This window comes from Corylus avellana, chromosome 11 (assembly GCF_965113065.1).
Source record: "Corylus avellana chromosome 11, dhCorAvel1.hap1.2, whole genome shotgun sequence".
In the NCBI taxonomy this organism is placed as follows: Eukaryota; Viridiplantae; Streptophyta; class Magnoliopsida; order Fagales; family Betulaceae; genus Corylus; species Corylus avellana.
In genome coordinates, this window is record NC_142500.1 from 9,031,051 (window position 1) to 9,103,139 (window position 72,089).

The window sequence follows — 72,089 nt, forward strand, 5'->3', positions numbered from 1 at the left end:
TGAAAAGACTACTTAGATAAAGTTTTGATATACCGAATATGACCAATTTTTAAAACCTAACACAACAAAATCCCTAGAGATTCCTACTTTGATTGTTTTTGTTTGGACACCGAGAATCTACATTGACCATTCGTCACAGAGCTCACTGGAGTAGGATTGCGAGTTTGCCACCCATGGCACCGGAAATAGCCACCTCCGCACAATGTTGGTGGCCCAACCATCGCACATCCCTTTCTTTTTGCTTTGGTATCTTTTCGTCTCACTTTCTCGATTGTTTGTCTGTCGGTCTCAGACTCTTTGTCACCCAATCTCTCTCTCTCTCTCACTTTAAAAAAGAAAGAGAGAAATGGAATGGGAAAGACATGGGGGACGGGAGATATGTGTTTTAACATAGGGGGATGCATTTCTTTTATAGAGGAAAGGTAAAGTAGGGTATTTTGTAGAAAAATTATCCATTAAGTTTTATAAAATGCACACATAACCAAAAAAAACGCACAACCATCCTTTAACCTTTCTTTTATTTTCACTTTTAACCCCCAATATTTCTATTATTTACAACCTTGCCTCATAGGCATTTCTTCTAAAATTTGACCTCTGACCCACCATTTCTCTTGATCACAATTTAGCCACAATCTCATTTACTTATTTCTTTCTTATTTTGCTACTCAACTCCTTCAATTTAACTACAACTCAACCTTACAAATAACTAATTACCACATTAATACTTTTTATTACTATTTTAATTTAAATGAATTACTTAGACCTTTATTAGTTTTACTACATTAATTTTGCATTTAATCTGATCACACTAATAATATTATTACTAGTTAATCTCATCTATTATTATTTTTGAAATAATCAAAGAAGTGGTTCTAACCTTGAAATAACAAAATAGGCACAAATAATTACTAATTAGTAACGATAACTCATAAAATTATAATCAACAATAACTCAGTCAAACACACAATCACAATACATTGATTTGTTAATGAAATGATTTTTTTTTTTTTTTTTTTTTTAGCATCTATAAAAGAAAAACCACTCCAAGAGCTAAATCTAGAAAATCACTAACAAAGAAGATCCGTAATACGAACACAAGAAAACTTACAACTTTTTGTAAATTCTAAACTCTATATGACAACAAGCAACTAGCTTACCTAATATTGAATATAAATTATTTTAAAAAAATAAAATCAAGATTTGTTCAATGGTAACCAAATATAAACAATTGAAAGACATAAAATAATTATTTTTTAATATATTTAAATTTTCAACTCAATTGCTTACCAAAATGGAATCTGATAGTTTTTTCATATCTCAAAAATCATCTTTGATTGAATATGAAGACTTTAAGATTTTAGTAACTAAAGGTTACAAAAATTAAACTAAACTTTGAAAGCTTTATAGACGTTACATAATTTACAACCTTTGCAAACATAACTCCATTCTTTAATGACTAAGAATTAAAGTCTTTACAATGTAACCTAAGACCCTTAGTTATTACGCATGTTACAAACTTTACGAATTCTGCTATCAACCTTTACGAATTCTACTGTCTTTGATCATTATCTTCAACACACCCCCTCAAATTCAATGACAAGGAACGAATGTTGAGTTTGGAGCGTAACAGAGCAAGCTGTGCAACAACAAGTGGCTTCGTAAAAATGTCAGCAATCTGATCCTTACTAGAAAGAAATTGAACAGTCAATTCATGGGATGCTACTTTGTCACAAACAAAGTGACAATCAATGGCTATGTGCTTTGTTCGCGAATGAAATACAAGATTTGCAGATACATAAGTAGCACCGATATTATCACACCATAGTGTAGGAGATTGAGATTGTAAAATACTAAGTTCACTCAGCAATGCAGATAAGCACGTGAGCTCGGTAGAGGTATCAGCAATAGCACGATACTCAGCTTCCACGGTAGAACGAGAAACTGTATTTTGTTTCTTTGCAGCCTAAGAAATTAAATTGCAACCCATATAAATACAGTAACCAACCTATAGACTTTCAGTCATCTGGGCAACCTACCATGCATCAGAATAGGCCATCAGAGAAGAAGAAGAGGAGCATTGAATGAGCAATCTATGACCAATAGTCTCCTTTAGGTATCGAAGTATACATTTAACGGTTGTCCAATGAGTAACTGTTGGCCGTTGGCCCGTTGCATAAATTGACATACTTTATTGACTGTAAACTGAATATCAAGCCTAGTGAATGACAGATAATGGAGAGAGCTTACAATGCTGCGATAAAGACTCCATCAAATAAATGTAGGCAATGGGCTAAGGACATAGGAGAAGTGATTGGTTTTGCTGTCACCATGTTAGCACGCTGCAACAAAGAGATAATGTAACACTGTTGGAAAAGTATAACACCACCGCTAATTGGGATGACTTGAACACCCAGAAAATAATGCAAAGATCCAAGATCCTGTACAACAAACTCTAGTTGAAGTTGGACAAGTAAAGATTCAATTGCAGTCGTCGAAGAGCCAGTCAATATTATGTCATCAGCATAAATTAAAATGAACATACACTAATCATGGCGCCAAATAATAAACAATGATGAATCTGCTTTAGAAGCCACAAAATCAAGTTGAAGGAGTTTATTGCTCAAACGAGAAACCAAGCTCTCGAAGCTTGCTTCAATCCATAGATGGCCTTTTGGAGGTGACATACATGATCAGAAAATTGTAGATGAGTAAATCCAGGGGGTTGTTGCATAAATACTTGCTCTTTAAAAAAACCATGTAAGAAAGCATTTTGAATATCAATTTGTTTAAGACACCAACCAGACGAAATAGCCAATGAAAGAAGCACCTGAATCGTGGTTTGTTTAACCACAAAGTTAAAAGTATCCTCAAAGTCTACACTAGGTTGTTGGTGATAGCCCTTGGCTACCAAATTGCCTTATAGCACTCAATACTGCCATCAACTTTTCTTTTGAGTTTCAAGACCCATTTACAACCTACCACATTCATGTGAGAAATATGAGGCACAAGTTGCCAAGTGCCATTGTGAAGAAGAGCATCAAATTTAGAATCCATAGCCTCACGCTAAGTGCCAATTTTAGAGGCCGATGAATAGCATGCGGGTTCAACATCATCATGAGAAGTAATTGTTGTCAACAGTGCTCGAGAAATAGGATACCTGATGGTGCCATCCAAAAATTGTTTGGGCTTAAAAATTTGATTCTGAGCACGAGTACGTGATGAGTGTCAAATATTGCATATTTGAGCCCCTAAATTTGCATTTATTAATCCTTTAGTTGTATTATAATCTAATGTTTTGTGTTAGTTCTGTGATTTTAGTTTTTGCAAGTTGCTAAGGGGAAAATGTGGATTTAAGGTGAGAAATGCAAAGTTTGGAAGAAAAGCCACCAAAGAGAGGGATCGAGCGCATCGGGCTAACGCTCGAGCGCATCTGTGCTTGAGCCCAGTAGGGCTGCTCTCGAACACACCTGCGCTCATGGAAAAGCCATTAGAGCTCAAGCGCTAGCATCGTAGGAGGAAATCGCATGCACGAGTGCGCTCGAGTGCACTCAGCATGTGCTTGAGCCACCCTTCAGACAAAACAGCTCAGTGCCATTTTTAGGGTAAAAACCCTAGAAAGCCCTATAAAAAGAAAAAGAAAGCCTGAGAGGCTAGAGGGGCTGGAGATAGAGAACGAAAGGAGGCACACCAGTAGTCTCTTTAGCTTAGTTTTTAAGGTTTATTTTCATAGTTATGTGTAGCTAATTTCTCAACTAAGGTTAAGGATGAAGCCTCACCAATGAATAGCAACTATATTTTCTTATAAGTTGATATTTTCTGAATTTATGAGTTTTGATGTTTTAATTGTTCTACTTCAATTCAATTAGTGAGATGATTCTTGGATATGAGTTCAATCATGTTTTTCTCATGATTTGAGATGGTTTTAATTAATTGATTGCTTGGGTTTTTATTTGTCAAAATATCGGTTTGTTTTACAGATACATTTGATGATTTGGTTTAAATTGGGTATCATTTATTATTTGTTTCACGGATACATTGGATGATTTAATTTAAATTGGATATCTTTTGTGATTTGTGCAATAAACGGATACATTTGATGTTTTGATTTAATCTTCAAAGCAAAGTAGAGCATACATAAGATTTTTCGTGAGAATTTCGAATATATTGATGACCATGAGAATATGTTGCTATGAGTTGGTGGGTGTGAATTCCAAAACCTTAGTACTTTGTTATTTGATAGATTTTATTTTGTTTAGTTTATGTTTTTATTTTCCATTCAAAATCACTCACCTTTTGGAACTAGGTTAAGATTTAATTGGTTTAGATATAATTGTTTTTCATAAACACAATTCTTTGTAGGTTCGACCTCGCACTTGCAACACTATATTGCAAAACGCTCGTGCACCCGAGTACATTAAAATTTCACAACAAGAAGAGCTTCAAATTCAGAATTCATAGCGTCACGCTAAGCGGCAATTTTAGAGGCTGATGAATAGCATGTGGGTTCAACATCATCATGAAAAGTAATTGTTTTCAATAGTGCCTGAGAAATAGGATACCTAATGGTGCCATCCAAAAAATTGTTTAGGCTTAAAAATTTGATTCTAAGCAGGAGTACGCATCACATGGGTGCGTATCAGTGAAGAAGCCTCAGCCAAGGTATTTCTGGAGAGTGAGATGGTGGGTTCTAAAGACTTGGAGGATGACAAATCTGGAGAATTTGAAGATGGACTGGAAGGAGTTGGCGAGAAAGATGGAGCTTTGGCGCAGGTCGATATAGTGGAAGCAAGTGTGAAAGAAGCAGAAGAAAGACACGAAGAGGAATTAAGTGTTTCAGAGGTAGCACGTGGAGATAAATGAGCAAAAGGACAATTAGTTTCTTCAAACACGACATGATGAGAGATGTAGATTCGAGAAGAATGAATAGCATGACAAATATAGCCCTTACGAGAAACACCATAGTCAAGAAAAAGACAAGGTACAAAACGATAGTCTAGCTTGTGTTTATTATAGGGTCTAATGCATGGCCAACATAGACACCCAAAAATCTTAAAAAAAAAATGATAGTCAGGTGGAGTATGGAAGAGAACTTCAAATGGTTATTTTTGGTGAAGCACCGGTGTGGGTAAGTGATTTATTAGAAAAGTTGCAGTTCGAAATGCTTTAGCCCAAAATGATTGAGGCATAGAAGCATTTGCCAAAAGAGACAATCCAACTTCAACAATATGACGATGCTTTCTTTCAATTGTACCATTTTATTGATGTGTATGTAGACAAGAAAGACGATTGGTGTACCACACTTTTGTAGATGCGAAGTGAGAGCACGAAATTCACCACCGCCATCAGTATGGAGAATTTTAATTTTACGGTCAAATTGCCGTTCATCATTATTTTGAAAACAAAGAAAAGCATAATGAGCATCAGATTTTGAAGCAATGGGATAATGTAACGCCCTGGATATTAATTAACTAGTAATTAATTTCACGATTTGTCTCCCAGCATTATTTCACTCCGAACAAGACTCACAGACCTTGTCGGGTATATTTCCTTTTGCATGGAGGTGTTGATTTGAAATAGGAGGTCCTAGATATCCATTTGGTAGCTTTAGAACCAGTTTGGGAGAATAGGAGGACGGTTGAACCAAATGAGGTTCTACCTGAAACTCTCTGAGCAGACGTACAGCCACAAGACCGGACGTACGAGCCTTCTGGGTGGACGTACGGCCACGAGCCCGGACTTATAGTCAGGAGTGTTCCAGGGAACGCCACTTTGGCCAGTCGTCCGATAACCTCTGTTTTCATGTTCTAGATTTAGAACTAATGCTAGGTCTTTTTTTAGTACTTGAGGTTATGGAGCCACAAAGGAATTTTATGGAGGAGCCTTACGACCTAGGTGAGTACAAACTCACATGCATGCTTGTTGTTACTTTTCCTGCATTGCACGTCTATTTTATATATATCAAACATGCATATTTTGCAACTCTCATGAATTATATTTTAGAACTACTGTGAACTCTCTTTTGTGAAAACGTATGTTGATTAATAAGATAATGATGAAGCTTGTAAAACTATGCATGTAAAAGACTGATAATACTAATTGCATCGTATGACATGGTACACCAGTACGTACGGGATAACAGCTATGGGCTTACTATACAGGTTAACTTTATGGTCAAATGTGTGTGTGTGAGCTTTGGATCCAATACCTGTATAGTAAGCATGACTGCCTATATGTACATCTTGGGTTCTCTAAATAATACTTATCTAAAATGTAGGAAAATTAGGTGTAGTATCTTTAATACTAAATCATGAAACTCACAATTAATCTATTTGCAAAAAAACATTGCTTTATTAATTGTCTTAGAATGCTTGAATTATATAAGTAAAGTTAGTTTAAGTCACGATTTGTGATACAACAACTATTTTAAAACAAAATTTTTCAGGTATTGGATAATGGTCATGGGCTTACTATACAGGTATTGAATCCAAAGCCCACACACAAACACATTTGAATCCATGGCCGTTATCCCGCACGCACCGGTGTACCATGTCATACAATGCAATTAGTCTTATCAGTCTTTTACATGCATAGTTTTACAAGCCTCATCACTATCTTATTAATCAACATACATTTTTGCAAAAGAGAATTCACAGTAGTTCTAAAATGTATTTCATGAGAGTTGCAAAATATGTGTGTTTGATATATATAAAATAGACGTCCAATGCGGGAAAAGTAACAACAAGCATAAGTTTGTACTCACCTGAGTCATAAGGGTCCTCCATAATTGTGGCTCCATAACCTTGAGTGTTGAGAAAAGACCTATCATTAGTTCCAAATCCAATTAAAACAAACCTAAAACATGAAAACAGAGGTTACCGGACGACTGGCCAAAGTGGCATTCCCTGGAACACTCTTAACCTTACGTCTGGGCTTGTGGCCATACGTTTGCCTAGAAGGCTCATACGTCTAGTCTCATGGCCGTACGATCTAATCACCTTTCCTTCTCCAAGAACTCACAAAACTCACAAGAACACACTCACAAGAGGATTTTCACAGAGCCTGGGGTGTAAATGGGCGAGTGAAACATTGAGGGTAAGGGGTATTTATAGTAGAGGGCGCTACCAACTTCTCTGAAATGTAGCGGACATCCAGTACTATTGGGGCGTACGTCTGGCACTGTTTACACAGCGGTCCAAAGACTGTAGTGTACGTCTAGGTATTATCCAAGGGGTATTCCAAAAGTAGCGTACGTCTGTGTAGTCCCCAGCGTACGTTCGTGTACTATTGGCAAAGTATGGCGTATTATTATCAGCATACGTCCGGTGGTCCCCAACGTACGTCCTCTACTACAGAAGTTGTGCCAAATACTACTTAAATTAATAGATAATATTTAGTACGTTTTACTCGTAAGTGCACAAGATCAAACAATAGTATAGTGTACATGTACGAGATTGATCCCACGAGGATTATTGATTTTGTTTTAGAATTTATAAAAATATCAAATTGTCATTAAATTGATATTGTGAAAAAGGAATAAAAAGTGTAAAGATAAATGAAAAGGAAAAGGCAGGGCTTTGATATCCACCACTAATCATACTTAGATAATATAACAATATGCCAATGATCTAATCATATTATGAATACTTAATGTTTGCCAACCTAAGGGTATGGGTGTCTACTCCTTAAGATATTGATTTCTCTGAGTAACGAATTAGACATGGGTGTTTACTCTAATTATTTTCTTTCTCAAATGATTTAGCATGGGTATCTACTAAGTTGTTCTTTAAGAAAGCATAAATCTGTGGAAATTGACAAACATATGAGGCCCAAGGCATGGGTCTCTACTTCCGGTTCCCCATGTTGATTAACCCAAGAACCCAGTTTGAATTTCTTTGGTTACTCTTATTAAACCCAGGACTCGATCATCCAAATTGATTTAATTAATTAATCCATACCATATACATATAATGGCCAATCACATACATATGAGGAATTCAAGAAAACATGAATTAATCAAGTTAAGCAACACAATATGATTATCACAAAGGCGCCAATATTGAAATATTAAATAAACATAATTAGGACTTCAATCAGACCTTCCTTAAGAGTTAGTTACATATAATTAAAATAAAACGGAAAGAAAGAACCGAAAACCGCTTCTAGAAGTAACCTCCAACTTCTCCTCTCCAAGCTTGTCTCCTTCAAATTGTATATTGAATTATGAGGCTTAGAGGTCTATTTATAGGGCTTAAAAGAGTCTTAGAAGCCCTAGTAATCCTAGAAAATTCGGAGATTTAAGTCCTAGTCTAATTAGGATAAAGAAAACCTAAGTCCAAATTGGAACAGGATTTGTCCAGAATTGTGTTCCTATCTTGCGGGGTGATTTTGGCATAGCGGTGCTCCGAATTAGGAAAATTATATTTCACAATTATTTGTATAATTTTCAGTTAGCTTTTTAATGCGGCTTAAATCAACTCAATCGACTGTTTGAGCTGAAAGTTATGGTCAAAATACCGAGATGTGTGCAGAATCCAATTTTGAATCAAATCCGATTTTGACTCTAATTTGAGAAATTTCGATTTAATCCTTTCCTTTATTTGATTAAACTTAACCATGATTGGTTAAGCTTAACCATATCTTCTAGGTCTTCCCAATTTGCCCTTTAAGCTTGAAACTTTTCCGAAAACGCTTTCTTTTCTTCCAAAAACCTATAAAACAAAGAAAATATAAAAAGAAAATAAAATAGCATAAACTAAAAAATCTAATGAATTAACAAATATAAGTTAAGGGCTAAAATATGAATATTTTGACACTTATCACACCCCCAAACTTATATATTGCTAGTCCCTTAGCAATACAAAACTAAAAACAAAAATGAAAAATAGAAAACAAAAAGATAAATCCATCTTTCGTGGGATGTACGATTGCATTTAGCATATGCAACAGGCCTTTTAAACCCTTAGGAATTCCCTAGAGGACGAGTGAAGTCTCATGAGGGTTCTTCAGAAATGTTACCCACAAAACCAAGTGTCACTCAAAACCATGATTCTCATTCATCAGCAAGCTTAAGAAGATAAACTTCATTTTCACAATGAATTGAAATTTTAAAATTTAATCACTTATAAAAGACATGCTAAGGCATCACAAGTTCAAAAACAGTGTGAAGTAAAATAGCACATAAATATGAAGCTTCCAATTATTTCTAATGTGCAATGTCTCAATATCTCAAAGTTCATTGAAATCCCTATTAGAATGAACAACAATGACATTTTTTTTTTCTTTGTTTGGTTGTGCAATGTTTGGTTCCCTTCAGCTTTCTAATTGACCCATGTAACGATTGTTAAGTCAGTGACTCCCAAACCAGATGGTTTTAGGGCATTAGGTGTAGAGAAACCCCTAGGACTTACTAACTCGAGTCAAAAAGGCTATAAAACCAAACTAACAATGACATTAACCAAATCAAAATTCTTCACTTTTGATGTGAACACTCAATGTTTTGAGGCAAGAGGTCTAGTTACTTAGTGAATAGCTTATCAATGATTTTTTTTTTCTTTTTATCACGTATATATATATATGCCAAAGTATCCATCTAATAAATCCTCCAGTTTCACCCAAGACATAAAAACACACACATCAAACTTTATGTCATACCCCACAAATTATGTGCTAATGTGCTTGTGTAAGATTAGATCAAACATGTGAATTCTCAACTGTCCTAAGCAAGTAACCAAACTAAAAAACTCAATTATCAAATCATGTGTTCAAAATTTTAAGCTCACCAATGAAATCAAATCACAATTTTTAAGATCAACCAAAATTTTAAGACAACATGAACATATATATATATATATATACTTATCACAAACAACAAAAATAATAAAAAAATAAAACTGAGACAAAGTGTGCGTAAAGTGTCTCCCACACTCCCAAATTTAAATTACACATTATCTCCAATGTGTCTATAACATGAAAAGAATTTACTCGGGATATGGACAAAATTGTCTGGGATAGCATGGCTCATAGCACACCCCCAAACTTAAACTAAAGCACACTTGTCCCTACAAAACAAAATACTAAAATAACAATGGAAAACAAAAAGAACTAAAAATAAAAATAAAATAAAAACAAATAAACAAGGAAATAAAAAAAGGTTATGTTGTGGGGTGCCTCCCATGAGCGCTAAGTTTAATGTCTTCAGCCAGACTTTGGTACTTTAAACTTAAAGCACCAAGCATCCCTTCTCTTGCACGAAAGGGAATGAATCTTTTCTGTTGCAAGATGCTTTCGAGTGTTTATAGATCGGGGATGACCACTCTGAGTTTTCTTAAACAGTTTCTCATCCGTTGGGGAATCATGAACTAGAATAAAGTAAGAAGAAAACTCAGGGAGCTTTTCTATCTTGATGTGCTCAATTTGCTCATGTGGTAGCTCTAACAGACTTCCCTCCTGGCCTCTTGGTGTTTTAGGAATAAGAGCTAAGGTTGAATAAATCTTAGTGCTCTCTTCTTTTTCCTGATGTGTCTCATGTGAAACTTTGGTTTGCTCCTCCTTCCCCTCTTCCACTTGCTTTTCAACCACCTCTTCACTCATTAGTGTGACAACTTGCTCATAATAGTAGGCGCACTCTTCCTCCATATATAGTCCATTAGGATTTGCCATCAATTGACCTTGTCACTCTTCTTCTTTGAGGAAATATGATATTTGCTTGAGATGAGCCTCCATCCTTTCAACTGATTGAATGCAAGAGTTCTCCATACTTTCAAATGATTTCATGCTTTCCTCCATTTGGCTAAGAGAAGCTGATATTACTTCTTCTAAGCTGGCATGCGCTTCTTCTAAGGCATGACTTACTTCTTCTAAGCCAGACCTTTTTGGAGGAGGTGGTTCTTCTTGGTATTGTTGAGGCCAATCGATGGGAGATAGCTCCTCTTCATGAGCTTCTATCTTGAAAATAGATTGCTGGAGACTTGGGCTAAGACAAGAATAGGAATGATCATAGAACTGTGGAGATGACTCCTCTTCATGATAGCAAATACTCTCTTCCTCCATATAATGTCCATGAAGAGTGGTAACTGACTGACGTTGGGGCTTTTCCTTTTTTAGAAAATTTGTTATTTGTGTACAGTGGGCCTCCGTCCTTTTAACTGATTTCAAATGAGAGTTCTTCATCTCCTCAACTGCTGAAATGATCAGAGCTAATGTATTTTCAGAAAACTCAAGAGGAGGTGGTTCAGCCTGATATTGCTGTTTTGGAGCTGATTGAGAGGAATATGCATGATCATAGAATTGTTGATATGAGTAATGTCGCAGTCCATGAGATTGTGGAGCATGAATTCCGGGAGCTTGAGCTTGCCATGAGAGATTGGACTGTTGGCTCCATGATGGGTTGCAGGAATCAAAATAGCGACCGTTCCCTGGTCTAGAGAATGATGTGTTCTTATGCCCATTAAATTTGTTAGAAATTTGTCTCATTATAAGACATTCTTTAACATGGTGATAAGGGTCATGGCATAAAGAACATGATCCATGGGGTGTCGGAATGTCTCCTCACATGTGTGAAATTAAAAATAAAATTCTAGAAATTTAAAATTAAAAAGGGAAAATAAAAACAAATATTGAAAATAAAACTTACGAAGATGCAGACTCAACTGACCTTGCATGAAATAAAAGAAAAAAAAATAGATCTATAATTAGTGCAGTAACTGTGTTGCTCTCTAGATGTGTGATCGATTGCACCGTGAGGTGCACCCGATCAAACTAGTTCGCTCAATCACCCTGGTTGGGCGCTTGAGCGCACCTCTAGAGGTAGAACAGGAACTGCAAAAAAAAAACTAGAAAAACAGAAAAATTTAAAACAAAAATAAATTAAAAGAAAAAAAATTTCAAACAAAATAAAACAATCCCCGACAACGGCACCAAAAACTTGTTGTGTTAAATACTACCTAAATTAATAGATAATATTTAGTACACTTTACTCGCAAGTGCACAAGATCAAATGATAGTATAGTGCACAAGTACGAGATCGATCCCACGAGGATTGTTGATTTTGTTTTAGAATTTATAAAAATATCAAATTGTCACTAAATTGATATTGTGAAAAAATAAATAAAAAAATATAAAGATAAATGAAAAGGAAAAGGCAAGGCTTTGATATCCACCACTAATCATACTTAGATAATATAACAATATGCCAATGATCAAATTATATTATGAATACTTAATGTTTGCCAACCCAAGGGTATGGGTGTCTACTCTTTAAGCTATTGATTTCCCTAAACAACGAATTAGGCATGGGTGTCTACTCTAATTATTTTCTTTCTTAAAGGATTTAGGATGAGTGTCTATTAAGTTGTTCTTTAAGAAAGCATAAATCTGCGGAAATCGACAAACACATGAGGCCTAGGGCATGGGTGTCTACTCTCGGTTCCCCATGTTGATAAACCCAAGAACCCGGTGTGGATTTCTTTTGATAATCTTATTAAACCCAGGACTCGATCATCCAAATTGATTTAATTAACTAATTTATACCAAATGCATATAATGGCCAATCACATACATATAAGGAATTGAAGAAAACATGAATTAATCAAGTTAAGCAACACAATATGATTATCACAAAAGCGCCAATATTGAAATATTAAATAAACATAATTAGGGCTTCAATCTAGCCCTCCTTAGGAGTTAGTTACATATAATTAAAATAAAACTAAAAAGAAAAGGGAAAGAAAGAACCGAAAACTGCTCCTAGAAGTAGCCTCCAACTTCTCCTCTCCAAGCTTGTCTCCTTCAAATTATGTATTGAATTGTGAGGCTTAGAGGTCTATTTATAGGGCTTAGAAGAGTCCTAGAAGCCCTAGTAATCCTCAGAAATTCGGAGATTTAAGTCCTAGTCTAATTAGGATAAAGAAAACCTAAGTTCAAATCGGAATAGGATTTGTCCAGAATTGCGTTCCTATCTTGCGGGGTGATTTTGACATAGCGGCACTCCGAATTAGGAAAATTATATTTCAAAATTATTTGTATAATTTTGAGTTATCTTTCCAATGCCGCTTGAATCACCTCAATCAGATTTTTGAGCTAAAAGTTATGGTCAAAATACCAAGACGTGTGCAGAATCCAATTTTGAATCCAATCCGATTGACTCTAATTTGAGAAATTTCGATTGAATCGTTTCCTTTATTTGGTTAAACTTATCCATGATTGATTAAGCTTAACCATATCTTCTAGGTCTTCCCAACTTGCCCTTTAAGCTTGGAACTTTTCTGGAAACCCTTTCTTTTCTTCCAAAAACCTATAAAATAAAAAAAATATAAAAAGAAAATAAAATGACATAAACTAACAAAAACAAGGAATTAACAAATATAAGTTAAGGGCTAAAACATGAATATTTTGGCACTTATCAACAGACAAGAGCATACGTTTGGCAACCCTAGCGTACGTTCGGTCCGAAAGTCCAAAATGCCCTTCCAATAGTTCCTAGTGACCCAAAGTCCAAATTAACCATCTAACTAATAACTATAAGATTAGTTAATTAATCGGGTCACTACAATAAAGCCAACAAAATTTACTAAAATTATCCAAAAAAGAAACATAATAACTACTTCCATTAGAGGAAAGCACAAGGACTGTCCCCCATACATTACTAAAAACCAGATGTAATGGATTATTTGACACAGAATGAGAAGAAGAAAAATGTAAATTATGACTACAAGCTTGTTGGCATGCAGAACACACAGCTGGAGCTTTATTGGATGTAAAAGGAAGACCAAATTGAGAAAGGACCTGACGAACCACTTGAAAAGCAGGACGTCCAAACTGACGATGCCACTGATTGAGGCTAGTTCGTTCACCAAAGAAGATTTGAGGAGAGGAGGAAGATGTGACAACTCCAGGCATGGGATAGAGACCACTCTTACTTGGTCCTATGAGGAGGACACGACGTGTTGCCAGATCCTTAACATAAAAATAGGAGGGATGAAAATCAACAGAGACTTGATTATCATTGGTGAATTTATGAACATAAATTAAATATTTTTGAATCAAAGGAACATGAAGAATATTAGAAAGAGAAAAATTGTGTTTAGGAGAGGGACTTAAGGCCCTTAATTATTACACATGTTACAACCTTTACAAATTTTACTGTCTTTCATCATTATCTTTAGCAGAATATGTACTAAATTTTGTAGCAAATTTTCTTTTGATGTATAACATAAAAAAAATGAATGAGATAGTCATTAGTAATTTGGTTGAGAAGCCTAATTTGAGAATATTTATGGGTGAAAACTAAGTTGGACTTGCGTTGAAAAATTAAGAGAAGCTTGCTGAGTTGGAGTGTTGCGATTCTTTGGAGTCTTCCCTTATTTTCACTACTCTTCTTGTTGCTTTTTAACTATTTTATTGTTGTTTATAACAAGAAACCTAGAAGCAATCAAATGAATAGGGTTGCAAATTTAAGAATTCTAAGGCCAGCAGCCCAAGGCTAGCTACTCTAGCCATGGGCCAAGCCTACAATTCTGGCCCATTTTTAATTTAACTAGACTATATTAATTTAGCAACAAAAAAAAAAAAATCAATTGTAATTTATAGTAGTAGTTACAATGGTTTCACAGACGGCGTGTTCTCTTGAGGGCCTTACAACAATGTCAATGTCTCTCTCTCTCTTTGGGAGAACAAGTCTCTGGAGAAAAAGTGGGCGCACATTACATTAAATTTCATCCCCACATTTGTCTCTGCTAGTAGCTGTCAACTTGTTCCAAACCTTCACATCATTTCAACTCCTACTTTTTGGTATTTTGTAATTATTTACCAATGTTGTGATTTCCAATGAGTAGTTCAATCGATTGTAAACCACGCTTCATGAAGCGGAGGTCACTAGTTTGAATTTCTCATCTCTTTCTCTTGTGTGAACATATCAAAAAAAAAAAAAAAAAAAAAAAACAATGTTGTGGGCATAATATTTTAAATTAATTAATATTTAATAAAGATTAATTTAAAATGAGTAAAAAGTGCCAAATCAATAGTATTGAACAAAATTATGCAATATATTGAAGTCAGTGTTAGGTTAAGCGAATCCAACCTGATTAGCTTTGGGTGTACCCACCTTAGAAGAAAAGTATTTTCCTTTCCAAATGGTAGACTTTACCCAACCTCTTCAATCTTTTAATAATAATGAAAATGACTTTCGTAAAATTGGTAGTTGCATTCATTTCTCTCCAACTTCTTTTTTTATCATCATCACGTCTTTCCAAAGGACTAGGATTCTTATTTCAGGAGGATTTACTTACTTCCTCAATAAGTTTCTCCTCATTTTCATCCACTTAACTTCACTATTTTTACACGTCTATCTCTCTCTCTCTCTCTCTCTCTCAACATTTTTAAATAAGTATGTAATAAAGGCTGCTTTTTTAGATTTCAACAACATTGATGGGCTATATAATTATAAATTATTAACGGTCTAAAGCTAAAAAGTGTATAAAATGGTTGGAATGCCAGCTATGCGTTAAATAAAACCGCCAGTAATAAACGCAGAGTGCCAGGACGCCCATAATTGCATTCATGATTGCATTCATGGATGTCCCATTTCACCCTTTCATTCATTCATCACCTATGTAACCAATTTTTTAGGTTTATAAATAGTTGTACGCGTTGGTAACTACCTTTCTCTCCCCCAAAATGCAATTTATCCCTTCTATATTTTTCTTTCTTTTTTTCAAGCTTAACTGCTCAGTATCATTTTATCAGGATATTTTTTAAAATATGAGATTCTCATATTCTAAAGTTAGAGCTATCCATTTTATTTAACGGTCTAAGTAAATGCAACAGTTTGTGTGTTATCGAGATAATTAATTTTAGTTTTCAATATATCAAATCTATTTGCCTCGGTAATCTAAATTTCTGTATTTGTTTAAATCGTTAAATGAAATGGATGACTCAAATTTTATCAAAAGTCATACATTTAGTCCCAGTGATTTTTACATTTAATGGTGTATATAATTAATTCTATATTGTTGAAACTTCTTTAAAAGATATGTCAATATTAACTTCATATCTATCGTTAGATACACCAACTTCAAATTTGATAATGAAATAGATTATTTATTTCATTTGAAATGGAGTCAACCTTACTTACTCCCATGAAAACACCCTATCCACATGCTTTGTCATTGAAGTGCATCTTGAATAAGTGAACTATGTCATTGCTTAGAGAGAAAAAATATAAAAATAAAAAGAAGCTAACTATGTTATCTAAGGGGGAACCAGGGTTTCTTTTCCAAGGGGCCAAAGCATGAATATGGTTTTCGATTTTTTGTTTTCTTCTTTTTGTTGTTTCTCATGAACTAAAAGCTACTATAGTTATCAAATTACAATTGGAACATATTGTAGTATGCAATAAGGGCTAAACTAAATCTTTTGGCCAAAATATAATCGTGAAAAATATAAAATTAGTCCATATAGTTTACATGACTTTTAATTAACTCTCTGTAAAATCAAAATGAATTCAACGATCTCTAAGGAATGTCAAAAAAAAAATAACAGTCAAATTCTATCCATTAATTTAATAAATTCCATTAGCATGATGCATCTGAGCTAACAAAATGGTGACATGTGTCCTATTTAAGTCAATGTCACATTAATGAAATTTGTTAATCAAGTTGACCAAATTTGATTGTAGGGAATAATTTTTTTTTGCAATACCTTAGGGACCTCCGAGTTTATTTTAATAGCATAGGGAGCTAATTATAAGGTAAACTACAAAGACTAATTTTGCACTTTGTTTAGCATTAACAAACAACTTTAAATATAAAATATTCAAACTACTTTTACTTTTATGCACACATTTTCAACAAAAAAATAAAATAATAAAAAGGACCATTTTACAAAGTTTTATCAACAAGATCTATGTACCTAACTAGATTAAGAGAGGCTTTCAAAAGAGGGAGCCATGGCCCATGCTAGCCCCCCTCGATCGGCCTCTGTCATCATTGTGGTTCATCTCAAAGGAGATAATAATTGACTTTGTTTAATAACACTTGTCTTTCTCTCGATTGTGTTATCTTTTCAAAACAAAAACATAAAACAACCCAAAGTAAAAAACACTCAATATTATTTTCACTTTTATTTTTTTATTTTTTAAACAAAAAAGTAGCATCTAAAAAGCATTAAAAATTAATCAAAGAAAAAAAAAAAGCTCCAAACGGTATATTTTATATTTTGTTTGGTTTGATAAGTTGAATATTTGATTGAGTGTTCCGCCGAGTCTCTCTCATAATTCTCATTGCTTTGAGTCTATATAAGGTTTGCATAGGTTGTGTAATTTTCTTCTTGTTCACTACTCTGCTTTGTGTTGTCCGTATAATGGGTTTGTTCAAGGAGGAGGGATTGGTGTACAAGCCGGTGGAAGAGGTTGATCTTGGTCCTACTAGTCATGAAATCTATCTCCGAGCCAACGTTAAAGGTTCTTCATCTTTCATCTTCTTCTTCTTCGTCTTCTTCTTCTTCCTCTGTCACATAATTTTCAGTTTCTCTATATCTTGTTCATGCAACTACAACTCTTTCGAGGATTTATTTCCCTCTCTTTCATCTAAAACTACAACTCTGGTAAATATAAGCTCCATTAGAGGGTTGCAAACACTACCAAATTAAAATTGCACTTCTTTGATAGTTTATCCCCTGCTTTCTTCGTATAATATAGTTGGTACAACTTTGATATTAAAATCGGGCACCAATTCACACAGTTGATGGGTCTAAGTATTGGCTATCACAACTTTAATTTAAATGCATGAGATTGAAGGCATAATTTGTGTTCCCCCAATTGAAATACGGATGGCAGACAGTCACAGAACTAGAGAGAGAGAGAGAGAGAGAGAGAGAGAGAGAGAGAGAGAATTCTGCAAAATTTATAGTTAAGAATTGTTTTACTGACACTTGTGTTTTTTGCTGACAATTGGTGGAAACACATATAATTAGTAATGAAATGTGTGTTTTTTGGCATAAATCGTAGCTCCTAGAATGGCTGGACTTCTTGTCAAAATTTTCGCCTGGTTTCTGGAGTCACGGATCTTCGGGACATTGTTGTTGTACATATTGAAGAGAAACAATCTAATTCACAAGGTACACACCCTTTTTCTTCTTTATTATTATTATTTATGAATAAGAATCTTTGAATGAAAATCACATAATACCAAGGTCCAAGGCATATATAACTGATCAAAACAACCCCAACGAAACTCATTTTATAACGTGTGGCAGTGGTTCTCATTGATTGTGCAATTTACGTCTTAATTTCGCCAAATAGGGTGTATATATGCATATGATGACTTGACAAATCAACAACCATTATATCAGTTTACGTTTACAAATTCTTCTGTTATAAAATTTATAATAATTAACTTTTTTTTTTTCTTTTCCTTTGTACTTGCACTACTTTAAATGAGTGGAAGAATAGAAGGAAATTTCTGTCTATATATATATATATATATATATATATATATTAGGTTGGATCTAAAATGATTGCATTTATATCTCAACGGTAAGCTATTAACTTCTTCTTCTCAAGTTGTAAATTCACTCACCAATTTCAGAATCACACGTCCCACTCGCCCACACAGCTAGGCCCAGAATCAATATTTTTCTTTAGGTGTAGAGTATTAAACCTTTCTTCTTTTAATTTTTTTTTTTTAATTTTTAATTTTTTATATCAATTGATTTATTACTAAATATTCAATTACTTATATAAAAAAAAAAATGCTTTATGTAAATTGTACAATATTTATTATTATATGTTGGTATACTGTATACACATATTGAGAGAAAGTTGACATTAGAGAGACGCTATCAAATATTAATTTAGCTTTCAAAATATTTTGGACGAGGTTTTTAATGCAAATACATTTGGTGACCCAAAGCCTCCCTCCCCCGGGCCCCGCCCATAGCTGACCCTTAGGACTAGACGTGTTTTAGTTGGATTACGTGAGAGGTTTCATGTCGGATTGGACCTCTAAATCTAATCTCTCACTTTCTTATTTCAACCACTAACATTGGAATTTATTTTCTCTTATTTTATTATAAAAATTGACAGTTTTTAATGCTGCCGTCTCCATCAAGTCCTTCATGAAAGTAGTTTGGGGGCATAAAAGAGATTTGCCTCAGCACATAAAGAAAACATAAATTAAGGTCGATTTGGTTTCCTGAATTGAATCCAAAAATTGAATAGCTATTTTTCATTTGATAACGACTTCTGTTTTTTTTTTTTTTTAAGTAAAGTTTACATATCCTCCTTAAACTATCACTTAATTAACAATGTCCTTCCTAAATTTTCAATTGTGATAATGTCCCTTCAAAACTACTAAAACATTGTCAATGTTCCCTTCAAGACTAGCAATATGACAAAAATGCCCCAATAAATTTCTTAATAGGACAAAAATACCCCTATAAATTAAAAAAAAATGATTTTTTTTTAAAAAAGAAAAATTTTAATTTAAAAATAATATTTATAAAAAAAAATTTTTTAATTTTTTTTTTTAAAACGGAAATTTGTATATATTTTTTTTTTTTTTAAAAAAAACTATTTTTTTATTTAGTTTTAAAAAACAAAAAATTTCATTTTATTAAACGAAAATTTTATTTTTTTTAAATGTAAATTTTTATTTAAATAAAATTATAAAACAAAAATAAAAAAACGAAAAATTTTCAATTTTTATTAAAAAAAAAAAAATCGAAATTTTTTTAATTTTTTTTTCTTATAAAATTGATTTTAAAAAAAATGGCCAACGTTTGGATTTTTTTTTTTTTTTTTACTAAGGATAATTTCGTTATTGAAGGGAACATTGACAATTTTTGGTAGTTTGGGGAGGGGGGACACTGTCACAATTGAAAGTTTAGGGGGGACATTGTCAATTGAGTGATAATTTAAGGGGGTTATGTGGACTTTCCCTTTTTTTTTTCTTCCTCACGTGTGAAACGGATACAAAAACCCAATGGCCAGCCACTCGGTTATATATTATTAGTAGAGAAGGACCTAAAGGAAACATAAAACCTAATTTTAATAGGCTTTAAGTTTGTGGTTATCTCATAAACCTTTCCAAGTCCTATAAATTAATTAATTAATTAATTAATTAATTTTTTTTTAAAAAAAAAGTTTCTCTTAATTATAATATATTCCATTATAAAGATATAATTGCACCCTAAGAATTATGTAATTACAAAAGAGCTTATTATCCTACTAATGCTTGTAGATAAACCCCTCTATAAGATATCTATAGGTGATTGAACAAGGTATTTTAATTTATTGTCGACCTTATCCAACTACATCTTTAATTCTTGAATCCTTAATTTAATCATATGATCATCTATAACACTCTTTATCAAAAAAATCAAATCCTTTAGAGTATTAATTATAAATTATATTGCTTTACTAAAATTATCTATATATATTAGCAGCCGAGTTGAGTTGAGCTGATTTTTGGCTAATTTTTATGAAGGCTCCAGCTTGAGCCGAACTCCAAGAGAGTGTTTAAAGGACAAAAATTTTATCCAAATCAGTCTGAAGAAAATATGCTTAAACCCATTTAAAATAGTGTCCAGTGTTTATAAACATTTAAAACGTTAGTCTAAGTTAGTAAACTGCTATTAATGACCTTAAGAATTTAATATGCGTTTTAAATGTTTATAGACACTTGGTACTATTTTAAATGGGTTGGATGATATTTCCTTTAGACTAGTTTGGAAGAAATTTCTATCCTTGTTTATCTTCGACTACTTTTCACGTTAACTGGTCTTTAGTCATTGTACGTAACATATATACAACAAAACTAACCGATTTGAAAATGTCAACAAGTGTTTAAATTTCAAATCTAAGACAAACTAGGGTTTTATAAAAATACAATTTATAGGTTTTGTTTTCATCTTAAAAGCATTTGGCCAGCATGACAGCGTGTTTACGTACATAAGTCAATTACTTTTACATGACTTTATAAGTATTCTCAAAACCTTCTTTTAATAAAACTATCAAATATAACATAACCATTTATATAGTTATAATAATTTTGGCAGCATCTCTACAGTATGATCATAATTACTTTATAATGTACATTATATGAACATTATAACGACATTTAAGCAACTTAGTATAGCCACATAGAAAATTATATGGGCAATACTATGAGACTATAACAAATTTAACTTTTGCACATACATGAGCATTATAAGTAAGGTATAAATACGTTGGAAGCCGCATATATTTCATATGGGCATTACAAAAGTGGTACATAAAATCTAAACTAATCAAATAAAACAAATGCTAGAACTTTGGGAAATTATCACCAAAACTCCTCTTTAGATCGGTAACTTCGAACTTCTTTAACCGATAACCAACTTTCATACCACTCCGACCCTCAAGAACTCTTCCTTATACTCTTAAGAGTACTAAAACTGAAAAGAGACAGAGAGCTATAAAAATTCGCGCTGAGAAATTTCGAATGAAAACTCAACCTATTTATAGAGTACTTCACATCTTGGTCAACCGAGATATTAATTGAGCTTGCTCGACTACGCCAATTTATGTATTGGCCTAGTTGTTTTACGCCACGTGTCACGATTGACCTAACATGTGGCTACTAGTTCATGGGTGTCACACATATCTGTTGCAAGTTGTGAAGCCCAGGTGACACCGTTCACTTAGACAGGTGGCACCCAAACCTTGGGCCCAAGTTTTGCCACGTCATCTTGCCTTGTCACTAACATTTCTCGGTCAACTAAGGTCCCTAGCTCGCTTGATTGAGCTTCGCCTAGCAAAAACCTTAGTTTTCTGCACTCGGTTTGATTTTGATTCGTTTTCATGTACTGTTACCTCATATTTTTATAGGGTATTCCAGTATCTCATATTCCAGTATTCTAATGAGTTATTTCATGCATTTTGACAGTACTTTATCATAAGATTGCCTATCGGCTTGCATCAATTTACTTATGCACAAAAATGACCGTGCCGCACCAATAATTGTTATGAAATGCTTAAAAGGTCTATTTTAACTTTTGCAGCTCATAACTAATGCGGAGCTAGAGATGCATCCTCTCTATGTTCCCGTACATCCTTTTGAAGGTTTGTTTAATCATTCATTTTTATCGCATTAATTTCAACTCTTTGCATAGTTGTTGTATCACAAATCGTGACTTAAACTAACTTTACTTATATAATTCAAGCATTCTAAGACAACTAATAAAGCAATGTTTTTTTTTGCAAATAGAATAATTGTGAATTTCATGATTTAGTATTGAAGGTACTACACCTAATTTTCCTACATTTTAGATAATTATTATTTATAGAACCCAAGATGTACATATAGGCAGTTGGGTGCCGTACAGATCTACATAATGAATCTATTGTCTTAAGGTTGACATTACTATTTAAACACTACACATTTGCTATTAACTCACAATAAATTTTCCTATATATTAAGAATATTATCTTAGGGTTATTTGTTTCCTCATGTGTTCTAGGTCTACTAGGTTTACCTTTTCTTAGTCTATTAGGTTATTTGCTTATCACTCATAGCCTTTCTATAAATAGAGGCCTCGGTATTCATTATCAATATTAGACTTAATACAACGTAGTCCATTGTGTGCTTCCACTCTCCCTATTATTCTTCCGCTCTTCTATATCTCTCCATTATTCTATCATAGCATCAAAGCATATTTAACATGGTATCATAGTCACTTTTTTGTGGCCTTCAATAAACGTCTTTTCTTGTGTTTTTCTTTTGTCGAATTTTAGTCTCATCGTCCTATATCAAGCACCGCCAAAATTTCTACTGCCCATAGTCTCAAAATCATGCTAGCCTATAGATCCGGATCTGCCATCGGCCTTCCGATGCCCCGCCATGCGCCTCCGCCAGTTTCTGCTTGCGCCGCCGTTGCCCTTGCAGGAGCTACACGCTTCTGCCGCCGCCGACAATATAGATGCCGCCAAGTACAGATTCAAAGATCTGAAGCGTCTAGGCTTTTGTGGTGGTGCTCACAAGTGCCATCAAAAGGTTCTATCCATTAGTAAACATGCCTCCACGTGCATCCCAAGAGCAGTTCATGCGCCGGCAAGACTCACCTAAAAATCTTTTCGTTCTTGTTACAAGCCGCCATACAACGCCAATCACCTCGATAATAGTGCCAGTCAACAGGTCAGGACCAGTAGAGTCTAGAGCCATCAAGAATAGCGTCATTGGAGCTACCACACGCCACCCGAAGATAAGCGCGTGCATCCCACGCGCTCAAGCTGCTCCGCCATTGCCGTTCTGCCACAGGCCGCCACGGTGGTCCATTCACTTCGATCAGGGTGCTGTTCGATAGATCTCCTCAAGTCGACTCCAGAATTGGCAAGAACTCCTTTGTCCAACATTGCACGCGCCACTCCAAGCTGTGCACATGAATCTCATGCGCCAAGCCTCTACCGTCAACTGTTGTGCATGCAACACACGCGCCAAGCGCTCCAAACTACCATGTCAGCCCTACTGCCATATCAGCCCTAGGGCCATGTTAGCGGTGACACGTTAGTAGTGCCACATCATCATTGACACGTCAGCCAGTGCCACGTCATCCTTTGCAATGTCATCACCTAGTCCACATCAGCTCCTTTACCACGTTAGCACATCGGCCATGTTAGCGACTTTGCCACGTCGGCACCTTGCCAAAGTTGACTTTGACCACTGAAAAAAAAAAAAGAAGAAAAAGTTGACTAGGTGTTTCCTACTCAATTTTTCGTCATGATTTCAAATTTGTGGTCTATTTTTGCTTTTAGCATCTCTATATGGCAGAAAACAAGATTCTTCTCCAAATTTAGGCATTTATTTTATGCGGTTCAAGTAGGTTTATGCATTGTTCAATTCGGTTCCACAGCCTTTTTCTTTGGCACAGTTCAATCCGGTTCATTCTTCTTGCGGTAGGCACTCTCGAGTTAGCCCAATCTTTCCTCAGGTCCATGGGTTTTCGAGCCAAAGAAGCCCCTTTCAACTGGCGCACTTATGCCTTGTCAAATGCTGCCATCACCGGTCATTGCAGCTTCTGCTAGGCCATTGATCCATTACTAATGAGAATTTTTTGGGTCAGACCTTCCAACGGTGTAAGGGTTTCAGGCATGATTAGCCTCTTCAACCGGCCCTACTTAGCTTAGCAAACTAGGCAAGACAATCCAAGGGTTTCATGCATGATTAGCCTCTTCAACTGACCTTGCTTATCTCAGCCGACCAAGCGAAATGGTCTACTAGTTAGAATTTTTGGGTCAGACTTTAGCTCAACTGACCAGATGAGATGGTCCAAGGGTTACGGGCCAAGCAAACCCCTTTTAACTTGCCTTGCTTTCTCTTCGCTCGACCAGACGAGGCCAGCTTCTTCATTACTAGTATATGGTTTTCAAGTCAAATTACAACTAAATGAACCAAGCTCCAGCTTAAATGCATTGCTCAATTCAGGCAGAATCCATCGGTCTCTAGAACCTTTTATGACATTCCTTCAGCAACTCTTTCGGCACAAGCAGCTTTTTCAGCGACTTACACTCTTTCTTTCCCTTTCTTTTACTCAAACTCAAGCTTATACCTTGAGTTTGAGGGGACATATTAAGAATATTTTGTTAGGGTTATTTATTTCCTTATGTGTTCTAGGTCTACTAGGTTTACCTTTCCTTAGTCTATTAGGTTACTTGCTTATCACTCATAGCCTTTCTATAAATAGAGGCCTCGGTATTCATTATCAATATTAGACTTAATACAACGTAGTCCATTGTGTGCTTCCACTCTCCCTATTATTCTTCCGCTCTTCTATATCTCTCCATTATTCTATCATAGCATCAAAGCATATTTAACATGGTATCAGAGCTATTCTAACATGGTATCAGAGTCACTTTTTTGTGGCCTTCAATAAACGTTTTTTCTTGTATTTTTCTTTTGTCGAATTTTAGTCTCATCACCCTACATCAAGCGCCGCCAAAATTTCTACTGCCCATAGTCTCAAAATCATACCAGCTTATAGATCTGGATCTGCCATCGGCCTTCCGATGCCCCGCCATGCGCCTCCGCCAGTTTCTGCTTGCGCCTCCGCCAGTTTCTGCTTGCGCCGCCGTTGCCCTTGTAGGAGCTACACGCTTCTGCCGCCGCCGACAATATAGATGCCGCCAAGTACAGATTCAAAGATCTGAAGCGTCTAGGCTTTTGTGGTGGTGCTCACAAGTGCCATCAAAAGGTTCTATCCATTAGTAAACATGCCTCCACGTGCATCCCAAGAGCAGTTCATGCGCCGGCAAGACTCACCTAAAAATCTTTTCGTTCTTGTTACAAGCCGCCATACAACGCCAATCACCTCGATAATAGTGCCAGTCAACAGGTCAGGACCAGTAGAGTCTAGAGCCATCAAGAATAGCATCATTGGAGCTACCACACGCCACCCGAAGATAAGCGCGTGCATCTCACGAGCTCAAGCTGCTTCGCCACTGCCGTTCTGCTACAGGTCGCCACGGTGGTCCGTTCACTTCGATCAGGGTGCTGTTCGATAGATCTCCTTAAGACGACTCCAGAATTGGCAAGAACTCCTCTGTCCAACATTGCACGCGCCACTCCAAGCTGTGCACATGAATCTCATGCGCCAAGCCTCCACCGTCAACTGTTGCGCGTGCAACACACGCGCCAAGCGCTACAAACTACCATGTGAGCCCTACTGCCATATCAGCCCTAAGGCCATGTTAGCGGTAACACGTTAGTAGTGCCACATCATCATTGACACGTCAGCCAGTGCCACGTCATCCTTTGCAATGTCATCACCTAGTCCACATCAGCCCTTTTACCACGTTAGCACATCGGCCATGTTAGCGACTTTGCCACGTCGGCACCTTGCCAAAGTTGACTTTGACCACTGAAAAAAAAAAAAAAAAAAAAAAAAAGTTGACTAGGTGTTTCCTACTCAATTTTTCGTCATGATTTCAAATTTGTGGTCTATTTTTGCTTTTGGCATCACCATATGGCAGAAAACAAGATTCTTCTCCAAATTTAGGCATTTATTTTATGCGGTTCAAGTAGGTTTATGCATTGTTCAATTCGGTTCCATAGCCTTTTTCTTTGGCATAGTTCAATCCGGTTCATTCTTCTTGCGGTAGGCACTCTCGAGTTAGACCAATCTTTCCTCAGGTCCATGGGTTTTCGAGCCAAAGAAGCCCCTTTCAACTGGCGCACTTATGCCTTGTCGAATGCCGCCATCACCGGTCACTGCAGCTTCTCCTAGGCCATTAATCCATTACTAATGAGAATTTTTTGGGTCAGACCTTTCAACGGTGCAAGGGTTTCAGGCATGATTAGCCTCTTCAACCGGCCCTACTTAGCTTAGCCAACTAGGCGAGACGATCCAAGGGTTTCATGCATGATTAGCCTCTTCAACTGACCCTGCTTATCTCAGCCGACTATGTGAAATGGTCTACTAGTTAGAATTTTTGGGTTAGACTTTAGCTCAACCGACCAGATGAGACGGTCCAAGGGTTACAGGCCAAGCAAACCCCTTTTAACTTGCCTTGCTTTCTCTTCGCTCAACCAGATGAGGCCAGCTTCTTCATTACTAGTATATGGTTTTCAAGTCAAATTACAACTAAGTGAACCAAGCTCCAGCTTAAATGCATTGCTCAATTCAGGCAGAATCCATCGGTCTCTAGCAACTTTTATGACGTTCCTTCAGCAACTCTTTCGGCACAAGCAGCTTTTTCAGCGACTTACACTCTTTCTTTCCCTTTCTTTTACTCAAACTCAAGCTTATACCTTGAGTTTGAGGGGACATATTAGGAATATTATGTTAGGGTTATTTATTTCCTTATGTGTTCTAGGTCTACTAGGTTTACCTTTCCTTAGTCTATTAGGTTACTTGCTTATCACTCATAGCCTTTCTATAAATAGAGGCCTCGGTATTCATTATCAATATTAGACTTAATACAACGTAGTCCATTGTGTGCTTCCACTCTCCCTATTATTCTTCCGCTCTTCTATATCTCTCCATTATTCTATCATAGCATCAAAACATATTTAACATGGTATCAGAGTCACTTTTTTGTGGCCTTCAATAAACGTCTTTTCTTGTGTTTTTCTTTTGTCGAATTTTAGTCTTATCGCCCTACATCAAGCGCCGCCAAAATTTCTACTGCCCATAGTCTCAAAATCATGCCAGCTTATAAATCCGGATCTGCCATCGGCCTTCCGATGCCCCGCCATGTGCCTCCGCCAGTTTCTGCTTGCGCCGCCATTGCCCTTGTAGGAGCTACACGCTTCTGCTGCCCTCGACAATATAGATGCCGCCAAGTACAGATTCAAAGATCTGAAGCGTCTAGGCTTCTGTGGTGGTGCTCACAAGTGCCATCAAAAGGTTCTATCCATTAGTAAACATGCCTCCACGCGCATCCCAAGAGCAGTTCATGCGCCGGCGAGACTCACCTAAAAATCTTTTCGTTCCTGTTACAAGCCGCCATACAACGCCAATCACCTCGATAATAGTGCCAATCGACAGGTCAGGACCAGGTGAGTCTAAAGCCATTAAGAATAGCATCATTGGAGCTACCACACGCCACCCGAAGATAAGCGCGTGCATCTCACGCGCTCAAGCTACTTCGCCATTGCCGTTCTGCCACAGGCCGCCACGGTGGTCCGTTCACTTCGATCAGGGTGCTGTTCGATAGATCTCCATAAGACGACTCCAGAATTGGCAAGAACTCCTCTGTCCAACATTGCACGCGCCACTCCAAGCTGTACACATGAATCTCATGCGCCAAGCCTCTACCGTCAACTGTTGCGCGTGCAACACACGCGCCAAGCGCTCCAAACTACCATGTCAGCCCTAAGGCCATGTTAGCGGTGACATGTCAGTAGTGCCACATCATCATTGACACGTCAGCCAATGCCACGTCATCCTTTGCAATGTCATCACCTAGTCCACATCAGCTCCTTTACCACGTTAGCACATTGGCCATGTTAGCGACTTTGCCACGTCGGCACCTTGCCAAAGTTGACTTTGACCACTGAAAAAAAAAAAAAAAAAAAAGTTGACTAGGTGTTTCCTACTCAATTTTTCGTCATGATTTCAAATTTGTGGTCTATTTTTGCTTTTGGCATCTTTATATGGCAGAAAACAAGATTCTTCTCCAAATTTAGGCATTTATTTTATGCGGTTCAAATAGGTTTATGCATTGTTCAATTTGGTTCCACAGCCTTTTTCTTTGGCATAGTTCAATCCGGTTCATTCTTCTTGCGGTAGGCACTCTCGGGTTAGACCAATCTTTCCTCAGGTCCATGGGTTTTCGAGCCAAAGAAGCCCCTTTCAACTGGCGCACTTATGCCTTGTCAAATGCCACCATCACCGGTCACTGCAGCTTCTCCTAGGCCATTAATCCATTACTAATGAGAATTTTTTGGGTCAGACCTTTCAACGGTGCAAGAGTTTCAGGTATGATTAGCCTCTTCAACCGGCCCTACTTAGCTTAGCCAACTAGGCGAGACGATCCAAGGGTTTCATGCATGATTAGCCTCTTCAACTGACCCTGCTTATCTCAGCCGACCAAGCGAAATGGTCTACTAGTTAGAATTTTTGGGTTAGACTTTAGCTCAACCGACCAGATGAGACGGCCCAAGGGTTACAGGCCAAGCAAACCCCTTTTAACTTGCCTTGCTTTCTCTTCGCTCGACCAAACGAGGCCAGCTTCTTCATTACTAGTATATGGTTTTCAAGTCAAATTACAACCAAGTGAACCAAGCTCCATCTTAAATGCATTGCTCAATTCAGGCAGAATCCATCGGTCTCTAGCAACTTTTATGACGTTCCTTCGGCAACTCTTTCGGCACAAGTAGCTTTTTCAGTGACTTACACTCTTCCTTTCCCTTCTTTTACCCAAACTCAAGCTTATACCTTGAGTTTGAGGGGACATATTATGAACATTATGTTAGGGTTATTTATTTCCTTATGTGTTCTAGGTCTACTAGGTTTACCTTTCCTTAGTCTATTAGGTTACTTGCTTATCACTCATAGCATCTTTATAAATAGAGGCATCTGTATTCATTATCAATATCAGTCTTAATACAATGTAGTCCATTGTGTGCTTCCGCTCTCCCTATTACTCTTCCGCTCTTCTATATCTCTCCATTATTTTATCATAGCATCAAACCATATTTAACATGGTATCAGAGCTATTCTAACACTATAAAATGTAGGATTTTTTTTTTTTTAATATATATATGTTTGTGATCGCAGATCTTAAAGAACAAGAAGTCAAATGCATAGATTTTGATTTATCTCCACCTGAGCAAGTTCAACAGGCAGTGAACTGCTTTCCTAATTCTTCGAAAGATATATTTGGTGGTATAAAACCTTCATTTCATAGGTGGACAATATTGGACTATGCAAAAGCTTATAGTTCCGGAAAACTAACTCCTCGAATGGTATGTGCGCCAACTTTGTTACTTGGTTAATCATATATTGTTGGTTGTCCTATTTAATTACATATTACTCATTATTTTTTAACTTCACAATTGCTTTCAAGCCTTAAATTGTATCATGTGATTGAAATCCTAAAAATGCTTTTATAAATTTCTTTATGTATAGTGCGTGTCCTTATTGTAGGCTTGTAGCTACCATGGAATATATATACACTCCATGGAATATAAATATATATATATCAGAAACTTAGAAAGAAAAATACTATTGTTATGTTAATGTATTTTACTATACTCACTATACTTGAATTTTTCCATTTGTACAGGTTGCAGAGCGATTTACAGCTGCTGTACATGAATGTTCTAATCCTCCTTTACAAATGTCATTCTTTATTAACTATAATGTTGAAGATATTCTAAAGCAAGCAAGTGAATCCACACTTCGGTATGAACGAGGTACACCACTGCATGCATTATAATGATTGAGCAACTTAACCATGAGTCTTTCTAATGAATACACACACCAAAATTTAAAAGTGCTTAACACATTTGTTATATCCCTCCGGATAGGACAAGCAATATCAATCCTAGATGGAATCCTAATTGCTATCAAGGATGAAATAGACTGTTGCCCTTATCCAACTACAGGTAATTAATTCAAGATTCTATCGTTATTCATTTATGATTAGGTGTATGTAATTAGTTAAACCAATCTTAATTAACTGTATTAATCTCAAATAATGTATGATTTACGTAAACCAACTAGGAGGAACCAAGTGGCTGCACAAAGTAAGACCTTGTACAAATGATGCATGTTGTGTTAAGCGCCTCAGATTATGTGGTGCCATACTTGTTGGGAAAACCAATATGCATGAACTTGGGTCTGGAACAAGTGGGATAAATCCTCATTACGGGTAACAATCTCATAATTTATTGCTTTATTACTTACTGATTAATCACTCATCATTGATGTGTATTATATATATATATATATATATATATATATATATATATATATATATATATATATATATATCGTATTTGTTCATCTGTCCTTTTAGAAACATTGACCACTACAATGAATATATGACATTGTAGGGTTACTAGAAATCCATATGATATCAAGAAGATCTCTGGAGGTTCTTCTAGTGGATCTGCTGCAGTGGTCGCTGCAGGATTGTGCCCTGTCGCCCTTGGTGTTGATGGCGGAGGTAAATTGTTTCAAAATAATTTCCTCATAAACCACCAAATAAATCTATGCAGCATATTCTTTGGTTGTTGGTTAATTACTAAACTTAATTTAGTAGTATTCATTTATAATTTACTCTAGATTTATGACGTTAAGGGTCTTGCATGTATTTAATTTAAAAGTCAATTTCATAAATAAATATGTTAAATATAAGGAATAATAGTTTTGGAAATTACATGGTTTCTTCTTTCTTTTTGGAATTTCAGTCAAATTGCTTTTTCTACACAAATTTGGAGTTCTTGTTTATTGTCCTTCTCCCACATGGATTGGACTTCTCAAATAACCATTTTTTTTTTTTTAATTTTTATTTTATTTTATTTTATTAACCTCTTTTAAAGACACTCTTTATTCGGCCTTTTGTGCACAAAGTGAGAAAGAGAGTGTCGACATAGAGAGAAAAAGGTAGCCACATCTTTCTTCCTTTTCTCACTATTGTAATGCCACACAAGTTAGAGAATTTAGAAGTTTTCTTTTTTGTGCAAGAGTGAGATATGGGTGTACCTCATTGTTGTTCCCACATAACAAAACAACCTAAATACTTGTGACTTTCTCCTTGGTCAAGTTCTGCGATCTCAATCCAGTCAATTATCATATTCAGTGCCAGTTCGCTCATTAGGTAATCTATATCCAATTCACCAGTCTTCTATCTTGTGCTGCTCTTTCTCCTTGTGAGCGTGCTTCTATTACCCACTGTGTATATGGATCAACAAGATCAAATAGAATCTAGATGGTTCGGTGTAACAGTGTAAAGCTAATGGTTCCAATCAAACAATAGGCCTTGACTATAGTGAAACATTTGCTTTTATTGCTAAGATGGTCACCAAGCAAGTCCTCCTTATCCTTGCAACTATTCATAGATGGAATCTCCATTAGCTTAATGTGAATAATGTCTTCTTAAATAATTATTTCAATGAAGATGTCTACATGCAAATCTCTCCTAGTTTCAGATGAAAGGTGGAGACACAAGTCTGCCAAGTTACAAGCATGACGCCAATCGTTTGTTAATTTTCATCTTCTCTTACTAACGCATCCTACAAACATTCAAAGGCTGATTATTCTCTGTTCATCTGATCCACAAAGATCATTTCACAGTTGTTCTTGTGTATGTAGATGATCTTATCATAGTAGGCAACAATTTAGACAAGATTGAAGATCTCAAGAAAAAGTTGTTGCAAATTTAAGGACGATAGAGTCTTGAAGTATTTTCTAGGGATAAAAGTAGCTCGGTCAACAAGTGGTATCTCTTTGTCACAAAGAAAGTATGTGCTCGAGATACTTGAAGATAATGGTTTCCTAGGTGAAAAAGTAGACACATTCTCAATGGAATAAAATTTGGCACTTAATCCAGATGATGGAGAGGGAGTTAAAGATCCCTCTTGGACGATTTATATTTTTTACTATCACCATGCTTGTCTTAGCTTATGTAGTACGGGTACCGAGTTTGTTCATGGACAAGCCCCCATAGCTCACCTGGATGAAGCACATAGGGTATTTTGATACAACAAGTGTTGTGCAAAAGACCACAATTATGGCAAATAAGACAAGACTATCATACATAATAACACTAAGATTTATGTGGTTTCTTGAATGTGATGTACTTCTACAGGTGGAGGTTATCACGAATAAATTCACTATTAAAAATGGAAAAGAAATTGTGAAGAGAAAACTACTAAGAACCCAAAGTTCTAATATATCCAAATATCACTGAAAGAACCCAAGCTACAGTTCTTCCTCAATGATAAACAAACAATACAATTATGCTAAAGATTGACAAAGCATCACAACATCAACACAATCAACACAAAAAATTTTGTTGACAAAGTGGAAAACCCTTTGAACACATTAATTGAAAAAACCACTCTGAGGCAGCCAAACCCGAGAAATCACGAAGAGATCCAGAATACCGACACATGAAAAATTACAACCCGATGTAAATCTCTAAACTCTGTACGACAACAAGTTACCCACTTGCCTCTAGACTCGACAATCTCTTCTTAGTGGCTCTCCTTACCGGTCTTCCGGTAGACTCTTGTAGAAAGTAACAACAACCAAAGAACCCCAAGAATACACACATAAACTTCAAGGAAGGCAAGCTACAATATACATCTTCACTTGGAAATACCAAATTGGACAAATCAATGAGAAAGCAAGAGCCACCTCTAGAATTCAATCAAGGTAAAACTATGAAGCAAGAAATCCTCTATAATCCAATCTAGGTAGAATACCACAATCTTGCTTAACCTTGAGAAGGAAACCTAAAACTCTATTTATATACCTTCTCATGAACATGTAAATTATGCAGAACTATTCATTTGTGGGGAACTTTGTCAAGATGAAATAATGACGAAAATGTATATCTGGGATTTCATTAGGACGTTTTGATGATGATATGATAACGATCTAAGAATCTGAGATTTTGTCAAGACGACTGCAGGAACGTCATGATGAACTGCTAGGGTTCTATCGCTTTCAAGCTGAGTTTGTCCTAACACCTTCATAAGGGAACACTTCAAACATAAAATCTCTCTTTATTTCTGACTTCATGTGATACGCTTTTTGATAATAAAACACGAAGGTTGTGGTTCCTTCTATAAAGTCTTAAATCATTTAGTGGTTCTCCAAATGCACTTCAAACAAGGAAATACAAGAATCTAAAATCCAATAGGACTAGTAAAGAGTCGGCTAACAAAACAAATACAAGAAGGAAAGTAAGGAGAGGCAGGGGCCCATGTGTGGGTGAAAAGGCACACCCAATGTTAACAATCTACCCCTTGACTTAAAACTTATTAAGTCTATTAGGTTGTAGAAATTGGCTCTATTTGGTGTGTCAAAATTCATTGTATGATTTTCCTAAGTTCTTAGAAGTGTTGTTGCCTTTTTATTATGTGTTTGTGCACTCAGTGTAATTTTGTTATGATTCCGTCATGACGAAATAATGATAGTTTTGGTCAGTAAGGTTGGTTTACTCTTTGTGAGATTTCTTCATGATGATGTCGTGTTACCGTTATGATGAAATTGGATATTCTTAAAGTTACAACTTTTTCTAAGTTCTTGTCATGATGACGTCAGCATCATGGTATAGCGAAATGCTCCTTGAAAATGGCATTTTATTATGATAATGTCAATATCCCGTCATGATGAAATTCTCCTTGATCTCACTATATCTTTTGTCATCATAACGTCAGGAAGACGTAATGATGAAACTGTTGGGTAGCGATGAAATCCTCGCATTTCATCATGACGTTTTTGCATTCATCATGACAAAATCCCATTTTGGAGTTTTCGTCATCAAACCGTCATTACAAAATTTTCCGTAAATGAATAGATATGAATACATATGCAAGCTAATTACATTTTACCAAGATTGGACTTTAGAGGTGTTCTTGCTTCAATTGCGTTCTTGCTTCATTGTGCTGCTATTTCTTTGTGTTATTGGTTAAGAGCTTACCGATGGAGTCAGTGAGGAAATGCACTAGGTAAAGATTGTCAAGCTTTGAGGTATGCCGGTTAGTCTGCTGGCTTACAGAGTCTAGGAGTTCACATCAGGTTGTAAGTTTTTCTCATATCTCTAATCTGAATCTCTCACATAGTGATTTTTTGGGTTTGGCTACCTGGAGTTGTTTTTCCCATTGATGTGTTCTTTCGGTTCTCTACTTTGTAAACAAATTCGTCGTCTTATGATTGTGATGTGTATGTCTTACTTATTGTTCTTTTAGTTTATATTATTGTTACTTTTATTGTGATTAGGGATATTACACGATCCACATTAGGGGTGTCAATTTGGTCTGGTTTCCCGGTTTTTGGCCAAAACTGGGAATCGGAACCTAGACCCCGGTTACTGGCCAGTTCCGGTTTTACCCGGTCCGATAACCGATTTTTTAAGAAAAAAAAATTTTGGGCTTATTTTAGGTATTGGGCCTAAAATAAGCTTATTTTTTTTTTTTATAAGATGCCACATTTTTAAAAAAATCTATTAGTCTTTTTGTCTAAATTAAAGCAGCTTTGTTGTGGTTGTTCTAAATAATTATTACAAAAATAAATATAAATTACCAACAATAAATACTTTATATATATATATATATATATATATATATATATATATATATATTTATAAACAATATATTTCATTATGCGCCTAAGAAATTGTAAGAACCAAACTTTATGAAAGAAATGCATCAAATAAGTGACCCAATTGACCAAATTTCCAGATGCTTAAGACCCCAACATCAGAATTCCATCAAATCTTGTTTAGATGTTAATATTATACACTAAAGTAACTATATATAAATATTACAACAATAAATATAAACTACCAACAATAAATATATATGTATATAAATATTCAAACAATATATTTCTTTGTTTTCCATTTTTCCTACTCTCCAAACTGACTATCTGAAAATTTCAACTTAACACAATAATATATATATATATAAAATGAAAACCTGGTTCCCAGTTCCTGGTTTCCCGGTAAAAACCGGGTACCGAAACCAGGGTACCCGGTTTTTGAATTTTTCAAACCGGAATCGAAACTGGGTCCCCGGTTTCCCGGTTCCGGTTCCAATTTCCAGGTAATTTTTGACACCCCTAATCCACATGTTCTATAAATGTCTAACAATATGAATCTCCTTTAGATGTCTCCGCCAAAGCCCCCAAGTGCAATCACAATCCACACGTTTAAGCATCTACTGAACTGAGGATAAGATCTGGCTTAGATATAATACCATGTTTCTCTTCCAGCCCATTTGGAAAAAACGTTTTCGCCACTAACTTTATTTTCTTGTAGACCCATCTGCACCCTATATAACATTCTTTCAATTGGGCACTTCTACCAATTCCTAATTTTTTACTTTTCTGTAGTGACTCTACCTCTTTCAACAGACCATTATGGATAGACAATGGATCTCCACTACCAATTGTCAAAGTAAAATAAATCATATCCTCAAATTCATACCTATATGATGTTTTTCGATCATGTTCCTCTTTACCTTTTGCTAAATAGTAAGGCTCTTATTGGTGCTGTAAGTCTCTTGAAAATTGTTTGGCATCACATGTATTTGTGACTGAACACTAGTCATCAAACTCTACCTCTACAATTTGTTTTCATTTATGTCTATCAGTTGTTGCTTCATTCTCACCCTTTCTAAGCATATAGGTCTCATTGTACAACATGTCTCTCCTAACAATTTTCTTCATTGAAACTGGTTCCCAAAGCATATAGCCCTTAGCACTAGACTGTAACATCCCAAATCACAATATGTGCTAGAACTTATTTTCTTGTTTAAAATTCCCAACTATATTTGTCATCAGTGATTTCCACAGATCAACTAGGGCATCCATATCCTTTAATATGCTCTCTAAATCATCACATAATTGACTATATTCACGTGATTGCATTACAAGCAAAACATTTAAGCCTATAACCACATATAGTACTAACAAGTCACTACAAATCCACCTTACTAGTTACAACAACCATTTATTACTATTCACACTATTAAACGTATTTTTAAAAGTTGACAAAACATACATCTGGTCTATACATCAAAAACTAAACCACACAGGATTTTTAAACTAACTACTCACAAAAATGTCTCCTAAGACGTAGAATCTCTCTCTAAGCTCCAAGATCCTCAAATGTCCCTAGAGTGTGTGCTATCAAGAGTCCCTAATATCTCTGAAAAAGTGTAAATATGAAATAATGAGCAACCTCAATAAGTAGAAATAATTAATCAAGACGGTGATGTTAATCCATTTACCATTTGAAATTATGCACATAACTTAACAGAACAAGTCTCAATATTTTCCAATAAAACAAGATATGCAATATTACATTTTGTAGCTTTCAATGACCATGAAAAAAATTGTACACGTGTGTAATCATTCTTACTGTGAGCAACAAAATAATGCAATGATTCATAATATATTTAAACCATTTCCCAATGTTATACACTCGTTGTCAAACATTTTCAACAAGTCCGACTGGGTTGTGCAGTCCCTATATTGGGATTGAAACCTCTTTCCAAACAAGAAGAAGTGGCCCACACGGGAGCCTCTAGTCATGGGACTGCCCATATAATTTTCGTGAGGAATTTGCCCATGATCGATTGCCATGTTGCTTCCCCTCTAAAGCACACCTAGTTGTACGATCCCAAAATTTGGGACCAAACTCTCGATGTCCTTATATAAAAACTAACTTTGGTACTGAGCTTATAAATCTCACTATGCCAAAGAGAGTTTCAAATAATAATCAAGGTGCTCACAGTCAATATTAATCATTTATAAATCACAAATAAGGTGCCAATTTCCACTTCCTAAAAACTCAGAGTCATCTTTCATAATAAAAATATTGTTTATCGCATTCATAGGCCAATGCCTTTCCAGGTTAAACTATAGAATTCATTTATAAACTCACATATAAATCTCACAATGGCACCTGTATATCAAAATCACATTATTCATCATTATTATCAAAATATAGCTCGACTCACTATTTACATGATTTATTTAAAATTCACATTTCTTTAAAGAATCAATGATAATGTAACATATGCACATGTATATACACCCAAATACATAGTATTTAAAGTTGACATTTTATTTTAAAACCTTGCATTTGGATGTACTGTTTTCATAAAATTCTTTATTAATCAGTTCTACTTACCTTAAGCTACTGCACCACTACCACAAGGGTCTACCATGCCTCAGCCTGAGTCACTTGGTCCTAAAAGCAAAATAATTAAATATCAATACCTAAAATAAAATTTCATGTCTTTTAAGCTATAAAATTCATTTTAGTCAATTTTCCAACTTCGTCTTTTCTCTCTACTTTATTCTTTCCATATTATCTCTATTTGTCTTTTTCCTCAATCTCCGTTTTCTATTATACACATAATCACATACCACTTATTTTATTTATAAACCCATTCTCTCTCACTTACACACCCATGCATCCCTCTTCTTCTTCTCTTTGGCTTTAATCTTTTTCTTCCTTCTCATCCCTTCATGTGACTATCTCCCTTTTTCATTCTATTTTCTTTTCTTTGCTTTCATGGTTGGCCGAAAAGTCACAACCCCTCTACTCCCCTTTTTTCTCTCCACAATTGTAACCGACAGATTTCTTTTTCATCATCCAAAATCAAAGCCCGTCCAATATACAAATCAAAACCAACAAATCTCTACAGAAAATTAAAGCCTTTATATCTTCTTCAATCCTCAAATTTTCAGCCCCCTTTATGTCTCTTTCTCATTTTCTTTTCTTCTTCGCATTTTCTCATTATTTCTCTTGCAAGTTCTTTCATTTTTTTTTTTTTCCCTTTCGCTATCTACAAGGGAAGTGGGGTGTGTCTCAAAAAGGCTGGGGTGGGGTGAGTTAGAACCCCACCACTCATCCTTTCATTTTTTTTTTTGCAAATTACCCAAATACTAGTTACTATTCTAGATATTACAAAACTCCAAACCAAGACATACACTTTCTTGATTTAAATTCAAATTTTGATCACTCTCGACTTTGCATTTGAATGTATTGAAGACAACGAAATATTCTCAAAACTGAATAGTCAACAAATTACTGGATCATACTTCTTCTGGAACCTTGAAATCAATCACTACATATGGAGATTAGTTGGTGACAAAGCATGGAAAATAAACTACCTCAGCCTAAAAACTATATGGCAACCATGCATCAACCTTTTACATCTCTCATTTTCCAAGAGTATTCTATTAATTCTTTCGACAACTCCGTTTTATTGTGTAGTCCCTTTGACCGTGAAGTGATGTATAATGCCTCCTGTTTTGCAGAACTCCAGGAAGTCACTATCTCTATACTCCAATCCATTGTCATATCTCAAATACTTCACTTTTCTTTGAGTATGATTTTTTACCTGTGTCTTCCACTACTTGAAGATGGTGAAAACCTTTGACTTGTGCTTCAAAAAATAAACCCAGACTTTCTTGAAAAATCATTAATGAAATTGACTAACTCTTCATTGCTTCTCATACACACAATACTTGCAAAAACCCATTCTAAGTTCACACCTTTCAACAAATTGCTCTTGTGAAGCTCAAACATATCAAGTTGGCCTAAATGGCCAAGCCACATATGCGACTAAACTGTATTATCATTATATGATTTTGTTGAAATTGATGCTACACATCTACCTGTAACTTTGTTCCTAAGTAACTTATTCAAATTGTCAATTTTATTACCCTCCACTACCACCAAAGCACCCTTAGTTATTTTCATAACTTCATGTTTGGTTGAATAACTTTAGTCCAAAGAATTCGATATGCCTAAGGATAGCAAATTTTTCTTAGGTTTGGAACATATTTAACATTAGTGAAAATCCTTATAACTCCATGAAACATCTTGACTTTTATGGTACTTATTACAATGGCCTTACACTTAGCATCATTACCTATTAGAACAATACCGACATTATAGGAATTGAATGTATCAAACCACTGTTATTTTGGACATAATATGAATAAGCAGAATAAAAAACCCAAGAGTCTATGATAGAATTTGTACCTGAAGAAATTGAAAGAAGTTCTGCGTAAATCTTCCTATTATCGGACTTGTCATTGGCCACACTGGTTGAATTTACGGAACCTTTCTGATTCCTTTTAATTTTCAAGTTTTGTTTCAACACTTTGACTAAGACTACTTATCAAGACTTAAACTAAGACTGCCAGTTCCTTTTAAATTGTGTAGTGTCATTTCTTATGACAGTAATATTACTCCACATCTTTTACGTCTGACTAAGATTTATCACCATGTGTTGATCAAGACTTAGACTAAGACTGCTTACCTATGCTATTCTTCCCCTTAGAATCATATCCCTTTTGCACTTTGGTTCGCCACAAGCCTATCAGTCTGATTAATGACAAGTTTTCTTTGTGTTTCATGTGACCCGAGAGATCCAATCACCTTTTCAAACGCCATAGTTTCTTTTTTATACAGTAATGTTGTAACCAACTAGTCATAAAAAGGACAAAGCAATGCCAGTATAAGTATCGCTTTCTTTATCTTCTTCTTCAATCTTCACTCTAAACTTCAACAACTGTGTATTCAACATGTTAAACTTGTTGAGGTTCTCTAGCAAATCTGTATTTTAATTTTCTCAATCTGTAAACCATATAGTTAATTCTTCACGTACAATTTATTCTTCAAATTCCTCTCCATATACAAACTCTCTAATTTATGCCAAATTGACTATGTTTTTTTCTTCATTGATCACATTGTTAATGATTTCATCTAACAAATTAAGAATGATCGTGCTAGCAACATTCACTTTCATCTCTTCATACTCATCATCGTCCAACTTCGAAGGTTTCTTCACCTTTCCCAATAACACCTTGTAAACTCTTTACTGAATTAAAAGATCCTTCATCCCTCGTCTAGTAAAGAGAGAAATTGTTATTCCAATTATACTTCTCCACTTCATACTTGGTGCTCATCATATTTACTGTTATTACCACTTTGAATACTAAACTTAGATTTGATACCACTTGTTATCCAAAAGACTACAATTACGGTAAATAAGACAAGACAATTGCACATAATAACTATAAGATTTACATGCTTTTCTCAATATGAAGCATGTCCACAAGGGAAGGTCATCATAAAGAAATTCATTATTAAAGATGAAGTTCAAAATTGTGAAGAGAAAACAAATCATAACCCAAAGTCCTAATATACCCAAATCTCACTATCACATACACAATAGTATCTCCCAAAGAAAAAAAGAAAAAGAAAAAAGAAAAAGAAAAGAAGAATATAAACTTCTCTTTTGCAGGGAATGAGTGGCGGCTAGTCTTTCCTTTTCTCTCTCATTGTGCGGCCAAAAGACTAATTATTTACTCTTTGTGGGTAAACTCCAATAAGAGAAAAAAACCAACTCTCTTTTGCGATTCCACAACGCAAAAAATCTCTTTGTTTTCGACTTTGTGCAACACACTTCTTGATACTAAAACACAAAAGGTGTGATTCCTTTTACAAAGTCTTAGATTGGTTAGTGGTTATCCTAATACATGTCCAACAAGACACGCAAGAATTTGAAACCTAATAGGACTTGTAAATAGTCGACTAATAAAACGAATTCAAGAAGGAAAAGTAAAGAGGGGTAGGGCACACATATGATGGGTGAAAAGTCATACCCAATGTCAACATCAAGCAAACACCATGGCAATGGATTTTCTTACCAACCACAAATGCTATCCAACTACACGCATTTTGTGATGCAAATTGGGCCTAATGATGAGACTTGCGATGTTCATCCATAGGTTATCGTACCATTCTTGAGAAATTTCTCATATCTTGGAGAACTAAGAAACACACAACCATTTCCCACTCCTCAGTCGAAGCAAAATATAGATCCATGGCCAACACTTGTGAGATAATTTGTTTGAAGCATTCGTTCATAGATTTTCGCATTGATCATTCACAACCAATTAGGTTATATTGTGACTACAAAGTAGCTATACATATAGCATCAAACTTGTCTTCCACGAGCGAACAAAGCACTTCGAAATTGATTGCCATCTAGTTAGATAAAAATTGTAGCAAGGTATTATTTAGACAACATATAAATCAACAAATGTTCAACCTGTAGGTTTGTTTACAAATGCACTATCTTCTTAACAATTCCACTATCTTCTCGTCAAGTTGGGTGTCATTAATATCCATTTAAACTTAAGGCGAGTGTTAGGAAAATGATCATTTCCATTTCAAGTGAAATGGAGAGGATCCATTTAGTATATTTAGGAGGGTAATATTGTCCATTTGTTTTTTGCGCAAAATGTTTTGGACGAGTATGCCCTTCTAATTGCACTAAGTGGATACTCTCCAATTCAAGTGAAATGGAGAGGATTCAATTCCGTAGGGTATTAAAGAAAGATTATCTTAATATGGAAACCAACATCAGAGAAAATCTAGACCAGGAAAAATGGGCGTGACCTACTACAAACCTATAACATCAATGATTCAATGAGCAAATCCTCATTATTATCGATTCCTTAGGTGATTCTCTGTTTTTGTGTATAAATAGCAGTGTATTTTGACAACCAAATCATCGAGTAGAGGCATTTGTTTGTACCTCTTTCGTTTTCTATCTCGTCTTTACAATGCTTCTATCCATTGGTTTTGAGAAACTTTTGGTCCTTAGAAAAGTAACAACTTTTTGGCCACAACCTTCTATTTCACATTTCTTAGGTATCGTTTAGACTCTTTTAAATGACTGATCTTTTTTTTTTTGTTTTTTGTTTTTTGTTTTTGTTTTTTCTTTTTTCTTCCACTATAAAGCATAGCTTTTAATTAAAACGGAAATGACTGATGTTGTGGAAAATAATTGTCTAAGGTAGACATTTCAAGCATTAAAATGAGAAAGGTCTTTCTTATATTTAGCATTAACACCCCATTTGTTTTGTGAGATTTTCGCAATGTTAAATTATTACTAATTTTAAAAGTTCTACTAATAAAAAAAATAATAATAAATCATTTAAACAGTATTTCATCTCAATCATGGTCAACTAAACCATTTTTTAATTCAACAATTTTCCTATGAAATTAATTTTTTTTCTTCTTTTTGTTGTTGTTGGGAAGCTACACATATCTTGTGGCCAACTGCATTCTCCAACACTTTCTCATAGTGGAGGATATGCTTTTTGATAAATAACTCATTGGCAATTTAAATTGTTAAATATATTGTTGAATATATTGGAGCGGAAGAAGGAGAGAGAGAGCGGAAGCATATAATAGACTACATCTATTCTATATTATATTGATATATTTACATAACTCTCTATTTATAGAGAGAGAATAAGTAGTGTGCAATAAACCCTAAACTAAACTCTAGAACATATAAGGCAATATAATATAAAATATTCTAATATCCCCCCTCAAGCTTGAGTGGCCGGAGGCAGAGGACGGTGGCTGTTGGCTGCTGACAGTGGCTACTGGAGGACTTGGGCCAACTTGATAGAGTTGAGTCTTGAATTGGAGCCTTATAGGATACGCTAGATTAGGCCAATTTGATTGGGCCAAAATAGGGCAAAACCTATGGACCATTTAATATGGTCTCACTCGAAAATGATATGACTCGGGTCTAATCCGATGAAACGGGTTGACTATTTAGATTGAGTTGCAGGAATTGACTCGGTTGGCCTATTCGACTGAAACGGGTAGGATCCGAATTGTTTTGGATTTGAGTGAATCGGGTCTAACCTGTGGGTCGGGCTGACTTACTAGACCGGTTTGAGAGTGGGTCGGCTTGGGCAGCTGGGCCAAAAGTAATTGGACCGGTTAAAAACTGGTTTTGGACCAGATTGAAGACTAGGGCTGATGTGGCAACCTCTCTTGGTGATACGTGGCTGCCAGGAAGAGGGGAATTGCTTGGCAAGTGTAGTACATGCGTCACTAGCAGCCACACCGTGGCGCATGAAGACCACGCGCAAAAGGTTTCACTGGCGCATGGAGGTGGGTGCAGCGTTCGTTGGAGGATTTTCGGACGGATCCTAGATAGCCAGCGATGGATGTACCGAACGGAGCGAAAACCATGCTGATCCACCTGACGTGGTGGCTCATGGAGGAGCGATAGTGGCACGTGAAGGTGTGTGGAAGCTTGGACGGTCCAGATCTCTTCGGATCTGGAATTGGCGATGTATAATCTGTCGTTTGGTGAGGAGCATGTAGCTCCAGCAAGGGAAATGGTAGTGCGTGGAAGAGCCGGCAGTTTCTCCTGGTGGCACGTGTAATGTTAGATTGAGCTGAAATTGCACAAATCCATCGATTTGGGGCCGAGACACCATTTCTGGTGATAGATTGGCTGAAAGGATTCACGGTGGCGGTGCGTGTAGGAACTGGCAGAGGCACGTGGAAGGGCGGGTGGCGGTGGATTTTCAACAGATCTGTAGATTTGTGCCTCGCGAGCATGAATTTGGTATAACTTTCATAGATGAGGCTAGAATGAAGGCATGGAAGAGATTTTCAGTGGAAGACCACTTGGCAGCACGCGGACAACCAGAAAAGAGAGGTCGCCTGAGAAAGCACCAGTAAACGTCAAAGACATTTATTGGAGGTCATAGAAAGTGGTTCTGATACTATGTTAAATATATTGTTGAATATATTAGAGTGAAAGAAGGAGAGAGAGAAGAGAGAGAGAGAGCGGAAGCATATAATAGACTACATCTCTTCTATATTATATTGGTATATTTACATAGCTCTCTATTTATAGAGAGAAGAAGTAGTGGGCAAAAAATCCTAAACTAAACCCTAGAACATATAAGGTTATATAATAATATTCTAACATAAATAAAGGTTTATGACAATGAATTCTGCATGGTTCAGATTTGCAATATACATCATTGGCTCATTGGCTAACTGAATGCATCATCTGTATCTATTTCTAGGATCTGTTCGAATGCCTGCAGCTCTTTGTGGTGTTATTGGTTTCAAACCAACTTTTGGGCGAATACCTCATTCTGGGTGAATATTGATTTTTATATGAGTTTTATTGATTTACTAATATCTCTTTGTCATATAAGTTGGAAGATCTATGGCTTTTTTCTTTTTTATTTTTAGTGTTCTTCCTCTGAACTGGACGGTGGGAATGGTTGGGATCTTAGCCGGCACCATCGAGGATGCATTTATTGTGTCAGTGTTTTTCATTTGTTTATTCTTTTGACTTTGCCTCTTTCATTTTTCTCTTTTATATATGTTGATTTGTCGTAGGACTTTGGTGGTATAGCTTTTACCATTTTAATGTTTACAGTTATGCAGCAATGAATGGACGACTTCCATCAGATCAACCCACTAGTGCTGTAAAGGTAATTAGAAATTATTGTGAGAGTTTGAAATCACGTGTTTGGATCTTTGGGACAATGCATGCATATTATGTTATGAAATCACGTGGAAAGGGTATTGCATGCAGAGTAGTATTTCAATTCCTGTGGTTATTGAGTTTGAGCAAAGCATTAGGAATCCTCTATGGTACTAGCATCTATCCGAGTCAATGTAGGAGTTATCTCCAAAGTGTTTGACCGAGACCCAAGATTTACAAGCAATTTCTGCATTGCGGGAGTTATTTCGGTTTAATTTTATTCCGCCTATTATCCACAAACGGACAGTGGAGATGTTTTTGAGATGTGTCACCATGCATGGGTAGAATACACGTATAATACAAGCTGGCATTGCATTCGAGTTGGTGTATGGACGCCCATCACCAACACTAGTATCCTATATTCCAATGTCTTTCCACAAGTTGGTCGAGATCTGACCCCTCAAGATCAAAAACGGGAGGTGTACGCAGTTAGTCCACTAGCCTGGTCATAATCCAGCAGATGCTACGTGGAAAAGGTTTTAACCATCCAACAACAGTTTCCAGAAACCAAAAACGTTTCTAAGGGGCCGGGGGTGGAATGTTATGAAATCACATGGAAAGGGTATTGTATGCAGAGAAATATTTCAATTCATGTAGTCATTGAGTGCTTTGTTGCAGTCTTCTAGATGCTTAGTTGTAGTGTTTCGTTGGTTATTAGTCTTTCATTCAAGTAAAGAGTTAGTTGATGAGTACTTGTAGGAGCTATCTCCAAGTCATCATCTAGTCAGATTAGGAGTAAGGACACGATGCCGGCCAGTATCTATCCAAGTTATTGTAGTTATCTCCAAGGTGTTACTTCTCTCTTTTATAATAAAATGCTTGCAAATTTAATCTCCAAACCTTGTGTTTGATACGGGACCAAGAAACCTCTAATTTTTTACATCTGATTGTTTCAATTAGCAAACATTGGGAAGAATAAGAAGTAGGACCTTGAGAGTTCGCTTGCGGGCCACCCTATCTAATTTTTTATTTTTTATTTTTTATTATTATTTTTTTCTTTTTTGTTTTATTTATTTAATTTGTTTAATGAAAAGAGAATAATAATATTTTCACATCACTTTTTTATTTATTTATTTTGAAAAAAAATAGGAAAATGTTGACAAAAGTTTTAGATTTAAAATCTTCCTAAACTCATATATTTATTTAATTGACCAAATTAAGAAATGGAGTCTTAAAGGCAAAATACAAAAATAGACAGAAGATTCTAGAATATTTTCCCTTAATTTTACATAAGTGGGGAAGGATGCCTGCTTGTTCATTAAAATATAGGATTTCGTATGTTTGTTTTATCTAGAATGATCTTTCTATGCCATTCGTCAAATTGTTAAATTATGGATGGTCTCAGAAACCAATCTCATTTTGGAGCTTTTTCTTTTGGAAAACCTTCCAGCCCAAACTGTATTTTCCACTGCTCAATTCAACTAAACCTATCTCTGATATCAAATTAGCGAAGTATGCAGAGGTTAGTAACCTGTTTCCTCAACCTTTTAATTAAAATGATGATTCATAATTATTTTATATAAGATCATTGTCTTCTGATGTTCTTATTCTTATATTCAAACCACTTATTGGGCGCATTAGTGGTTTGATGATTGCAGCGATGAGATCAGAATATGCTGTTCTAAAGCGATAGACAAGCTTCAGAAGCACTGTGGTTGGAAGGTATCATTAATTGAATTAATGTCCTTTTCTTAGATCTAATTTATTTAGATCTTGATAGCAAGATAATGCCTTGTCACACTTTTAAGTATATATAGTAATTAAAATAGTTGATAATTTGATGCTAATCCTGAAGATTGTAGAGGTGACTATTCCGGAGATAGAAGTGATGCGGCTGGCACATTATTCAACAATTGGATCTGAGTGTAGCACTTCCCTTAGCTCTCATCTAGAAAAGCTGTATGTGTTATTTTCCACTAGCAAAGCTGCAATTTTTTCAGTGTGAGAAATCAAAATGCATGCTGACACTAGAAATTAATACATTGCAGGAATCCAGGAGAATTAGGATGGGATACAAGGGTAGCACTTAGCGTCTATTCTTCTTTCAGCAGCAAGGAGTACATTAAGGCACAGAAAATTAGGTAACTTTTTTTTTTTTTTACCTTGTTTTATTAATTTAAAAAAGTAGGAGATAATCTACCTCAACTCAACTCAGTGAGAGCCTCTCTGATCATTAATTGCTAAAAATTTCTGAGTATGTCTGAGTATGTCTGATTATGGAGCTATATATATAGTTAATTTCTTTGTAAATGTGATACAAGAAAGGGCTGGGAATTCATTGCCAAAGCCTTGGAATCCTGAACCCAGATCGGCATGGCTTTCAGGTTTATAAGTTATGATCTACATGTAGTAACACCTATTGTAGCAGCAAGGAATTGCTTGGGGACTGCAACAGAGGCAATGGGTTTTGTCTTTGCTTTTGAAAGGAATCGAGCTAAGTTAGAAAATGAACTTTGCAGTACTTTTGTGTTGGGCAATGGGCAGAGAAGGAGGGTATTCTAACTCACTACTTGAAAGCATAGAATATTTTTCAAGTATATATAGCAGTTTCGTTAAATTCTTTACATAATCAACGTCGTTTACCATAAATCATTTCAGATATTAATCCTCTTTGCTTAAAATTTAAAAAAAAACATTATGTATTGAAAACAACTTTCAGGTAAAAAGTAAAACTATTAAAGTGGCCACAAATACATACGTATAGGCTAAATTGATAAAACCTTGGTTTCAATTAATGATTAATCATTAACAATCACAAATGCTATCACCCCTGGCCTTTGACATGGATTTCCAACCAATATTGTAGAAATAGCATTTGGCGCTACTATACTATGCCTTGAATTACATTTGCAACGGAAAATGCTATAAACTATAAACTGTATAGCATTAAAACATCACAATTTAATGCTATGAAACATCATAGAAAAAATGTACTAATTTGAAACATATATATTACTTCATTATCTGCACTTATGAGTAGGATTTTTGGTTCAAATGACACGAGCCTGTTTGAATATCCACAGGAACCGCCAGATGCAGTTTCATATGAAGATATTTGCTCAGGCAGATGTCATTGTTTCACCAACAACAGGGTATTCTTTGTCTCTTTAGTGGCATCTATTTCTTTTCTAGCTATCCTCTAATATAAAACTTTGAAGGGACTGCTTTTTCCTTAACTCATTGCTTTAATTACTACATATTAAGAAGCCATGGCCCTCAACTAAGTCAAAATATTATGAAATTAGAAAAAAAAAAAAAAAAAAAAAATCAAAATATTTTGCTAATCTTGCGAAACATGAATGAGATTATATTTCAAAGGATTAAGAAATTTTTTTTTTTTCGAAAAAAAAAAAAAAAGGGGGAAGAGGAAAGAATAGTAAAATATACTTTATATATCCCATGCATGAATTATCATTCATTTTGCACTCTTTATATATTTTTCTCTCTAAAATATCCTTAAATTTATTAGAAAGAAAGCATTTCAAAAAAATTAAACAAATAAAAAAAAAAAAAAAAAAAAACTAAAAACACTAAGAAGTAATGACCCTTTTCATATTAGTTTTCTTCAAATGGGTTATTTTTATATATTCTTTAATTTTATTTATTTATTTATAAGTTCAGGGGTATTTTGGAGAATTGCAAAAATATCTAATTTGACATGTAAGAGAAGTATGTGAGGCTTGGATGAAAGTTTGAAACCATAATTGCAAAATGAACAATAATTCAAGAATTAAAGTATAATTTTTTCAAAAACAAACCTTTTTTAGCCGATCGAGTATTACCATCTCAGTTCGACTGTTCCCTCATGTAGTAGCTAATGTCTAGTCTCTATGATCTCTGTGACAGCGTAACTGCATACCCAATAAAGGACGATGCTCTCCAGACTGGTGAACTCGACTATATAAATGGAGGTATTAATTAAATGCATATTAAATTAGTTCCTCAAATTTGTTCTTTTAGACTGGTTGAAAATAGGTTCTTCCAACTCTCTATTTATAAAGAGAATACCTTCGGTCATGATGAGGTGTAACAGTAAAACCCATCTTTTACAGCATTCAATAATGAGGTGACATATCAATTCAAAACACCAAATATAATAAACATGAAAATATCAAATTTTATAAGCAAAAGAAAACCTATCGACAAGCAAAGAGACTTTTCCCTTTCAAGAGACCTATTAGATCTACTCATAAACATTCCACTGCCTCTCCTCTTTTCCCAGAATCTGTGCGCCCAAGGCCTTCTGTCTTTCAGGTTGTAATTCTACATCGTTTTTCATGATTTTGCATTTTTTATTTTATTTTGTGAATATGGCCTTCGGTGGTGGCTTTTAGTGGCAACGTTGGGCTGAAGAGGTGGTGGGTTTTTAGAGCTAGATTGGTGGGGTTGACGTTGAGTGAAAAGGGCAAATTAATCAAAAAAGTACCTTTTCGTCATTGTGTTTTTATTTTTTTATTTTTTTATTTTATATAAGATTCAACGCTTTTTTGTCTATTGTATTTGGTGTTTGCTTTTTATGTCAATCCTTCATTGGAGGGTTTATATCTTTTATTGATATTAAAAAAAATACATACTTCTTACATATTTTTAAAGAAGTTTTGAAAAAAAAAAAAATTCAGTCGATTTCAGCTATGATTGTTTTTGGTGAGAATGAAGTGGAATTGACAAGTTTGCCACTGTTTCAGCTGCACTAGTTCGTTATTCAATAGCGGGAAATTTTCTTGGATTGCCTGCCGTTACTGTCCCGGTCTGATGTTATTATAATTATTTTTTTGTCTTTTATTTTTATTTTAATGTTGTGCTATTATTAACCTAAATTGGTTTGATAGGTGGGATATGACAAACTTGGCTTGCCGATTGGCCTTCAGTTTATGGGCCGGCCATGGTCGGAACCAACATTAATTCACATAGCATCGGCAATGCAGGTAAGATTACAGTACGTACTTTTGCTGTGAAGAAGAGCTGAACCAGAAGTTTGAGTGAGGGGGGATGAAAAAAAAAATTAAAGAACAGTAAAATAAATTTTTAAGAGTCAATCTCATAATCTATATATATATATTAGATGGATGTTTTGGGGGACTTAAGCTCCCAATACTTGTGCTATATAGGTTTGCCCTTGAAAGAAATTTGGTTCATAACATAGACAGGAAATAGAAGTTTAAAACTTGTACAATGTGAAAAATAAGCTTTTCCCTCTTAAGTAGCCATTTTACTATTACTGGTAATAAAAAATAAAAAATAACAAGAAGAAGCCTTAAGTTACTATATTTCTTTTCACACTGCACAAGAAGTGCAGCTTGTGCAATGTGAAAAACTGCACGTCTTGTGAAAAGAAAAGCAGTTTCTTTTTATATCTAACTTTTCAATATGTTTTTCACTTCTTTGTACACCGTAAAAGCCACGTTCCTTACCTTTGAGGGGGCAATAGTACTTTTGAAGGAGTTTCAAAAAATCGGGGGGGGGGGGGGGGGGGGGGGGGGGGGGCAATGGTCCCCCAACCATGTACATGGGTCCTCCCCTAGCTGTGACATTGTTTCTTGTTTCTTTCTCTCTACTTTCTTTGAGAAATTTGAATAACTCACTTCTTGCTTAATCTTATTGGTAACACATATAGCCTTCCACCATATGTTTTAATTTTTTTGAAAAAGTCTATATATTCCTTTTAAACTACCATCTAATTAACAATGTATCATCCAAACTTTCAATTAAGACAATGTCTCTCTTCAAATTATCAAAAACTTGACAATGTTCAAAAATAAACTAATAACCCTAAATTTTTGTCAATAAGACAAAAAAAATACCCTTATTAGAAAAAAATAATAATAATAAAAAAATAACGAAACGATTTTTTATTTTTTATTTTTTTAAAAAAAACAAAAAATTTCCTCTACATTTGAAAATTTTTTATTTTATATTATATATATATATATATATTTATTTTATTAAGGGTATTTTCATCACAAGGGAAGACATTGACAATTTTTAATAGTTTCAAAGGGATATTGTCTCAATTGAAAGTTTGAAGAGGAATGCTGTCAATTAGATAATAGTAAAAGGGGGGCCTGTGAATTTTTTATTTTTATTTTTATTTTTTTCCACATTCCTTGGCATAATTTTGATAATTATTTTCTTTGTGGAACACATGACATGAGGTGGAAAATTATCGTAACTTTTGCTTCTCAATCTGTCTATTTATATATTGGTTTCATAAATGTTGAGTAACAAATTATCTCAAATACTTAAATAGATAGAAAATGATAATCATTTAATTAATATTTTCTTATAATAAATATATCTAATCATGACAACTGAGATGTAGAAACGTTTTTATTGTAGGCTCTCTGCATGCCAGGCTACAGAAAACCAGAGGTTTTCTATAATCTTCTTAATGAGGATTAGTTGCACGACCAACATCCACTACATTACAGATGGTGATGGTCATAAAAATTTGCAAGTTTTCTCTACCGGATAATGTATTGCCATTGAACTTCATGGTTGTCAAATCTCTTGATAAATGGGAAACAATTTAAATGGAAGATGACCATGTGTATAAGGGCATTAGGGTACTTGTATTTGGTCCAATTATATTACTACATAAAATTGGAATTTGAGAAACATCTACTTTTTCCTCTTCAATTTCTTAAACCATAAGCCAAACTCATATGTTTTACGTGTGTTAGTACAATTTTCAGTATGGCGTAAACGGCGTGTTCTTTGAAGCGTCTTTCACACTCCTTTGATCTCTACAAGATAGATACCATTAAGAGAACTAGTCAGAGTGCTGACAGGGTCTCACTCTAATGCCTAAGTCAATCTCTTGGAGAAAAGTATGCATAATACACCAATATTGCAGTCTAGGGTTTTTACTTGGTATAGAAACCTATTTATAGGCTAGAGGTAGAGTCAGTTATGGGATAGATTTCCTACTTTGATTTGCACTAGAAATCTGGAGCTTGATATGGACGCGGGATCCATATACGATTCGGACATTGATCTCTATCCCAAACCGCCTTTAGATAATAACACAATCCGGATTTCTCGTTTCTAGAGTGAATCCCAAAAATTGGGGAATTGAGACCCAGCTGCACCTTTCCATAGATAAGTCCTTAGTGAGCACACAATCATAGTTGATGTGGTTTTTTTGTTGTGTAAAAATTATCAATAATAAATAATCACTTGCAGTAGAACGAATCCTTATAGGATAGGGCTATATTGAGGATCGAACCTCAATGAATGCGCTAATGTTGTTATTAAGCTTGTCAAGATCGAGAATAACTCAATTCAAAGAAGATTGTTTGTTTTTGTTTATAAACTAAATACATAAAAGGAAAAGTAAGATAAATTGCAATGGGGAAAAAGAATAGGGGGTTGACTTCACCACTAACCGCATAACAATTGCCAATCACAAATTAACAAGGAAAATTCATTCTATGCATGATAAGGCTCATGTCACTCGAGTAGTCAATAAAATACTATTATTAAGAAATAAGTATAATCCATAAAAGAATGAAGTATCATAGAAATAATGGTTCTTATTCATTCGCAAGCTTAAAATGATAAACTTTGTCTTCAAAATTCAAAGAAATTCAAAGTCAACTCACTCATAAATGACGGGTTGAGATATCACAAGTTTCAATTTGTGTAAAAAGAAATAACACATAGTCATGAAGCTTCAAAATAATTTCAATATAAATTGTTCAACATCTTAGAATTCATTGGACTTCCATCGGATAAAACAACCGAGGCATAGATTTCCTCTTTTTCTTTTTTCTCTTTTTGTCTGGTCTTTTTTTTTTTTTTTTTTTTTTTTCCTTTTTATGTAGTTTGTGCAATGCTTAGCTCCCTTAAGCTTTTTAGTTGACCCATGTATTGAGTGTTAAGCCAATGACTCCAAAACCAAATAGCTTTAGTGCATTAGGTGTAAAGAAACCCCTAATGACTACTAACTCGAGTCAAAAAGGCTATGAAGCTAAACCAGTCATGATATCAATCAAACCAAACTTCTCACCTTTTGACGCGAGTACTTAGTGCTTAATGAGGCAAGAGGTCCGATTACTTAGTTAGAAACTAAAACTGATCAACTTCTTTTATTTTTTTTAATGTACCATGCCAAGGTTATTCATCTAATAAGTCACCCAACTACATTCAAGACATTGAAAACAAGCATTATTGGTTTCGGATTTCATACCTCACAGACTATATGCTAGTTTGCTCATGGTAAATTCAAATTGAAACAAGTAACATCTCATTTTGCCAAAAATAAGTAACAAGATTCAAATTTCCTAGTCAGATGATCATGTGTTCATAAATTTAACCTCACTGATGAAATTCAAATCAAAATTAAAGTTCAACCGCATGCTTAAGAATAACATAATCAAACAAAAAATTGGACGAGGTTGTTCCATATCCCCAAACTTGAATCACATATTGTCCTCAATGTGTAGATAGAACTGAAAAACAATAGCAAGATGATATAAATAACTGAGTGGGAAAATGTGGGGCATATCATACCCCAAACTTGAATGCAAAAACACCTGTCCTGAAAAATAAAGTCATACTCAAACCAAATAGTAGTCAAATGCAACACATTGCTGTCAAAATATAAGAAATAATCAAAGAACAACAATGTCAAAAATATAACCTGGAAGGAGATCACAAACCCCGGGGTAGGTGTAATGCCTCGGAAATTAATTAATTGGTAATTAACTCAACGGCTCGTCCCAGCCTTATTCCACAAGGATCAAGACTCAGAGATCCCTACTCGAAAAGAAAGGATACTAAGCTGGCAGAAAGCATTAAGATTCTATAAACATTAATCATTACAACCAAAGCATCTACCGAAGATCATCATAGTAGCTGAAATCACACTATACATGTCATCGTTACAAGAGATTCATGCTATACTTTAATATGCAAGCATGCATTAAAAATCTTAAGTTTACAACATAACTCAAAAGTACTAGTTATCATGAGCACCTGCCTAATCTCGCAATAAGTCCACAAGCGTCACCTACATCAAGTCCTCCACAATAACCAGATGCTTCGCGGTATCCATCTTCTGCTAAACTATCTATAATAGTACAATTATTTGTATGTGAGACAAAGAGGAAAATAATACAATGGTAAGTCTGATGACTTAGTGAGTATAAATATACAAGACGTACCCGTCATTAAATGGTGAACTCAGTTGTTTATAAAGCACATGCAACATTATGAGGTGACAGCTTATCATGGATGTAATATAAATATAATATATGTTGTAATATAAGAATCATGTCATAGTTCAAACTATATGGTCTACCTGAGATATTACTAATTCCAAGCAAGGTTGACGCTGTCCCGAAGGACTTGCAATACAATACCGGTGCCCCAGATATTGTACACTACTGATGTGGTCTTTATGTGTGCAAAAATATCAATAATAAAATTACCACTTGCAATAGGACGAATTGTAAGATAGGGCTATATAGAGGGTGTCGAACCTCAATGACTGCGTGAGTGTTGTTATCAAGCTTTTCAAGATTAAATATAACTCAATTTAAAAGATAATTGTTTTGTTTTTAGATTTACAAAGTAAAGCAAAAGTAGATTGTGATGAGAGAGAGAATAGGCGGTTGATTTCACCACTAGCCGCATAATAATGGTTAATAATAAATTAATAAGAAAAATTCATACTATGCATGATATAGGGCTCGTTTCACTCGAGTAGTCAAGAAAATACCAACATTAAGAAATAAGTATAATTCATCTTCAGTTGGCACGGCTGGTCTACCTAACCTCTAGATGTGGTACAATCTGTCTTTCCTGGGTATGGACTATAAAATATCTTAATAAGTTATACACAATCAATGGATAAGTATAATTGATCTTAGGTTAGTATGAATAGTCTACCAAAATTACACTAAACTAGGGTGTAGACAAATTCGTCTTCCCTAGGCATGGCCTATCAAATCATATTGATCATATGTCAATTAAAACTATTGTATAACAACCATTCATATAATCATAGAAAATATGAAGGATTGAGTTCAATCAATATCAAAAGTTTTCTAAGACAAGAGAAGAATTTCATAATAATTGAATATAAGCATTAAGATCAATTGTCACAATTATACAACCATTATGTATATAGAAAATCCTAAATTAAAATACAATTAAGCCATTGTTACTTGGAAAGGGCTACATCAACACCCTATTATGAATTTAGCCGCTCATGGTGGTGCTAGAATGGCTTCCTACCATGTTCATCATCTCTCAACTCTTTAAGCTTCCAATAAGATATTTCTTGTCTAAAACTAACCACACCTTTCTTTGAAGTTTATAAGCCTATTTATAAGGTGTAAAAAAAAACCATAGAAGCCTTGAAAATCCTAGAAAAACCGTAAGGCAGTCTCCCAGTAGGATTAGGAGACATAAAAAGGCTTTCCATAGCAGTTTCGGACTTCAGGGTGTCTCAGCTGCCTGTGTGCGCTCAAGCGCACTGTAGCGAGCACAACTACAGTAACTTGAAGTGCATTTTAAACTCAAATTCAATGAAATTAATTGCATCTTTCCTTAGAAACTTGAAACACAAAATCAAATAGATAACAGTGTTAAGGAATTAACATATGCGAGTTAAAGGGCTTGAATGTGCATCATTCGGCCCTTATCATACTCCCAAACTTACATATTGCTAATCCCTTAGCAATAAAAAACATAAAATAAATTGAAAAACAACTAACTAAATCTTTATTTCGTGGGATGTACGATTGCATTTAGCGTATGCAACAAGCCTTTTAAACCGCTAGGAGTTGTGAAATTTTAATGTACTCGCAAGTGCACGAATCATTTTGCAATATGGTGTTACAAGTGCGAGGACGAACCCACAGGGAATTGTGTTGATGAAAACAGATAAACCTAAACATTGAATCTTAACCTAGTTCCGAAAGGTGAGTGATTTTGAATAGAAAATAAAAACATAAACTAAACAAAATAAAATTAAGGGGTAATTACCTTTTTCCCCCATCAACTACAATGCATTTTCACTTTGCCTCTATGAACTGACAACCCTACTACCCGACTTCATCAAACTACCATTTTGTGCCCAAAACCCCCCTTTCGTCAGTGAAAGGTGTTAACTTAGATAGTCTACCCGTCACTTTGCCCTCATGAAGTACAACACATTGTCACTTTGCTCCCTTGTATTACAACGCATTGTCACTTTCCCCCCATGAACTACAACGCATTGTCACTTTGATCGTTTGAGTTAATGCCTTTGACTGACGGAATGGGCGTTTTGGGCACAAAATGGTAATTTGATGGGGTCGGGCAGTAGGTTTGTCAGTTCATGAGGTAAAGTGATAGTGCGTTATAATTAATGGGGGAAAAAGGTAATTACCCCTAAAATTAATTAAAAGATAAAGCACTAAGGTTTTGAAATTCACACCCACCAAATCATAGCAACATATTCTCATGGTCATCAATATATCCGAAATTCTCACAATAAAAATCTTATGTATATTCTACTTTGCTTCAAAGAATTAATTAAATCATCCAATGAATCCGTTTTTGGCACAAATCACAGAAGATATCCAATTTAAATTAAATCATCCAATGTATCCATGAAACAAATCACAAAGGATACCCAATTTAAACCAACTCATTAAATGTATCCGTAGAATGAAATACAATGAATATCCAATATTTTGATAAAAGAAAATCCAAGCAATCAATTAAATGAAACTATCTCAAATCATGAGAAAAACATGATTGAACTCATATCCAAGAATCATCCTACTAATTGAATTGAAGTAAAACTTTTTAAACATTAAAACTCATAAAATCGTAAAATATCAACTTACATGAAAATATGGTTGCTCTTCATCAGTGAGGCTTCATCCTTAACCTTAGTTGAGAAATTAGTTACACATAACTATGAAAGAAAAATCCTAAACATAAAGGAAAAGCTAAGCTAAAGGGAGTGTTGGTGTGAAATTTTCGTCCACTGTCTCCAACCTCTTCCGCCCTTCCAGCCTCTATGATAAGTGCTAAAATATTCATATTTTAGCCCCTTGATATATCCTTGTTAATTTCTTAATCTTGTTATTTTGTGCTATTTTATTTCCTTTTTGTGTTTTATGTGTTTTCTATAGGTCACGAAAGAAAATGGAGCATTTCCAAAAAGTTTGAGCATAAAGGGCAATTTGGGAAAAGTTGAAGCGTGTGATCGAGTGCACAAGACCTAGGCTAGAGCGCATCAGGGTTCGAGCGCCCAAGCCGAGGAGCGAGCACAGAATGCGATCGCACGCAAGAAAAAGGCTCGAGTGTATCAGCGCTAGAGCACCCAACACAGAAGATCGATCGCACAACATTGCGATCGAGCGCACTCGTGTGCTAGAGCAAAAAGACATGTAGCCAGACTCTTTTTTCTTTTCTTTTTTTCAACGCAAAATTAGGTTTCCCTAATCCTTTTTGGACTAGGAAAGTTAGACCTCCAATTTAACTAGGTTTACTAGGGTTTCTAGGTCTTTCCAATCCTATAAATAGACCTCTAAGCCTGCAGAAAAAATACACAAGCTCTAGGAGAAGAATTTGTGGCGATTCAAGGAAGCATTTTTCTGGTTTAAGAACAACTTAGTGTAATGCTAAATCCTTGGAGAGAAAAAAGAATTAGAGTAGATACCATACTTAATTCGTTGCTTAGGGAAATCAATAGCTTAAGGAGTAGATATCATGCCCTTAGGTTGGCAAACATTGGGTATCTTGATATAATTGGAACGATTGCGTATTGTTAATCTTATTTAAGTATAGTTAGCGGTGGATTTCAAAACCCTAATCCTTTTTAGTCTGAGTTAATCTTTTAGTTTATTTTATTACTAAATTAAATCTATTACATTTAGTTTAATTCCGTTAATTAAATAGGAAATTACATTCTAAGAAAAATTACCAATCCTCATGGGAATGATTTCGTATTTGCCTACTATACTATCGTTTCGATCTTGTGCACTTGCGAATAAAATGTACTAAGTATTCCCTTATTAATTTAGGTGGTAATGATTTACCAATCCTCATGGGAATGATTTTGTATTAGCATACAATCATGAGACTTCAATTTAATCTCAAGACAAATGGTTCAGTACCTGAAAATTCGTAGGAATCTCTATCAGATGAAACAATCAAAGCAAGATATGCATTTATCTTCTTTTTCTCCTTTTTTGTGTAGATTGTGTAATACTTAGCTCCCTTAAGCTTTCTAATTGACCCATGTAACGAGTTTTAGGCCAATGACTCCCAAACCAAATGGCTTTAGGGCACTAGATGTAGAACATCCTTAAGGGCTTATTAACTTGATTCAAAAAGGCTACGAAGCCAAGCTAGCCGTACCATCAAGATTAAATATAACTCAATTCAAAAGATGATTGATTTGATTTTTTTTGTTGTCTGTGAGAAAATATTGCTGTAAGTTTTTGATAGGTGTTTTGGTGCTTAAGTTTGGGGGACGCCTTGCCTTTTTCACACTTGTATGTTTCCCTCCTTCTAGTAATGTATTTCTATACTACATGATGTGAAAATTTTATTAACTCGCAAGTGCATGAATCGTTTGTAGAAAAAGGGTTTGCAAGTATGAGGTCGATCCCACAGGGAATTGTGTTCTTGAAAGCAAATTTAAATCCAAATCAATTGAACCCTAACCTAGTTCCAAAATTTGAGAGATTGTTGTGTGAATGAAAAATCAAAAGCATAAGAAAATTAAAGTGAAAGTAATCTAATGACAAAGCACTAGGGTTTTGGAATCCGTACTCACAAATTCATAGCAACATAGTTCCATGATCTATAATATTTTCCAAAGTTCTCACATATAAATCTTAGGTATGTTTTATTTTGCTTCAAATAATTTTTCAAAACATCACATGTATCCATTCATTACCTAAATCACAAAAGAAATCCAATATCAATTAAATCATCAATTGTATCCATAAATCACAAGAAGATATCCAATATTTATCAAAACATCAATTGTATCCAGAGAATAAATCACAAGAGAAATCCAATTTTTAACAAAGAAAACTGAGCAATTGTTGAGAGAGGCTTCATCCTCAACCTTAGTTGAGGGTTTAGCCTCTCATGATATTGAAAGACAAAACAAGATTAAGGGAATTCATAATAAAAATTGAGTCCTTACAAATATGGAATCACAAATTTGAGATCCAAAAGCTAGGACCTAAAACTTTCTTCCTTCTCTCCTGGAATTTCATAATTCGTAGCCTCTCTCAACAAATCTGATAACTCTTCTATTTTTAGGTTAAAAACTAGTTTACTAGGGGAATTAGGATTTAAAAATAGTGCCAGGTCAGACAAGTGCGCTCAATCGCACACTTGCTATGCTCAAGCGCGCTCGAGCACATAGAATCCCCACTGCCACGCAGGCATGCTTACGCGCTGGAACTTGAATTGGACGTGGTTGCGCTTGATCGCGCCTATGCTGGGCTCGAGCGCAGATGTACTCGAGCATATAGACTTGCACTCGATCATAGGTCCGTTCGCAGCATTTCTCCAAAGTATGCAACTTCCACATAAAATCTGCAATTTTCCCATAGCAACCTATAAAACACTAAAGGCACAGAACTAACCTAGAACATCATATTATAACATAGCTAAATGATTAACAAATGTAAATTAAGGGGTCCAAATATGCAATATTTGGCACACATCAAACACCCCTAAGCTTAACTTTTGCTAGTCCCTTAGCAAAACAAAACAAAAAATAAAATGAAAGCAATAAACATAAGTCCTTTTTCGTGGGAGAGACGATTGCATTTAGCATATGCAACAAGCCTCTTAAACCCCTAGGCATCCCTAGTGGATGAGTGAAGTCTCGTGAGGGTTTAATAGGAATGACACCCACAAACATTGAAGCACTATGTTGTCGACAAGAAAGAAGTTTCACACAAACCATGGTTCTTATTCATGAGCAAGCTTAAAAAGACAAACACCATCATCACAATCAAAAGGAAATCAAGAATCAAATTACTAAAAAATGGACAATTGAGACATCATAAGTTCTAAAAAGTACAAAGTGAAATTAGCATACAATCATGAAGCTTTTAGTTTAAACTCAAAACAAGTTCCATAAAATTTGTAAAAATCCCTAACATATGAAACAGCCAAGGCAAGTGACCCATGTAACAAGTGTTGCACTAGTGACTCCCAAACCAAAAGATTTTAGGACACTAGATGTAGAACATCTCTAAGAGCTTATTAACTCAAGTCAAAAAAGTTACGAAACCAGACTAGCCATACCATAAATCAACTTGAACTTCACACCTTTTGATGCGAACATTCAATGCTTAATGAGGCAAGAGGTCCGATTTCTCAGTGCAAAACCCAAAAAGATTTTCTTCTTTTCTTTTTTCTCTCTTTTTTTTTATCTTGCAAGCTAAGGTTACTCATCAATAGGCCATTCAACAAATCTCAAAAAGAACATGCTTAAGCTCAAACATCATACCTAACATAAAACATGCTAATATGCTCATTAAAGTTCAACTTAAAACAAGTGAAAACTCTTTTACCCAAAAATAAGTCAAAGGACTCAGACTCCTAATGACATGATGATGATGTTCAACCCTTTAAGCAAGCCAATGAAATGCAAACCACAGTTACAGTTTAACTCAAGCTTGACAACAACATAGCACTCAACACCAAAAAAAAAAAAAAAAAACAAGATACAGATAGAAAGAAAAGAACAAAGTGAAAAAATGGACAACGGTTTTCCATAGCCCCACACTTGAATCACACATTGTCCTGAATGTGGGCAAAAATACAATACCGAGAGGGGAAGAGAACCAGAGTGAGCAAAGAGAGACGTTCCCCAAACTTACTTGTGAAAACACCTATCCTGAAAATCACAACAATAAAAACAAACATAAACGAAAAAAAAAAAAAAAAAAAAAAACAAATAACAATAAAGAAAAGGAAAGAGGGGTGCCTCCCACAAGCACTAAGTTTACATTCTTCAGCCAGACTTTTCACAGTATATGATTAGTTAGAAGAAGTAGGGTCCTCCAAGGGCAATTCCTCAATCTCTGGAATCTCCAGTTCCAGGAACAGTTTCAGCCACTAACCATTGACCTTGAGAGTATTTCCATTCTTGTGATCCTCGATCTCGATGGCTCCATGGGTAGAAACTGGATGCACTATGAATGATCTAGTCCATCGGGATTTGAGTTTCCTTGGAAACAGATGCAGATGTGAGTTGTAAAAGAGGACTTTTTGACCAACATCAAAAGATCTTATCAAAATGTTTTGGTTATGAGTCTTCTTCATCTAAGCTTTGTCAGCTTGGCACAGTTGTAGGCATCATTCTTCAATTCTTCTAATCCGAGCTGGAGCTTCCTCTGATCGCCAGCTTGATAGCCCAATTTGCTCGGTGCTCCAATTTCACAAGAAGATGACACGTCTTGCCATACACCAGTCGGTAGGGCGACATGCCAATTGGAGTTTTGAATGGTGTCTGGTGCGTCCACAAAGCATCATTGAGTCGAAGAGATCAATCCTTCCTTGTCAAGTTCACCGTCTTCTCTAATATCCCCTTGATTTCTCTGTTGGATATCTTAACTTGCCCACTTGTCTGAGGATGGTAGGGAGTTGCAACTTTATGAATGATCCCATACTTCTTCATGAGCTGCTAAAAAAATCTATTGCAGAAGTGCTTCCCCCCATCACTGATGATGGCACGTGGTGTCCCAAAACGTGCGAACACATTTTCCTTCAGAAATTGCAGCACGACTATATGATCATTAGCCTTGCATGCAATGGCCTCCACCCACTTGGTAACATAATCCACTGCCACAAGGATGAAGAGGTATCCATATGAGTTAGGGAAGGGTCCCATGAAGTCGATGCCCCAAACATCAAAAAGCTCCATAATAAGGATCGGGTTCAACAGCATCTTATTCCTTCTTCCAATACTCCCCAACTTCTGGCATCTCTCACATGTTGAACAGTAGGCATGGGTATCACAGAAGATGGAGGGCCAATAGAATCCACTTTGAAGAATCTTCGCTGAGGTCCTTTTAGAACTGAAGTGTCCTCCACGTGCATGATCATGGCAAAAGGAGAGGACATTTTGGTGGTCACTTTCTGGAATGCATCTCCTTATAATCTAGTATGGACAGTATTTGAACAGGTAGGGATCATCTCAAAAGAAGTACTTCACCTTAGCTAAGAATTTTGATATGTCTTGCCTAGTCCAATGTGAGGACATCTAAGCAGTGACAAGGTAGTTTGAAATGTTTGTGAACCACAACGTAGGAGTCTAGGAGATGTGCATAAGTTGTTCATTAGAGAACGTCTCAGAAATGGGCACATCATGTTCATTGAAGTCGACAACCAACCTGGCTAAGTGGTCAGCTACCACATTCTCAAAACCCTTCTTGTCCCAAATTTCAATGTCAAACTCTTGCAACAATAGAATCCATCGGATGAGACGAGATTTAGCATCTTTCTTTGACAAAAGACACTTCAAAGCAACATGATCCGAGTAGACCAAGACCTTAGACCCTAGCAAGTAGGATCTAAACTTATCCAGAGCAAAAACTATAGCCAACAACTCTTTTTCAGTGGTAGAGTAGTTGAGTTGTTCGTCATTCAGGGTCTTGCTGGCATAGTAGATGACATAAGGAAGCTTCTCCACTCTCTGCCCCAACACGGCTCCCACAACATAATCGAAAGCATCACACATTATCTCGAACGGAACTCCCCAATTAGGTGGCTGAATGATTGGAGTTGAGGTTAAGGTCTTCTTCAGAATCTGTGTTAAGTGCTAAAATATTCATATTGTCAGCCCTTAACTTCAATGTTTTAATCCTTTGCTTTTAGTTAATTAGGTCATTTTAATTTATTTTTGTGTTTTCCACACTTTTGTAGGCTTTTGGAAGAAAATGAAGTAAATCTGGAAGATTTGGGCTCAAAAAGAGAAGATGGGAAAAATGGGAGCCCTTGACACTGCGATCGATCATAGGTTCCCTGCGATTGAGCGCAATACCAAAGAAGACAAAGCACAAATCAGGCCATGAGCGATCGAGTGCACAACAAAAGAGGCTCGATCGCAGACCTATGATCGAGCGCACACGAGTTGCAATCGATAGCACCCGTGTTTAGGAAACACTTCAAGCTGCGGCCATGATGCTAATATTTCCATATTAGGGTTTTCCAACTCCCACTTGTAAAAGGTTTTGAAACCCTACGAAATTCCTAGGTTTACGAGTTTGTCAAGGACTTCTAAAGCCTATAAATAAACCTCTAAGCTTCACAATTCAGGACAATGGCGGAGACAATTGGAAGGAGACAACTTTGGGGAGAGGAATTGGAGGCTACTTTTAGGAGCAGTTTTCGGTTCTTTCTTTACCATTTATTTTTCTTTTATTTTAATTATGTGTAACTAACTCTTAAGGAGGGCTAGATTGAAGCCCTAATTATGCTTATTTAATATTTCAATATTGGCGCCTTTGTGATGATCATGTTGTGATATTTAACTTGATTAATTCTTGTTTTCATGAATTCCTCATATGTATGTGACTGGCCATTATATGCATGTGGTATGGACTAGTTAGTTAAATCAATTTGGATGACCAAGTCCTGGGTTTAACATAAGTAACAAAAGTAATCCACGCCGGATTCTTGGGTTAATCAACATGGGGAACTGGGAGTATACACCCATGTCCTAAGCCTCATGTGTTTGTCGATTTCTACAGAATATATGCTTTCCTAAAGAACAACTTAGTATACACCCATGCTAAATCCTTTAAGAAAGAAAAGAGTTAGATTATACACCCATGCCTAACTCGTTGCTTAGGAAAATCTATAGCTTAAGGAGTATACACCTATGCCCTTAGGTTGACAAACATTAGATATACATAACATGATCAAAACATTGGCATATTGACATATTATCTAAATATAATTAGTAGTGGATATCAAAGCCCTACCTTTTACCTTTTCATTTATCTTTGTATCTTTTTATTTCTTTTCACAATTTCAATTCAGTGACAAGTTGATATTTTTAATTAATTCTAAATAAAATCACAATCCTTGTGAAAACAATCTCGTACTTGCTGCACTATACTATTGTTTTTATCTTGTGCACTTGCGAGTTAAAACGTGCTAAATATTATCTATTAATTTAGGTAGTATTTGGCACAACAAGTTTTTGGCGCCCGAGATTGTTTGATTTTGTTTGGAATTTTTTTTTTCTTTTAATTTATTTTTGCTTTAAATTTTTCTATTTTTATAGTCTTTTCCACAGTTTATGTGCCTTTGGAGGTGCGCTTGAGCGCCCAACCAGGGCGATCGAGCGCACCAGTGCAATCGATCGCACATTCAGAAAGCAGCACAGTTACTGCACTAATTATAGATTTGATTTTTTTTTCCTTTTTTTCATGCAGGGTTATTCGAGTTTGCATATTAGTAAGTTTTCTTTTTAAATTTCGTTTTTATTTTCCGTTTTTAATTTTAACTTTTTGGTATTTTATTTTATTTTATTTTTATTATTTATTTTTCACACATGCGGGGAAGCATTCCGACCCCCATGGACCATGTTCTTTATACCATAACCCTTATCACCATGTTAGAGAATGTCTTATACTGAGACAAATTTCTAAGAAAATTAATGGGCATAAGAACACATCAATCTCTAGACTGGGGAACGACAACTATTTTGATTCCTGTAACCCAACATGGAGCCAACAGTCCAATCTTTCATGGCAAGCTTAAGCTCCTAGAAATCATTCATATTCCTCGCAATCGGATCCACCACTACAAGATCAGCTGGCTGCCATGCAGAAGACATTAAACATACTTGTAAAATCCATGGCTACTCGGAACATCTCTCCTATTCAGCCAGCCACCCAACTCTAGGTATGTGCCACATGTTCTCGTTTTGATCATTCTACTAAAACGTGTCCTTTATATTTATCTGCAAATCAGAAGTAAGAGTCAAAGCTGAATAGACTGAAAAGTATGATACACACCTTGGTGACTTCGCAACAGCAATTGATGACTAATCAAGAACAATCAATACAAGAATCAATCAAGCCATTCAAAGACTAGAAGTACAAAAACCTGCTTAATCACACTTTTAGGCAAAATGAACAAGGGTTCAATTCTTCCATAACATAACGGGGCGGGCTTGCGCGCGAACCGAGCTATGGGGCCGCCTCATATGGTTCACATGACATGATCTGGAAAGGGTGACTCCACGAGCACCAAGACAGATTAAGATAAAATATTCCGAAAAAAGGTATTAAAAGGTATTATTATCGTTAGTGCTTGTGCTAAGGAATTCTTGGCGCAGCAGTAGCGCTGGCATGTAATAAGTTTCCTTGGCCCAGCCAAATTTCTAAAGGGAGTGAACTGTGCCATGTAGGTCAGGTCGCATGAAGCCATAAACGCTCCCACTTATGAGACCCAAAGTAATGAGAAAATGACCCGTTGCGCAGTATGTCACAGGTTTTGTGCCCTGTTTAGTGCCTTTTCCACTATCAGGGGCGTGGATTGTTCAGCTAGTGGGAAGGTTTTAGGCCGGTCGGTAATGGAAAAATTGGCCAGGGAGCTTAGTGCATCTCCCATCAATTTGCGTCAACAATACCAAGAAGAAAAGTGTCAAAGTCAATTGGTGGAAAATCCCAATGGATAATACATGGAGGAAGAGTGCACCTACTATCATGAGTAAGTTGTCTCATTGAAGAGTGAAGAGGTGGCTGAAAATCAAGTGGAAGAGGGGAAAGAGGAGCAAACCAAAGATCCACAAGAGCAACATCAGGAAAAAGAAGAGAGCACTGAGATTTTTTCACCATTAGCTCTTATTCCCGAAACACCAAGAGGCCAAGAGAGAAGTCTGTTAAAGCTACCACATGAGCAATTTGAGGACATCAAGATAAAAAAGCTCCCTAAGTTTTCTTCTTACTTTATTCCAGTTCATGATTCCCCACTAGATGAGCAACTATTTGAGAAAACTCAGAGTGGTCCTCCCCGTTCTAGGAACGCTTGGAAGCACCTTGCAACAGAAAAGATTCATTCCCTTTGGTGCAAGAGAAGAAAAGACTGGTGCTTCAAGTTTAAGCGCCAAGGTTTGGTTGAAGACATTAAACTTAGTGCTCATGGGAGGCACCCCATAGCATATCATTTTTATTTTGTTGTTTGTTTTATTTTATTTTGTTTTATTTATATTTTGTTTTTGTTTTACTTTAGTGTTTTAATTTTTCGAGTCCCTAGTCAATTTTGTTACATTCTGTTACTGTGATTGAGCACACCCTGAGTGCGATCGAGCACAGTAACCAACTTTTAGCTGCATTGCATTCTGTTAATGCGATTGAGCGCATCATACGTGCGATCGAACACACTCAAGCAGTAGGCCACATAACCTATTTTGGGTCACTTTCCCCCATTCCCCACATCCTTTTCTTCTGTTATGCCAAATACTACCTAAATTAATAGATAATATTTAGTACGTTGTAACTCACAAGTGCACAAGATCAAAACAATAATATAGTACAGCAAGTACGAGATCATTCCCACGAGGATTGGTAAATTATGTTTAGAAGTTGTTTCTTATTTAATTAAAAGATAAAATTCAATTGTCACGATTGAATTTAATACAAAAGAAATAAAATAAAAGATAAACAAAAAAAAAAAAAGAAGGATTAGGGTTTTGATATTCACCACTAATTATATTTAGATAATATAACAATATGCCAATGCTTTGATCATGTTATGCATATTGAATGTTTGTCAATCTAAGGGTATGGGTGTCTACTCCTTAAGCTATTGATTTTTCTAAGCAACGAAGTAGGCATGGGTGTCTACTCTAATTCTTTTCCTTCTTAAAAGATTTAGCATGGGTGACTACTAAGTTATTCTTGAAGAAAGCATAAAACTGTGGAAATCGACCAACACATGAGGCCTAGGGCATGGGTGTCTACTCCGGTTCCCCATGTTGATTAACCCAAGAATCGCGGTGTGGCTTTCTTTTGTTACTTATGTTAAACCTAGGACTCGGTCATCCAAATTGATTTAACTAACTAGTCCATACCACATGCATATGTTGGCCAGACAGACACATATGTGGAATTCATGAAAGCAGGTATTAATCAAGTTAAATAGCACAATAAGATCATCACAAAGGCGCCAATATTGAAATATTAATTAAACATAATTAGGGTTTCACTCTAGCCCTAAATAAAATATAAACTACATAATAAAAATAAAAGGTGGAAGTGAAGAGAACCCAAATTCCTTTTGATGTAGCCTTCAGTTCCTTTCCAGAGCTTATGCCTCTTTTCTCCACACTTATTCCTAGAGGCTTAGAGGTCTATTTATAGGCTTTAGAAGTCTTTGACAAACTAGTAAACCTAGGGGTTTCATAGGGTTTCAAAACCTATTACAATTGGGAGTTGGAAAACCCTAATATGGAAAGAATGACAATCTGGCCGCCACCTCATATGTCTCCTGCGCACAGGTGCGATCGATCGCAGTCCATGTGCGCTCGATCGCAGGTCTGCAATCAATCCTCTTTTGTTATGCACTTGATCGCTCCTGGCCTGCTTCGTGCTGTGTCTTCTCTGGTACTGCGCTCGATCGCAGGGAACCTGTAATCAATCGTAGTGTCAGGGGCTCCCATTTTTCCATTCTTCTCACTTTGAGCCCAAATCTTCTAGATTTACTTCATTTTCTTCCAAAAGCCTACAAAAGTATGGAAAACACAAAGGATTAAAATATGCAAGTTAAGGGCTGAAAATATGAATATTTTAGCACTTAACATCTTTCCTGCGCCATACACACTCCATCACTGCACACCACCTCACCGCACCTCCACAACACCACCACACAACCACACAACCCATTTTCCCTTCACACAACACATCACACACCCAACTCCTACTCCCCCAACTTCCATTTTTACATGATTTTTGCAAATTGTGGGTGTTTCACCACCCACATTTGCATCTCTGTGGTTGGGTTTTCATCTGTTGCAGGAGGTTTTGGGCAATCGTTGCCATGCCTTAGCAACCTTGGTCATCACAATGCACACCAGGTGTTCGACAAATTCTCGAACCAAGCATCTTCTTCAGGATAGGTTTGAGCAGGGACCACAGTCTGGCTGAAGACATTAAACTTAGCGCTCATGGGAGGCACCCCATAGTTATCTTGTTATTTTATTTTTGTCTTTGTGTGTTTTCATTTCATCTTTTTATCTTTAGTTTTGTTTCTTTTTACTTGTTTTTGTGTTTTCTTATTTTTCCGGGACAAGTGTGCTTCACTTCAAGTTTGGAGGTGTGCTTTGAGCCATGCTTTCCAAGATCATGTCGACCATCTCCCAGGTACACTCTTTCCTTTACTTAGACACATTGGGGACAATGTGTCATTTAAGTTTGGGGGTATAGGTACACGTGTTGTTTACACACACTTTGTCCCAATTTCATGTTATTTGTTTGTTTTGTGTGTTTGTTTGAAAGAAAAAAAAATAATAAAAAAAAATAAATAAATAAATTTATGCATGTTCATGTTTGCCCTAAAATTTTAAGTTGATCTGAAAAAATTTTGGCTTGAATTCATCAGTGAGCTTAAAATTTTGAACACATGATCTAATGAGTGAATCTGTTAGTTTGATTACTTGTTTAGGACAGTTGAAAAATCATATGTTTGATCTAATCACACAAGCACATTAGCACATAATCAGTGAGGTATGACATGAGGTCTGATATGTGTGTTTTTGCATCTTGGATGAAATTGGATGACTTATTAGAAGACACAAAGGTATATTAAAAAAAAAAAATGGTATGTGGAATAAATGATCATTGATGGCTTTTCGCTGAGTAACTGGACTTCTTGCCTCAAAGCATTGAGTGTTCACATCAAAAGGTGAAAATTTTGGATTTGATCAATGTCAAGGTTAGTTTGGTTTTGTAGCCTTTTTTACTCGAGCTAGTAGGTCCTTAGGGGTGTCTATACACCTAATGCCCTAAAACCATCCAGTTTTGGAGTCATTGACCTAACACTCGCTACATGGGTCAATTAGAAAGCTTAAGGGAACCAACCATTGCACAACCTGACCAAAAAAAAAAAAAAAGAAATATGCCATTGTTGTTCATTCTAAATAGGGATTTCAATGAATTTTGAGATATGGAGACATTGCATATTGGAAAGATTTGGAAGCCTCATAATTTAGTGCTAATTCACTTTACACTGTTTTCAAACTTGTGATGTTTTAGCATGTCCACTGTAAGTAATTGCACTTTGAGATTCCAATTCATTGTGAAGATGGAGTTCATCTTTTTAAGCTTGCTAATGAATGAAAATCATGATCTTGAAGTGATGCTTTAATTTTTGAAATAACATGAACTGTGCATGATGTTTGTGGGTAACATTTCTGGAAAACTCTTATGAGACTTCACTCGTCCTCTAAGGAATTCTTAGAGGTTTAAAAGGCTTGTTGCATATGCTAAATGCAATCGTACATCCCACGAAAGATAGATTTATCTTTTTGTTTTTAGTTTTCCATTTAATTTTTAGCTTTGTATTGCTAAGGGACTCGTAATATGTAAGTTTGGGGGTGTGTTAAGTGCTAAAATATTCATATTTTCAGCCATTAACTTGCATGTTTTAATCCTTTGGTTTTAGTTAATTAGGTCATTTTAATTCATTTTTGTGTTTTCCACACTTTTGTAGGCTTTTGGAAGAAAATGAAGTAAATCTGGAAGATTTGGGCTCAAAGAGAGAAGATGGGAAAAATGGGAGCCCCTGACACTGCGATGGATCAAAGGTTCCCTGCGATCGAGTGCAGTACCAGAGAAGAGGCAGCTTGATGTGTCTCCTGCACACAGGTTGCGATCGATCGCACTCGTGCGCAGGAGACACATCAAGCTGCGGCCATGATGCTAATATTTCCATATTAGGGTTTTCCAACTCCCACTTGTAAAAGGTTTTGAAACCCTATGAAATTCCTAGGTTTACTAGTTTGTCAAGGACTTCTAAAGTCTATAAATAGACCTCTAAGCCTCACAATTCAGGGCAATGGAGGAGACAATTGGAAGGAGACAACTTTGGGGAGAGGAATTGGAGGCTACTTCTAGGAGCGGTTTTCGGTTCTTTCTTTACCTTTTCTTTTTCTTTTATTTTAATTATGTGTAACTAACTCTTAAGGAGGGCTAGATTGAGCCCTAATTATGCTTATTTAATATTTCAATATTGGTGCCTTTATGATGATCATGTTGTGATATTTAACTTGATTAATTCCTGTTTTCATGAATTCCTCATATGTATGTGACTGGCCATTATATGCATGTGGTATGGACTAGTTAGCTAAATCAATTTGGATGACCAAGTCCTGGGGTTAACATAAGTAACAAAAGTAATCCAGGCCGGATTTTTGGGTTAATCAACATGGGGAACCGGGAGTATACACACATGCCCTAGGCCTCATGTGTTTGTCGATTTCCACAGAATATATGCTTTCCTAAAGAATAACTTAGTATACACCCATGCTAAATCCTTTAGGAAAGAAAAGAGTTAGAGTATACACCCATACCTAACTCGTTGCTTAAGGAAATCTATAGCTTAAGGAGTATACACCCATGCCCTTAGGTTGAAAAATATTAGATATACATAACATGATCAAAACATTAGCATATTGACATATTATCTAAATATAATTAGTGGTGGATATCAAAGCCCTACTTTTACCTTTTCATTTATCTTTGTATCTTTTTATTTCTTTTTCACAATATCAATTCAATGACAAGTTGATATTTTTAATTAATTCTAAATAAAATCACAATCCTTGTGGGAACGATCTCGTTCTTGCTGCACTATACTATTGTTTTGATCTTGTGCACTTGCAAGTTAAAACGTACTAAATATTATCTATTAATTTAGGTAGTATTTGGCACAACAATCTCAAAGGCTGTCTAGCACTTTCCATTGAAATCAAATGGAGCATCTTTTGCAAGCAAGCTACAGAAAGGTCTTGCTATTTTGCTGAAGTCCTTGATGAATCTTTTGTAGAACCCAGCATGTCCTAGAAAAGATAGAATCTCTTTCACTGTCCGCGGGGATGGAAGGTTGGAGATCAGATCCACCTTGGCTTTGTCAACCTCTATTTCTCTGTGGGAAATAACATGCCCCAAAACAATCCCTTGTTTTACCATAAAGTGTCATTTTTCCCAATTCAGAACCAAGCTCTTCACCTTACACCGTACTAACACCAAAGTGAGATAGTGCAGACACTCCCCAAATGAAGAACCAAAGACTGAGAAGTCATCCATAAATATCTCTAGGTGACGTTCTTCCATATCTGAAAAGAAGCTAATCATGCACTGTTGAGAAGCAGCAGGTGTATTGCACAACCCGAAAGGCATACAGCGATAGGCAAACGAACCGAAAGGACAAGTGAAAGTAGTCTTCTCTTGATCTTTGGGATCCAGCGGAACTTGATTGTAGCCAGAGTAGCCATCAAGGAAACAGTAGTAGGCATCGCCAGCCAATCTCTCCACCATTTGATCAATGAAAGGTAAAGGAAAGTGGTCTTTCATTGTTGTAGAATTCAGCTTCCCATAGTCGATGCATACTCCCCATCCCAACTGAACATGAGTTGGGACCAACTCATTGTCTTTGTTCTTCATCACCATAATCTCCGCCTTCTTGAGCACCACATGAATGGGACTCAACCATTTGTTGTCAAAGATTGGGTATATAATTTCCGCATCCAGAAGTTTGATCACCTCTGCTCAAACTACCTCTTGCATGGTCGGATTCAACCGTCTTTGTGGCTCGCGAGAGGGTTTAGCATTTTCTTCCAAGTGAATCTTGTGCATCACTACTGCAGGGCTAATTCCCTTTATGTCTCCAATAGACCACCCTATGGCTTCTCTATTCTCTCTCAACACATCCAGCAACTATTGTTCTTGATGAGTGCCAAATATTGCATATTTGGATCCCTTAATTTGCATTTACTAAGCCTTTACCTTTATTATTTTCTGATGTTTTGGCTAGTTTTGGTGTTTTAGTGATTTGCAAGCTGTTAAGAGAAAAATGTGGCTTTAAGGTGATAGTTGCAACTCATTCTGGGGCTTAAGACACTTCATGGAGCATTGGTAGCAAATTGGGATCGAGCGATGATTCGCACTTGATGAGTCTCACTAAAAAGGCCATATCTTGAGTTGTATTGCTCGGATTGAGGTGATCTTGGTGTCATTCGAAAGCTAACTCAAAGATCTACAAATTCATATCACAAGAGTAGGCAAATTCTGACTGGAAGTGCGCTTGAGCACACGTTTAGTACGATCGAGCTCATTCACGCCCTGTGCAGTAACATACATGTTGCACGAGTGCGATCGAGCGCACTCGGCCGACCTGGTAGCGCTAAAACCCTAAAATTAGCTTATAAATATCATTCTTTTCCATTGTAAACGTACGGAGACGCGCCGAGGGCGCCGTACTTTATCAAAATTTGTGTTTTCTGGGTTTTTTGAGCTTTGAACTCCAATTCTTTTATAAGTA

The 72,089-nt window shown here is 35.7% G+C and overlaps 1 protein-coding gene across 1 annotated transcript; it reads left to right on the forward strand.

Moving 5' to 3' along the window:
* The first annotated feature begins 17,236 nt into the window (after nucleotides 1–17,236).
* Nucleotides 17,237–51,179, forward strand: LOC132166017 (fatty acid amide hydrolase). Its single transcript, XM_059576755.2, has 20 exons — nucleotides 17,237–17,455; nucleotides 18,002–18,111; nucleotides 22,036–22,096; nucleotides 29,251–29,438; nucleotides 29,759–29,888; nucleotides 30,003–30,080; nucleotides 30,199–30,346; nucleotides 30,531–30,643; nucleotides 44,089–44,164; nucleotides 44,261–44,332; nucleotides 44,451–44,505; nucleotides 45,949–46,020; nucleotides 46,140–46,220; nucleotides 46,354–46,457; nucleotides 46,547–46,639; nucleotides 47,582–47,650; nucleotides 48,405–48,469; nucleotides 49,244–49,305; nucleotides 49,388–49,483; nucleotides 50,895–51,179. The coding sequence occupies exons 1-20, from the start codon at nucleotides 17,356–17,358 to the stop codon at nucleotides 50,955–50,957; spliced, it is 1,836 nt and encodes a 611-aa protein (XP_059432738.2). The 5' UTR covers nucleotides 17,237–17,355; the 3' UTR covers nucleotides 50,958–51,179.
* The last annotated feature ends 20,910 nt before the right edge of the window (nucleotides 51,180–72,089 follow it).

Bases quoted from the DNA above. Each gene is read 5' to 3' on its own strand.
- LOC132166017 (XM_059576755.2), top strand. From the start codon at position 17,356: ATGGGTTTGTTCAAGGAGGAGGGATTGGTGTACAAGCCGGTGGAAGAG. The intron at 30,644-44,088 runs GTAAATTGTTTC...ATCTATTTCTAG, and splicing joins CCTTGGTGTTGATGGCGGAG to GATCTGTTCGAATGCCTGCA. The intron at 48,470-49,243 runs GTATTAATTAAA...CCACTGTTTCAG, and splicing joins ACTCGACTATATAAATGGAG to CTGCACTAGTTCGTTATTCA.